The sequence below is a fragment of the Salvia miltiorrhiza genome, unplaced genomic scaffold (genome assembly GCF_028751815.1).
Source record: "Salvia miltiorrhiza cultivar Shanhuang (shh) unplaced genomic scaffold, IMPLAD_Smil_shh original_scaffold_305, whole genome shotgun sequence".
Taxonomy (NCBI): Eukaryota; Viridiplantae; Streptophyta; class Magnoliopsida; order Lamiales; family Lamiaceae; genus Salvia; species Salvia miltiorrhiza.
Genome location: NW_026651524.1, coordinates 550,460 through 622,548, shown reverse-complemented (window position 1 = coordinate 622,548; position 72,089 = coordinate 550,460). Strand labels below are relative to the sequence as shown.

The 72,089-nt window shown below is 37.4% G+C and overlaps 4 protein-coding genes, 2 long non-coding RNA genes and 1 other non-coding gene across 7 annotated transcripts; 5 read left to right on the top strand and 2 right to left on the bottom strand.

The window, feature by feature from the left end:
* Positions 1-3,847: 3,847 nt before the first annotated feature.
* LOC131004008 (polyadenylate-binding protein 2-like) lies at positions 3,848-8,813 on the bottom strand. The gene is made up of 6 exons (XM_057930580.1): positions 8,583-8,813; positions 8,367-8,469; positions 7,561-7,631; positions 4,477-4,668; positions 4,255-4,382; positions 3,848-4,172 (listed from the first exon to the last, which is right to left on the bottom strand). Exons 1-6 carry the CDS (start codon positions 8,691-8,693, stop codon positions 4,124-4,126), a joined length of 654 nt encoding a protein of 217 aa, XP_057786563.1. The 5' UTR covers positions 8,694-8,813; the 3' UTR covers positions 3,848-4,123.
* Positions 8,814-10,549: 1,736 nt separating this feature from the next.
* On the top strand, positions 10,550-10,621 carry TRNAM-CAU (transfer RNA methionine (anticodon CAU)). Its single transcript has one exon. It is a non-coding gene; the product is annotated as a tRNA-Met (tRNA).
* Positions 10,622-21,005: 10,384 nt separating this feature from the next.
* LOC131004012 (uncharacterized) lies at positions 21,006-23,621 on the top strand. The gene is made up of 3 exons (XR_009094878.1): positions 21,006-21,375; positions 22,666-22,746; positions 23,255-23,621. It is a non-coding gene; the product is annotated as an uncharacterized LOC131004012 (long non-coding RNA).
* A 1,145-nt stretch (positions 23,622-24,766) lies between these two features.
* On the top strand, positions 24,767-25,798 carry LOC131004007 (uncharacterized). The gene has a single exon (XM_057930579.1). The coding sequence runs from the start codon at positions 24,767-24,769 to the stop codon at positions 25,796-25,798; it is 1,032 nt and encodes a 343-aa protein (XP_057786562.1).
* A 9,107-nt stretch (positions 25,799-34,905) lies between these two features.
* LOC131004009 (peroxidase 17-like) lies at positions 34,906-36,469 on the top strand. Its single transcript, XM_057930581.1, has 3 exons — positions 34,906-35,206; positions 35,272-35,463; positions 35,770-36,469. The coding sequence occupies exons 1-3, from the start codon at positions 34,943-34,945 to the stop codon at positions 36,343-36,345; spliced, it is 1,032 nt and encodes a 343-aa protein (XP_057786564.1). The 5' UTR covers positions 34,906-34,942; the 3' UTR covers positions 36,346-36,469.
* A 117-nt stretch (positions 36,470-36,586) lies between these two features.
* Positions 36,587-39,183, bottom strand: LOC131004010 (40S ribosomal protein S6-like). The gene is made up of 6 exons (XM_057930582.1): positions 39,031-39,183; positions 38,845-38,909; positions 37,669-37,726; positions 37,465-37,573; positions 37,106-37,378; positions 36,587-37,001 (listed from the first exon to the last, which is right to left on the bottom strand). Exons 1-6 carry the CDS (start codon positions 39,034-39,036, stop codon positions 36,763-36,765), a joined length of 750 nt encoding a protein of 249 aa, XP_057786565.1. The 5' UTR covers positions 39,037-39,183; the 3' UTR covers positions 36,587-36,762.
* Positions 39,184-61,576: 22,393 nt separating this feature from the next.
* LOC131004013 (uncharacterized) lies at positions 61,577-64,642 on the top strand. Its single transcript, XR_009094879.1, has 3 exons — positions 61,577-61,846; positions 63,701-63,767; positions 64,368-64,642. It is a non-coding gene; the product is annotated as an uncharacterized LOC131004013 (long non-coding RNA).
* The last annotated feature ends 7,447 nt before the right edge of the window (positions 64,643-72,089 follow it).

The window sequence follows — 72,089 nt, the reverse complement described above, 5'->3', positions numbered from 1 at the left end:
AAACATGGTGCAATTAGACACAAGCTATTGTAACAGATAGTAAGAAAGAAGAGGAGATTCATACATTTTGCATATCTGACATGATTGTAACCTCATCACCTTGACCTAAGTTCAGCTCCTGCTTCAACCACATCATAAACCACCTCCAATTGCTCTTGTTTTCCTTGTTCACTACTGCCCAAGCAATAGGAACTATCTCATCATTCCCATCCTTGCCCACAGCAGTCAATATGCACCCCAATGTGACTCCCTTCAAGTGGCAGCCATCTAGAGATATAAGCTTCCTGCATCCCCCCGGCCAATTCAACCTACATGGTTCTAACATCACAAAAATTCTCTTAAACACTCTTCTCTCATTCTGGAGATGCTCATTGAAAAGTTGGAATTCCATCTTACTTCCAAGCATGCATTGTTTCACTATGTCACAATAGGCAATCAACCTATTAAACTCATCTTTATAACTGCCCTCTAGCTTACAAATTATCTCATTTTTAGCCCTCTTACACTTATGCAAACTTACATACAACTTCAAATGGTCTTTGACATGACCTTGCATGCCTTTAGAAGTGAACTTTGGATTCCTATAAGATTGGATCCCTTTGCTTGATACAAGTGTGGTCTAGAACTAAGGTCTTCACAACTAGACCCTCAACATCACCATCTTTAGAAACATGCATCAGAAATGGATATTCTGCCTCATTCATGCATATGACTCTTATCCTACTTGGCTCATTATTTACAAATTTCAATTTGTAACCAAATTTCACAGCATAAGCATTAATAGTTTCCCTAGCCTCCTTTGCCCCTGCAAAGGTCGGCCCTAACTCAAAGCTTCCCCGTTCTCCACCTTCTACACTACCCAGAAGTTGCTCTATACTCAGGCCTTCATCATCACTGTCCCCTAACCCTTCACTGTAAACACTAGAGTTATCATCATGATCACTCTCTCCCTCATTTGCTACTACTTCACCCTCATTCTCTGCCCTCTCATCATTAACACCCTCACCCTCCCCATGAGTTTCAGTCCCTGCCCTCTCTTCATTAACATCCTCACCCTCAATCCCTGCCCTCTCATCAGTAACACCCTTACCCTCACCCTGAGTTTCAGTCCCTGCCCTCTCACTATTATCAATCTGAGATTAAATCACTGCCATCTCATCATTAACCCCCTCACCCTTACCCTCAATCCCTACCCTTTCATCATCAACAACCATTGATTCAGTCCCTGCCATTTCATCATTAACAACCTGAGATTCTACCCCACCATCATTCCCCTCTAACTCCTCATCACCATTCTCTTCTACAAACATCTCTAGAGGAACTATCCCATCGGGCAAAGGATCACGTTCGTGATCTGCATAAAATTCAATCTCTTGTTGGCCAAGAAGTTCCAGATAATCTAACACCTTATGACACTGGATTGGATCCCTAAGGGCAACTAGGCCTTTATCTATACTATAGTCCTCATTAAACGCAAAGTCTGCCCTAGGTTTAGAATCATAGCAACCCTCAAATTCAGCTATAATTCGATCTAAAGTCATGTTCTTTATTATGTCTTTTATTTCAATATGATTAAAACCATCATAAATCCATTCACCATTTTCATCCATTTTTTCCAACTACCCCACCAATTGAAAATAAATGTAACCTCAGGGTTCGACATGCTGCACAATAACAAAAAGAGCAAGAACACAGAACTTAGGGTTCATGCTTAAACTCAAAAACAAAACAAAACAAAAACAAAAAAAATGAGAATCCTACAGTTCTATTGCCTTGCATGCTCTGTAAAAAAGGCACTCAAACATTCATGTTTAACATTGACTTACCTATTTTCCAGAGTTTCTTTCAAGCTTCCTTCGATTGCCGTCAAGATTTGGAAGAAAATCGCCTTCGTCTTCTTTGATTTGCTCTTTCAGATTGATAGTTTCGAATGGAATGAGAAGAAAACTCTTAGTCTTCTCTATTTGCTAAGAAATCCCGCGCATGTCATTATGGTGGGGCCCGCCTAACATTAAATTTTGTTTAAGTAAAACGGCGTTTAGGCACCGTTTAACGGAGGGGTTTAAGTGCACCATTGTTTCGGGAGTTCAGGGAGGTCAACGCAACTTGACCGAGTCTGAAGAGGTAAAAGCTCTAGGAGTGTCAAGTTCAAAGGCTAATGTGCACCTTAGCCCTAAAATATATGAAACAAAATAAAATAAATAGCTTATTTCATCCACAATAAGTGTAGTCTTTTTGTCATTTCAACAATAAGTATGATCTTTCTATTTTAGAACATACACTCTTTTGTTTTTTACCTTTGTTCACACAATATTTACGAAAAAGCATCTCATAAATAATTTATTAGTTACTTAACAAGCCAACTTTAATGGGTTCATTTCTCCGCTTTATACACAATAGCTATTTAGAATTTTTGATACACCTTAATGCTACCTCCGACCACCAAGAGTGGCACAATTACCTGATTGGACGTCCACAAATAATATAGCACTTTCTTTCTTTTTTTTTGACAGGATCCCACTATCTCAATTTAACCAATAACCACAATCACTCATTTCTACTTTATACACATTTATTAATTTTTTTTTAAAATTCCTTGTCCACCAAAGTGTTACACTCTTAATGGACGAAGGTAGTATATGTCTAAGACTCCCAACTTATTCGAAATTTTATTTTGTTATATTTTGTAGGGTTTAATAGTTATTTATGCCCTGAACTTTCAGCGTTTTCCACAAAATATCCTGAACTTTCATTTTCTCCTAAAAAATCCCAAACTTTCAATTTTTTCCATAAAATGTCCCGCTATACAAAATTCGATGATGAAAAGATGATTGAAAAACCCCGAACTTTTAGCGTTTTCCAACAATGGTGGTTCCCAATATGGTTTTCCAACAGTGGAGGTCTCCAAAATATTTTTTTCCGCCAGATAATTCATCTTTTTGTCACCAAATTCTGTATAGTGGAATATTTTATGGAAAAAATTGAAAGTTCAGGATTTTTTAGGCAAACATGAAAGTTTAGAACATTTTGTAGAAAACGCTGAAAGTTCGGGACATAAAACACTGTTAACCCTATTTTGTATTACAATTATAGTTACCAAAAGATAGGACCATTCATTCAAAATTTTCGCTTTAATATTTTTACACCAACTAAAGTAAAAATATTCCAGAACTAATGAACAATGATTTATTGCTAAAAATATACGCAAACCACCCACTGAAATGCATGGCTAGAATCCAACATTTTGAGCCTATGCAAATGCGAGTCCGTAATTCAAAACGTTACAAACTTACAATCACCATATTTTAACGACTTAATTGTCAGATTTATCACCATTTCTATAATGTATTTATACTATAATGTTTAAAAAAAAAAAAAAATATGTTTAAACCACTATACAGCGTCCACTTGCTGAAATCTGAAATCCTGGCACATTTTAAATCATCAAATAGAACAAAATCCTTCTAAATATAGATGAAAAATTTAAAGAAGAATGAAAAATAATCTATACTAACAGAAGGCATCCTAAGGCACAATTCGTAGATTGTCTATTTTACTCCTATTACATATTTTATTATATAATTATTTTACATATTATATATTTATAAGAATATATTAATTCATTAGATATTACATTTGATCTATATGATATATATCTATAACTATTGATAACGCTTATAGATAAAAATATCCATTTAATAAATTATACTAGTATAATAAAAATAATGAATTAATAAATTTTATAAAATAATAGATTATCAAATAAAATAACATTAATTACACGTATAACGTACGGTCTAGTATTTCAAATGTATCAATTGAAAATTCCTGGGAGAATTCAAAACGGTGAGAAACATCTATGATATGCAATCAAATATCTGAAAAAATATTTCAGTACTTGGACTGGCGCCAGAAGGCAAAGAGTGTTTGCAGTCACCAAAGAAGTACTAATACTTAAAATGTAAGCGATTTAGAGATGATACAAATGTCGTATTATGCTGAAACGAACGTCATTTACTGGATAGAGGGTACTACACATAAGGCGGGGATTAAGCACATAACCAGCAGCTAAGTGTTCGTGTACCGTTGTGCGATCTAAACAAACCAAATGGTGATTGGCGCTTCAGTAATACGGCATGTAGCGTGATGGGCGCCTGAACCTAGGCACCTTGCTGCAGCACACGTACGAAACCGTTGGTTATATACTTGAATTTCAATAAGAGGTAGCGGGTCGAGACAGAACGGAAGACTCACCCGTAGCCATAGGGAGAGTAGAAATGCGGGGGTGCATAAGGCCTCCGATATCCATATGCAAGGTAGGGATTGAATCGCCTTGGCCGGTATTGTTTCATTCCAGGAACATTTGTTCTCTTCACCATTACCTACAAATACGAGAAAGAAAACATGCTCATTAGTAATAAAGCAGGACGCACGATTCTACCACTGAAATTTTCCAGAAATTTTTTTTCACTGAACCTTCAATTGGCGTCCGTGTAACTCAGATTCATTCAGTTGCAGCGCCTCTTGAACGGCTTCTTGCTCAATAAATTCAACATATGCAAAGCCCTTTGGCTGCCCAAACTTGTCTGTCAAAATAGTGACGCGGTTTACAGTTCCACATGATTGAAAATGCTGTTGAACTTCCTCTGGAGTGCAAGCATAATCAACCTACAATAAAATATTTAGGGAATTACCAGTCAGGCAACGTAAACTGTGTAAGCTAGAGACAAGTGACGAAAAGCAATTTCAAAATCTTCTATTCGTCACTGATGAGTTATTTCCAATGTGATAGTACTACTATAACTAATATTCGATACAAATTATTAATGCAAGAGTATAGGACCATCTGCCATATACTATGAAGTATTCCACTAGACTTTATATCATGAGCCGTTTTATTAGAATAGAGTAGGGAAAGAAGCAAGATCCTCCTTCCAGGAACACAGAGACCAGAGAGTTAAAAGGCTAGAACTCATTATTACTGTAATAGTCCGGTCGGATCATAGCTTGCTATCCACAATAGAGATATTCTACTAACAATGGAAGCGCAACATTTTATCTACATAAGCCTGGAAGAAAAAATTTATCTACATAAACATTTTATCACATAGCAAACAAGTATATGCTATATGTGCAGACACCAGAGTTTTTCCATCACTTTAATTTCTGCACGGAAACATCACCACATGAACATGTAAATTCAATTAGCTCTATTACTATGACGCAAGTTTCCGAGCTTAGAAAGAATGTGGTCAAAATAAACCAAATTAGTGTTCCCCCATTTGGATGCAATTTAGAACCCATAGACACAATCATTCTTAGAGCACTAGTGAGTCACAAAATTGACTTTTTGTCACATTACCTTGACAAAAACAGTCTAGCTCAAAAAAAAAAAAATTGATTAGTCGGCAACCTCAACTATATTGAATAACTCAATTAACAACACTTCTCCAGCACCTGAGTTTTGGTGAATATGACCAAAAGAAACATGTCCCATTACCATATTGTTACAAAGGAACTTCTGCCATTTCTAAGTGCTGCACCTTTCTCACATAATCTTCCCACTCACTTGCAAACAATCAAAAAGTTATCTTTTGAGATTTTTTCAGTAAACAGCCTTGAAACTCATTCCATATAATTGTTTACAAAGTGAAGAAAAAAAACATTGAGAACACCCCAACACTTTTGGCTCACTTGCAGTTCCTTGAATAAAAGATATTATTATAAGTACTTTTAAAACATGGGGCCCCAATATTTCAAGAAATTGCAATCTTAACACACTATTTTCACATCACACTATTTCTTTTCAAATAAACACACACACACACTCTAAAAGATGTGGCATTATATGACGCAAACAGAAAATGAATGAAAATAATAAGCATGGTTTTGGCTAAGGTGTAGATATGATGCTATTTTCTGCATACCAGCTCAAAGCAGTGGAACTTATATGCTTCATTTCTATCTCAATGATACCAAGTAATCTGTATCTATATATTGCTGTATAAATGGTTTTAGGAGAGAAAGGAAAGAGCCTTCTTAAGTGATTCTTTCATATTGATCTAGGGCAAATAGGGAGAAAACAGAAAGTGCCACATCAAGTAACAACACCTCACCACATCACGCCCTTAAAACCAATCAAATCTGAAGCACCAAATCTGCCAGCCCAATCAGCAATCAAATTGGCCCACTGAATTTAGCCAGCGAGTCACCAGCCTCCACTCTTCAAATGCATCGGAAGGATTTGGGGCAGAAAGCAGGACTCTTGAGGGATTTTTCAGGTCACTATTACATTTGACAGCTCAAGGGATTTTTCATGTGTGGAACAGGCCTCATCATTATGGCATGAAACTCAAGATATACTTCAGGTAATATTGCATTCTTTCTCACTTTTTCCATTTTTTTCTTTTTTTCCCTTTTTCTTTTTTCCTTTTTTTTTTCTCTTGTCCCCATCCTTCTGTTTCAAATGTTTTTGTTTTATCATTTTTACAGGGGGATATCACTATATTTTTCCTCTCTTGACTTTCAACTTTTTTTCTCATTTTGGTTCAAAACTTGATATTTTACAAATATACAGACATTCTAACAAGTAAGTCCACTTAAGGGCAAAAGAACTGCTTTCGCCACCAATATACAAGGCTAAATCCAATGCTTCTCAGGAATATGACCGACCCTGCGATCATAGTCAGAAGCATTAAATACAAAATAAGTCTAACTGTGAGTTAAATATTTTTTGAGAGAAGATAGAATGATCACAGTATCAAAAACAAGTGGCCACATCACAGAGGCCACTATATTACTGCATGTCATCAGACTTGAAAGCAGATGAGCAGCAACTTCATGTGGAAGAAAACACATCAGACGAAGAAAACAGCATCATAATCATCTTAATTACAAATTCAAATCAAACAAATCAACAGAAACCCCCAACCCCAGTGCCGCTACACCAGAATGTAACCGGAGGCTGGACATCATCCCAAACCCCTTATTAAGTTCAACTGTGGCTACTTTAAATAATTAAGAAGAGTCTAGACACCATTCTCTAGTCACATCTCCAAACCTGTTACTAAAATCTGTATCTTAAGATATTGCAGTTTAAAAAAACAGATAAAATGTGGCCTGAAAAGGAAATACACAATTCTTGGAGAACGACACTATCTAACACAGACATACAGGACTAAACTTTTTTATGACAGTGGCATAGTGGGAAAACTCCCAAATAATAAAATCCAATGTAGCCTGTGCCATGATTTTTGGAGTTCAGCACCCTCAATTGGAACAGTCGTGTGTTCTGATGTGCAGAAACTTTTGGAAATTTCATATAATGGAAAAACATTCAATCTAACACAGTCTGGACAATAGATAGACAACGATACTACAGTTACAAGGTTTAAAAAATATGATTAAAAAAGCACATAACCAAAAATCCAGCAGAAGATTAGAAATTCAAAAGAGATGATGCATCAACCACTCAATTCTCCATCAAGTATGCAGTCAAACAAATTGATTCATATGCCATAGGTTTATTAGAAACAATTTAACATGGGACAGGTAACTCACATTGCCAACAAAGACAGATCTTGCATCCACCTCCTCCTTGTTTGCCTGAGCTGCAGCAGTACTAGCAGGATCTACAAGACAATAAAAGAAGAATATGAAACTGGAAACGAGGCAAAAAAATTAAGTAGCAGCTTACTTAAACTTATTCAATAATCAAAAGTACAAAACACATATATCATGTAAAGATGAAACTTTTGGTACCACATATTATTGAAATATAACTCGTTATCAATTTAGGAATTGGAAGTAGAAGCTTGTAAGTTGCAGAATCTACTTTTCTATTATTCTCTATGCACCTTTTTTTCTTTCAGAAATTAATCACTTAATTGCCTCCACTTCTGACCTACAAAGATCAATGTCAAATTTCCAAAGAGAAGTAAAACACTATCCTTTCCTCATTGTTTAACCATATGATACCGAATATTAACAATTAAGGAGAAGCAGTATGAGTTCCTACATAATTCTATATATGATTATATTGATCATCTACGTGAAACAAACAAGTTTCTAAAACAGAAACAGAAAAATGCATACTCCAAAGATCTAATTGCTAAGATCTAATCCAAATTCGACAAGAAAAAACCGAAACCAGCTCTATGTCACCAGATTTTTATAATTCACAAGATTGAAAATCACATCATGCGTTCTTTTCTTTCCTTCTTTATTTTCTAAGACAAAAACAGGTAGATTAGAACGAAAAACTGTTCTTATAAGTATCAAAATCGGAGGGTAAAAAAATATGACAAAACAGGGGAAGTGACATCGGTAAATTAAGAATTCAACATTCCATTAAAGAGAAATTATACCTTGAACAGAACCCATCTCCTTCTCAACTTTGGCCTGCATTTCACGAAGCGCCGCTGCTTCCTCTTCCATCTCCTTCAATCGCTTCTTCATCTCATCCAATTCCTAATTATCATAGATCCAATCAAACTAGGGAACATGCGTAAAGCTAACGAATCAAACATAAATTTACGATTTTAAAAATCTAACTATATACATATATATTAATCGATAATAACCTTGGCGGCAGCGTCATCGTCGGCCCCCGGCATGTCGACGTCTGCATCGGCTTCCATCTCGCCTACGTCTGGTATATCGGCGCCGTACACCTCATGCTCCTCTTCCTCCATCTCTCTCTCTCTCTCTCTCTCTCAGAGCGTGCTTGTGTGTGAGAGAGCGGAAAGGGGATAACCAGTTAACCACTGCTGTTGCTGAATAAAACTTTAAATATGGGCTTTATACCGATTGACGGGCCATACCATAGCCCAATGGACCAATTTAATAGGCCCTTTAACAAGGCGGATCAAATTCGGATTTACGAGCGAGTTAGGTACACTTGACACTATTAGTGTCAAAAATACTTACAGGATTCAGGAAAAAAAAATTTATACTTTCGGCACAAATGACAATATTAGTGCCAAAAGTATCAACAGAAATTAAAAAAAAAAAAAATCAAGTAAATTATCACTCTTGACACAAATGATAATATTAGTGCCAAAAGTATCATTCGATTATTAAACCCTAAATGACGAATGTAAACCTTAAACGGATAATGTAAACCCTAAATAGAGAATCTAAACTTTGAAAGAGAAATCTAAACCCTACAGGGAAATATTCAAAATGGTCATTGTAAGGGGTGAATCCGACAATTACGGAAGTGACGTCAGTCACGTCTGGATCGACGGGCACTAGCAACCTGAAACCACAAGCAACAGTAGAGCCCTACGAAGAGTACCGGTGGGGGTGTCGATGGAAGGGCCTCCGACGCTCAAGTCAGTGAATCGATATAAATAATAGACATAAGTAACGTAATGAAAATAAATAAATGATAGAGAGGAGATAGTAGTAAGTGGTATATCCGGAAGATCAGGGTGTCCCGGTAGTCGAAGTTACAACTAATGGGCGATGTGGAATGAGGGGCGGCGGACGTCCAGGCTAGTCGGGCGATCGGAACCCTAGAGTGTTGTGAGCGTGGAGGCGGAACAGAAGATCGGTGAATGCGAGAGTTACGAGAGTGTAAGATCGTGTACGAGTGCAAGAGTGGATACGAGTGATTGTGGATGCCTAATTTCTTCAGTGAATTAGTATATATAGGTGACGGACCTGCAGGGAGGCGGCTAGGGTTAGGGTTTTACTTGAACCCTCGTTGCAACCCTAGCGGTCGGAAACGATCTCCTACTACTTTCATTTGACTTAACCGCCAAGTAATTGGCGCGTTCTAGGGCTTTATTTGATGAACTCACGTATCCCCATGTATGGATTTGACTCTGATCTCATTTCATCATTTGGGGTATGGGTCGCTTCATCAGGTAAGTTTGTTGGCCCGTATAGCGTTCGCTTATTGGATTTATACGAATTTTGTCACTACAACCATATAATTGCACTCACCTATATAAGATAAGACAGTGTATCAGCACAAGTATATAACACTATTAGCACTAATATGGTCACTAGTACCATTCGTGCATGGCACTATTGACACTAATAGTGTCAAGTGTACCAATTTACTTGATTTTTTTTTTCTTGTTGGTACTTTTGGTACTAATAGTGTCAAGTGTATCTAACCCGAGCGCAAACCCGAATCCGATATACCCTAATTAAGGACAAAACAATTTTAAAACGTAGAAAAATGGCTAAATTTTGTGTTTTTTAAATTAGTGGCTAAAATTTATTTTTCCTTCTTCAAAATGGTCATGCGGATGTATTGTTTCTTATCTTTTTCTGTCACAACAATCTTGTTGTAAGATCACTAGTAAATTAATTGAAATTCGATAAAAGATCCAGCACTTAAATGTAGATGCCTTAATATTTATAGACAAATGTATTTACTTTGAATTCGTGAAGAGGTACTTGGGTATCTGTGCGAACTCCTATCTATAAACAATGAGGTTTAAGGTTCAAACCCCACCCTTCCCACTCCCTCCCAAATAAAAAAAAAAGCAAAAAACAAAATAAATAATTATCAATAAAACATAAGTATTAGTTAATCAGAGTGGCGCAGCGGAAGCGTGGTGGGCCCATAACCCACAGGTCCCAGGATCGAAACCTGGCTCTGATAATTTATATTGCAATTTTTTATAATATTATTTTGTACTATAATTAAAATATATATTATTAATAAATATAGATGCTGCAATCTTTTATAATTTTATTTTGTACTATAATTAAAATATATATTATTAGTTTACATATATGATGCAATCTTTTATAATTTTATTTTGTACTATATATATATATATATATATATATATATATATATATATATATATATATATATTACTCCCTCCATCCGCCAAAAGTGGACCATTTTTACTATATCGGGCGTCCGCAAAGAGTATACCACTTTTCTTTTATAGAAATGGTCCCACCATCCACTTTAATCTTTTATCCTTACAACACTCTTTATTTATAATAAAACCACCTCAAATTCAATCTCAACCATACATCTCATAAAGTGGTGGGACCATTTCTCCACTATATCAAAATTATCACTAATTTTATTAAATCTCGTGCCTAGCCAAAGTCGTCCACTTTTAGCGGACGGAGGAGTATTAGTAAACAAATATGGTTATTATTTTACTCATTTTCAGATGTAAAAATATTTTGGTTATCATTTTCAATTATACACATACATAAAAAGGATTGAAACCTAGTTCTGATAATTCATACGCAACCTTTTATAATTTTATTTTGTACTATAATTAAAACATATACTATTAGTAAACATATATGATGCAATCTTTTACTCCCTTCGTCCTGCTATTCATGACCTGTTTTTTTTTTCGGCATGAGAATTAAGGAGAATTAAAGTAGATGGATAAATAGGATGACCACATGTTTAAGAATGTTGTTAATATTATTAATTATTGTTGACATTAAATTAAATATTGACTTGCAATAAATTAATTAATTATTTAAATAATCTGAAATTGATTAATTAAATAAAACTAATAAATAAAATCATGTTTACTTTTTTTTCGTTTCCTAAAATCACAAACCAAAAGTTGGAGAACATTGTGCACAAACAAATCTAAAACAAAATCTGAAACCAAAGGTAATGGCGCCAAGTCTGAAAATTCATCAAATTTCATTTGAGCAGGGGTGTAACCCACCAATTGCGAGATCTCGCCCGAAATAATGCCGGCAACAGAATTTTTAACATTTCCATTTGAGCAAGGGTGTAACCCACCAATTGCGAAGCCAAGGTAGCTGTGAAACCATCCCATTGGACAACTTCGTCCCAATTTTCCTCATAGAAAAATTGAGAAAGGGGATAGTTAGATTCATTTAAAATTAAAGATTCACGCATAACAATAGGATAGTTGCTCACGGGGATTTTAGGGCGTCAATAGATCAGAGGCTGAGTGACGGGTGAATGACGACCACTCAACTCTTCCACAATACCCTCCATCATCTTTTTTTTTTTACGACCATTGTGATAAATAAAATCTTAATAATGATATGATTGTACTTAGGGCTGGTAAACCGGTGCCGATTTTTCCCGATCAAGTTCGGTTATCGGTTAGTGTTGCAACAATAAACCGGTTAATCGGTTTAACATGTCGGTTAACCGGTTAAACCGATTAACCGATTTTTTAATTAAATTAATTAATTTATCAATTTATATTTTTTAAATATAACATTGCAAGTCTTTATAAAATATTTTTTTGTTCTAAATAAACATAAAACATTATTTGGTGGAGTTGATAGGACCTCATGCTTTCTCTTAGGGCTGAGAATTTCGGGATCGGGTAATCGGGTACCCGATACCCAACCCGAAAAAATCGGGTATCGGGTACCCTATACCCGAAAAATTCGGGATCGAGTTCGGGATCGGATATTTAGGGTATGAAAAAATCGGGTATCGGGTATCGGGTATACCCGAAATACCCGAATTGTTTATTAAATATATTTTAAACTATTTAATTAAATTTAATATGAAAGTTAAAATTAAAACTAAGGCCTAAAAACTAAGCTGCTCTGTTCCCATTTTCAATTCCCAAATCCCAAATCCCAATCCCAATCCCAGCCAGGCAGCCCTAGTCTGTACTCCCGCCCGGCCGCCCCCCACTCCAGAAATCGTTCCCGTCTCCGGTGACCCAGCGGCGCCCCTCGCCCGCCAGCCGTTCTCCTCGGCCGTCGCCAGTGGGAAGCTCGCTCCCAGTCCCACCGCGACCCTCGCCCAGTCGCTCCGTCGTTCCGCCTCCGAGCTCCGACGACAGGTGAGCTTCTTCTCCGACGACAGGTAAACCTCCGTCCACGCAGCGTCACGCCGTAGCTGAATCTCCGACCCCGCAGCAGCACCGGCGCCACCTCCGCCCTTTTCTCCCGTTGTGCCTCGATTACCTTTAGTTTTCCTTTTCTTAAATAATGGCACATATTTGTAAATGGTTTGACTATGTATAATCTTCAGTGATTGTATAGTTTTGATTGTCGAGATTTGGAGTCAAAGGCACTTCCTTTGGGAATTGATTTTCCATTCTGCACGCTCTGTTTTGTTAATTTGGTGAAGCTGATCGACTGGGGTGATATCAGTCGGGTAATTTAGGGTACCCGAGTCGGGTATTAGGGTACCCAATTTTAGAATCGGGTTCGGGGTCGGGTAGTGATTTTGGATGAATTTCAGGTTCGGGTACCCGATTTTTTCGGGTAGGGTACCCGAACCCGACCCGATTCCCACCCCTACTTTCTCTGAAAGGGCAAGGTTCGAATCCCATTCCCTACAAATTTATTAAATTCGAATTTTTTGATAATTAACCGATTAACCGAATTAATTGATTTTCTTGACGAAATGTTAAATCCGCAAATTATTCGGTTAATTCGGTTAATCGGTCGATAGACCGATTCGGTTATCGGTTAGGCTATTGGGCCTTATCCGGCTCCGGTTAACCGGTTCGATTTTAACCGAACCGACCAGTTTACCAACCCTAATTTGTACTAGCAAAAGTATTAAAGTTCATTTTTGCGGCATCATTCATGAGCTTTTAGTATAATGGGATCTTCGCAATCTCATCCTCCTAATAGGTTTTGTAGAGTTGTGAATAGATTGTCATAGTTCTATAATTAGTTGGTATGCATATGTTACTTGTTAGTTGTTAGTATCATACAAGAAACACAAACGCGCGTGCATATATATATATATATATATATATATATATATATATATATATATATAGGGGAGGGCTACAGTAAAAATACTTCTTAAAATATAAATATAAACGTTTTTTAATGTACGAATTCATCCAACATGGTTACGAATTGTGAAAAATAAATTTTTGCTACCTTTGGGATTCGAACCCAGGACCACGAATTCATCCAAAAGGGTTACGAATCAGCCGTTGATCTTGATGATCTAAGGGCTGAAAATCATTTATATTTTATACACTTAAGAGTGTTTTTATTCTAGCCCTCCCCTATATATATATATATATATATATATATATATATATATATATATATATGGTCAAGTTCAACAAAGAAAACATATATTTATAGAATTAGAGAATAAATCTCCTCCATCAAAACCACATGATCTTACTGTTATGATTTAAAAAAATTTACAACTTTTTTAATCAATTAAAACTGTCGAAAATTACATTCTAATTACTAAAAGGTATTTGAGTAACTTTTGCAGATCAACAAAAACGGAATAACCGATAATCACTCCAACATTACTGCCATTGAGAAACAGCCTCTCACTCTGCCATATCTCTCTCTCTCTCTCTCTCTCTCTCTCTCTCTCTCTTCATTGATGCCTCTCTCTTGTTCAAAACCACTTCCGGCGCGACGAGGTGCTTCCGTCTCTCTCTGCCGCCACGGCCACGCCCCTCTGCCATCTCCTATGTTCTCGATTAAACAGTACTAGTTGAGCCATGACCATGCCCTAGCCACCCATCTCTCTCTCTCTCCCTCTCTCTCTCTCTCTCTCTCTCTCTCTCTCTCTTTCTCTTGTCGCTACCAGCGCATCGAAGCGCTTCCGCCTCCCTCTGCCGCCGCTTGATGATAGGGAGCGAATTCGCCTACTGATTCAGCGCTGATGGAGTGACCGAATTCGGCGTGAGGCCGACCAAGGAGTATGGCGAGATGACGATTGTTGAGATCTTGTTGTTTTAATTATCTCTATTTCATATTTTAATTGATTTGTGATTTTGGTGTTCAGCTTTGCATCTGGGGAATTTTGTTGTTGGTAGAGGATTGTGCAGACCTGGAGGAGGTGGGCGTCGTCGATCGAGGTTTGAGGGTTTGGCAGCGGTGGAGGCGGCAGATTCGACTCTGATTTGTTGAAGAAATTTGAAAACGCAAAATCTAGTCTTTTGGCAATAATCTACTCTGCTATTTTCTTTTTCGTCAAATTGAATGAGCAATTATGCGTCCAGTAAATCTGAATATATCTGTTCATTTATAAATTAAATTGTGTTCTGTTCATTTATGTTCTCGGCGAATCGCTTTTATTTTCGTTTCTGCTATGAAATCTGATTTTTTTTCTCATTTTTTTAACATAAAACATTTTGAACATGCTTTAAAAAATTATGAACACCTAAATAAATTATTTGAATTTCTCTTACTAACATAAAATATTTAACATAAAGCATTTCGAACAAGCGTAAAAAAAATATGAACACCTAAAAAAACTATTTGAATGTTCTTACTAACATAAAATATTTAACATAAAGCATTTCGAACAGGCGTAAAAAAATTTACAAACAACTAAATAAAATATTTTAATTTTTCTTGCTGACATAAAATATTTAACATAGAACTTTTCGAACAAGCGTAATAAAATAAACGAACATCTAAGTAAAATATTCGCATTTTTTCTTGCTGACATAAAATAAAATAATTAACATAAACATTTTCGAATATAGATACAAATTTAATTAATTAGATTAATGAGACTAAATTAAGTGCGAATATAGATACATAAATTTGCAAAGATACGAAATTTATGAATTAAACGTGAATGCAGATTGAAGAGATATGGAAGAATCAAATCTTACCAAAACAAAATAGATAATTTAAGATTTGTTCTTTTAATACACGGTTAATGCAAAATTGGAATACCAGATTGTTCTTTTCGGATATAATTATATATAAACTGAGATTTTATAGAAAACGAAGAAAACCTAAGACAACCCTTGAAAGCACAAGAAAGCAGACTAAGGGCCGAGCCTCATTAAAACTTTTTCACGTAAAACCCCAAGGGGGAAAACCGAGAAAAGGAAAAAAGAGTACCCGTCTAAAGAACTAAAGCAAAAGAAGGGGAGAGCGAAAGGGAAAGTTTCCGGAACTCCGGCCTAACCATCGTCTCCAAACAGTCCCGGCTCTCCACCAACGCAAACAGAAAAGACCAGGCAAGAGGCCGGTGAGACGCCGTCGCCAAATGCCAAACCAAAGAAAACCACACGGCCGGTTAGACGTCGTCGCCGTGTGAACAAACACAAAAGAAAAAACGAAAAACAAAGGAGAGCTAAACGGTCGGTTATACGCCGTCGCCGTAGCTATCCAAAAACCAAGACCCCAACCGAAAGAAAGGGAGCCATCCGGCCGGTTATACTCCGTCGCCAGAGCTCCCCAACAAGCCCGACACCACCTGAACCCACCCGACCACCAGGCGTTCGACCAAAGACCTGAACTGAAACCGCAGCCCACCCTACCGAAGACACCGGCCAACGTCTCCAAACACTCCGCCCAGCACCCAGCGCGCAGAACCGCTCGCCTCACCAAGTATAACAAAGTTTTAAGCATAGCTTTGTCGCCAGAGCAGAGAAGTGCTCTAGTGCAGAGAAGTCCGCTGCCAGAGCAGAGAAGTCCGCTGCCGGAGCAGAGAAATGCGCCAGAGCAGAGAAAAACAGAATTCCAGAGTAGGGCAGAGAACTCCGCTGCCAGAGCAGAGAAGTCCGCTGCCAGAGCAGAGAAATGCGCCAGAGCAGAGAAAAGCAGAATTCCAGAGTAGGGCAGAGAAGTCCGCTGCCAGAGCAGAGAAGTGCTCCAGAGCAGAGAAGTCCGCTGCCAGAACAGAGAAATGCGCCAGAGCAGAGAAATGCAGAATTCCAGAGTAGTGCAGAGAAGTCCGCTGCCAGAGCAGAGAAGAGCTCCAGAGCAGAGAAGTCCGCTGCCAGAGCAGAGAAATGCGCCAGAGCAGAGAAATGCAAAAATCCAGAGTAGTGCAGAGAAGTCCGCTGCCAGAGCAGAGAAGTCCGCTGCCAGAGCAGAGAAATGCGCCAGAGCAGATAAATGCAGAATTCCAGAGCAGAGCCGAAATCTCCATCAAATACGGCGCCAGCGGCTGTGCGTCGCCATATCCAAATTTACAGCTTCTTGAATGTCGTCCACTACTCCCGACCACCAACCTTCCGTCCTAAAAGGGTGCACCATAAGGTCAGCAGCCGCATTCCCCTCCCGGTAAATATGGGAGACCCTCAACTCCATCTCCCTGAGACGATTCAGCGTCTCTTTCCAGTACGCCATAAAGCGCCAAGGCACATCTAAAGAATGACGCGTGAGCAGTTCAACCACATAGGTGGAGTCCGCCTCCAGCCACAGGCGATTCCAACCTCGACAATAAGCAATGGCGATTGCCGTGATAACCGCCAACAGCTCGGCTTCCAGGGCAAATCCAGAACCTCCCTTAACATGAAAGCAGTCGCAGACCGAAGCAGTATGGTCTCTAAACACACCTCCAGCAGCGATGAGGCCCGGCGCACCCGTCGCCGACCCATCTGTGTTAACTTTCATCCAGTTGATATCCGGAGGCCACCAATTGACCGAGATGTAATCAGGAGGCGGAGCACTTCTGGGTTTCACCCCCACAGCACGAATCGTGAGATATTCCTTCCAATCATTAGACATGAAGCCAAGTTTCGAAACCTCATTTGTCTCTTTGAAGAAAGTTTTGAGCGTCGCTAAAACCCCAATCTTTGAGAAGGCTTTGTCTTCGATAATAATATTGTTACGACTATTCCAAATGATCCAAAGCAGACTAATAATGCCTACCTTCCACAGACGATGAAGCAGCGAGCTGAAAGAAGCATTCCAGGCCATGGCAAGGAAACTCGTGATATCGAGACAATCTAACAGCATGGTCTGGCCGAACCAACCCAAAAAATCCTCCCATATCGGACGAACCTCCTGCCAATTCCAAAAAATGTGAGATATCGACTCCGCGTTCTTCCAACAGATCGAACAAACGTTAGGAGCCACCAGTCCTTGGCGAATCAAGCGATCCATAGTCGGGAGCCTATCATGGATAATACGCCAACACACTAACGATCTCCTCACCGGAATCGCCGCATCCCAAATCCACTTGCCCCAAGATACATTCGAAAATCTATGGCAGCTGTTAGCAAAGGCCAGAGCCGAAGTGACATTGCCACGAAGGGAAGGTTTCCAAAACCGAGTATCCGAGCCGGAGTTCATCGGAAGAATAAGAATATCACAAACGATAACCGGGAAGTTAATAACGAAATTTTCAGAAAAATGCCAGCAATCATCAAAGTAATATTCCGCCACCGAGTGCGTGAGAAGATCATGGAGGAAAGGAGGAACCGAGAGACGATCACAAAGCCTATATCCCAACCAATCATCCGTCCAAAATAACGTATTGGAACCGTCCCCAATCGCCACAAAGGATTGCTTCACAAGACCGTCCACTTCATGTTTCAAGCCAACCCAGACCGAGGAATTTGCCACATGTTTTTTCGCATAACTAAACTCGTCCAAGTACCTCGCCCTCATCAACCTGTGAGGAAACTCCTCCCCTTTAATAAGCTTCCAAGCCAGCCTCATGAGATAGCTTTTATTCATAGTAGTAAAAGATCGAATTCCGAGACCTCCCTCTTCTTTGATAGCGCAACATTTACCCCAATTCACAGCACAAGAAGGCTTTAAATCCATTTTTCCCGTCTAAATAAAGTTCCTGCAGCTGCGATCCAAATCATGAAGAAGGGACTTCGGCCAACGGAAGACCATCATAGTGTGTATGATGGAACTTTGAATGACTGATTTGACCAGACAGAGACGTCCAGCCATAGAAAGATTAAGACCCGCCCATCTAGAAAACTTTTGCACAATGCGATCCTTGATGGCAACTAAATGTGACGCCTTCGGCCTCCCCACAAAGAGGGGGCACCTAAGTAGTTCACCCGATCACCACCCTGCGTGAAACTCAAGGCTTGACTAATACCACGCTTCATGGGAGTAGTAACACCCTTCGCATAGTACACCCGTGATTTCTCCAAACTACAGACCTGTCCGGAAATCGATTCATAATATTCCAGAATATGCTTAATCTTCTTTGCATTGCGAATAGAAGCTTTACAGAAAAGTAACACATCATCAGCATAAAGCAAATGAGTAGGAAACTTCACATTCCGACTAAAGCTCATAGGGGTGAGATGTCTCGAGTTAACACAATTAATTAACAAATGACTAAGCACATCCTCGGCAATGCCAAAGATAATGGGAGAGAGAGGATCCCCTTGCCTGACACCACGGGTGCAGGAGAAATAACCGCTGAGCCTGCCATTGTAGAGAATGGAGATCCTTGCATAGTGAAAGATAATAGAAATCCAACTGATGAACTTCTCCTGAAAACCCATCACCTTAAGAACCTTGAAAATAAAGTCCCAACTCATAGTGTTAAAGGCTTTTTTGATGTCAATTTTGCAAGCCATATTAGATCCCTGATTGGTACGGTCCATACAGTTGAACCCCTCGGATCCAAGCATGATGCAATCATGAATGGAACGCCCGCTAATGAACCCAAACTGATTCTGAGAGACCGTGGCCGCAGCAACTTTGTTTAATCTGACCGCCAAAATTTTGGAGATAATCTTGAAGAAGAAATTCGATAAAATAATTGGCCTGAGATCAGAGACCGAGGAGATCGTGTCGGTTTTAAGGATTAACACCATGGTGCTGGCATTGCAGCCATTGGGGAGATACGAATTCAGGAAGAACCCCCGGACCGCTCTAATGACATCATACTTAACAATATTCCAGCAGTGATGAAAAAAGGTGCCCGAGAAACCATCTGGACCGGGCGCGCTATTTGCTTCCATACCCATCACCGTCGCCTCAATTTCAAGCTCCGAAGGAACAACAGTAAGATCAAGATTCTGATCATGAGTAACCTGCATATCAATAATAGCCTCCAGCTCTACAATCTCCACGATATGCCTATTATCCTGAGAAAAGAGATTGGTAAAGTGCTCAATAATGTGCTTCTCGATGGCATTCTGATCATAAGAAATAACTCCTCCAATATTAAGATGCCCAATGGGCGAATTGGAATTTCTGAAACGGAGCATTCTGTGAAAGAACTTAGTATTCCGGTCTCCATCCTTCAACCAAAAAACTCTGCTCATTTGCTGTAAGTGGGTATTTTTTGCGATTAAGGATGGTAGTGATGACTGCCTGTTTCGTGACTTCCTCATTAAAATTATCCTCATTATAACCGTGAGTAGAGATATGTCCTTGAATACCTGCAAGCTTCTGCTGTAGAGTACCCAGTTCAGCATCAATGTTGCCAAAGCCACTTCTATTCCAATCACGAAGATTCCCTTTCAACCTTTTCAACTTAAGCATCACCGTGAGAATCGGACACGGCGTGCTCACCTCCGCCTCCCAAGAATCACTCACCACCTTCAAGAAATTCGGATGTTGTATCCACATATTGAGAAAACGGAACGACCTCTTTCCTTGAGCAGCTCTCGGCCGGCAAAACAAGACCACCGGGGAGTGACAAATAAAGGCATACAAATCGGGCCATTGGATTAATAAGATTGAATGTTTCAGATTAATTATCTTTTCTCTAAATATTTGTCATTCTCAGTAGAACCTCTCTCTCTCTCTCTCTCTATATATATATATATATATATATATATATATATATATAGGGAGAGGTTCAAGAAAGAACCATAAATAAAAGAAGACCGGAGAACCATTTTCAGCCATTCGATCATTAAGATCTACGGTGGATGCATCATCGTGTTGGATGAATGCAGATCCTGGGTTCGAATCCTGAAGGGAGCATTTTTTTTTTATTTTTTTAGTGCATTAATTTTAACAGCGAATGCATTAATTTTTGTAACACCCCGATTTTTCCAAATAGGATTTCTCGAGAATACCTGAACTTAGAATATTATTTAGGTGAATTCTCGCCCGGATAAAATTTTTATTGATAAAAAAAAGGGTATTTCTTTTAATGAAAGATTTTATTAAATTTTACCAAAAGAGATTAAATGCAAATACGTGATTATGTGAATTTATTTCATATCAACACCAGACGAGCTCAAAGAAAATGGTCTTGCATTTTATTTTTCATTTACTTTTAATTTGAGTTGGGCCTAAATAGAACTATTATACTAACTAGATTGGGCATATTTTTTTTAAGATTGTCTATATACTTTTCAGGCCCATTTTTATATGTGTATACCAGCCCACATATTAGTGTAAATTGATTTTATTTATTTAATTTGTTTTTGGTGAGTGATTAACGTATTGTATTCTCATTAAATCACCAAATCTGCTCAGCCATGTTTCACTCTGCAATTCACCACATTGTGAACCAATCACTTTACATGCATCTGCAATCCACCACATTTTGAACCAATCACCTTACATGCATTTTTCTCTCATGGAATAAATCTGCCAAAACTCAAGATTAGATCATTCACAGCAAATACTATTATCATCAGCTTCTCTTCCCTCTCCAAAAATCCATTCAAATCACAAGTATCCCTTCAAGAAAGTTCTGTTCCAGAAATCAAAAATCTGATACTCCATACATCACAAAGACAAAGAACACAGTCTGTAAGTATATATATTTCTCAAGTGTTTTGCCCATTTCATAAGAAAAGATTGAATTTTTGCATAAGAAAAAGACTGAATTTTGCATAAGAAAATTTTACAATTTTTCCTTCACCTTTTCAAGAAATTAGAAGGTTAGAATGAGATAGGGGTTTTGAGGTGATTTTGGGGAGGGGTGTTGGCCGGCGGTTTTAGCCGGAGAAGCAGAGCAGCATCGGCTGCTCGGCGTAGCAGGAGGAGGCGGCGCCGGCGCTGCTGCTGCTGCTGTTGTGCTGTTGTCGGACGGAGCGAGGGCGCCGGCGGTGCCAGATCGGGAAGAAAGGAGAGGCAGCGGCTGCTGTGCTGCGATCGATGCGGCGCAGCTGGTGGCTCACCTGAGTTTGAAGGGAGAGGGGGCGGCGGCAGATTGAGAGGGAGAATCGGAGGTGGTGGTGGCGAGGACGGCGCGACGGTCCTTCGGGGTGCTGCTGCTCGCCCGGCCGAGAGGAAGAAAGAAGAGGAGGCGGCAGCTGCTGCCGTGCTGCTGTCGACGCGGCGCCGGCGGTGGCTTCCCCTGCCGTCGACGGAGAAGAGGGAGAGAGAGAGAGGAGAAGAGAGATGGCTGGGAGAAGAGAGAGAGAGAGGAGAAGAGAGATGGCTGGGAGAAGAGAGAGAGAGAGGAGAAGAGAGAGGACTGGGAGAAGAGAGAGAAGTCAGAGGAGAGAGAGAGGGGCAGGCTGCCTCCGTCGGGCGGCGCCGCCGTCCGGCGGCGGCGGCAGTAGCGTGAAGAGGGAGAGAGGGAAAGGGAGAGGGTGCGTGTGGTGTGTGTGTGTGCATCTGTGTGCGTGTGTTTGTGGGTGTGTGTGTGTGTGTGATTTTCTTTTAATAAAGGAATTGAGTTGTGGGCTAGGGCTTTAATATTGGGCTATTAATATTTTGGGCTTATATTTTAATTCAAGATGGGTTTGATTTAATAAGAGTATTGGGCTGCATTTTTATTTTAGATGTTGGGCTGATTTAATTTTTGTTAAATCATGCTTTGCTTAAAATTATTTAGTTAAGATCTTAATCCATTGATATATTAATATGACTATTTATTTTATTAAGTATAATTATTTACCTTATGTGATTTTGAGATATGATATGAATTTGCATAGTGAATAATGCAATAATAAATATTTTGATAATTTCGATTTTTAAGATTTTAAATTGAGTTTTGAAAATCCGGGCGTAGAATATTAAGATTTAGCAGCTTTGTAGAATTGTTAGCTCGTACGATACTTTGCGACCTATTAAGATTAGATTATCTTGTAGGTCCACTTGTTAGAAGGTTTTAGCACTGGTTTTACAAGAAGAGAATTGTGCAAATTTTATCTACAGGCTTGTCCTATCAAGGTGGGTTTTATTTTCCAAAGTATGCTTTGAGTTATTGAGCTCTACTTGTATTATGCAAATGCAAATGAATGTCCATGTTAAAATGTTTCTTATATCTCTATTGTTTAAAGTGCTCCTATGTTATCTAACGATCGGGTCCTAGCCGGCGTAGCAATTGGATCGCCCTGGTTAGGATTGTGTACACACAAGGGGGTATTGTGGGCTGCTCCCACTTGCCTCAGACTGTCAGACTTGGGTTGCTCCCATTTCTGAAACATGCATGGTAGTGGACCTCTGTGGGCTGCTCCCACATGTTCACATTATAGGTGAAGCACCAATAGAGAAAAGACTGGAAATGGATCCACAAATTTATTTTAAGTATGCATGGAATGCTTTCAAATATTTCTATGTTATACTGTTCATAAGCATGGATTATTCTTTTAAATGGATTTACAAATGTTTTCAAATGGCTAAACCCACTGAGTATATTAGTACTCAGCCCTGCAATTGCTTTCAAAACCTTTTGCAGGTTGAGCGGCAGGTGGTGTCGTGCGAGGCTGAGGGAGGATGTTGCTGTAGTTTCGTATAATAATTTCCGCTGCCATAATATTCACTTAGGTGGATAACTTTTGAGAATGACTCTTTAAATATTCCTAGCCTAATTATTATGAACTCTTTTGGCAATCGCATTTCTAGCAATTGAACCTCGCAATATATGTATGTCTAGTATGAAGTCTTATCTTGTTGTCTCAGACCTCCGAACTTTTGATCCTGGTTGGGAAAATTTCTATCTTAATTGTTGTATTTATTATCCTTCAATTGCGGCACTCCTTTATTAACAATGTATTACCCGAATCTGAGAACATATCACCCATTTTATTCTAACAAAGTCTAGCAAATCCCATTAAGTAGCCGTTTCTTATTCTCCCGGGAGTCGGGCTGTTACAATTGTTACAGATGGTATCAGAGCAAAAGTTCTTGGCTCTGAGACCACAAGTTCATTGATGTTGAGTCTAGGATATCATCTCTAGGCTTCTAAAGTTTATACAGCAACCCTCAGCTCGCCGTCACACTGCCCTCAACCAAGGTATGTTCAACATGCTTTCAAAAATGTTTACTGAAATGCATGCACCTCATGAATATGTTATAGAATATGCTAAGATTGAATATGCACTGAGATGGAACATGCACTATGATTGAACATGCATTGAGATGAACATGTATTGAGACTGAACATGCATAGAGACGGGACATGCACTGAGACTGAACATGTACTGAGACTGAACATGCATTGAAACGGAGCATGTATTAAAGCTATAAACGCATTGAGACTGAACATGCATTGAGACAGAATATACATGTTGAGACTGAACATGCAATAAGAATGAATGTGTTTTAAGATTGAATGCATTGATATGAATTGTGACTGAACATACACTGAAGCGGATCATGTATGGAGACGTCCGTACACTGAAACGCAACATGTATGGAACCTTAACATATATTGAGACTAAACATGAATTTGCGATTGAAAATATTTTTATAAGACTATGTGCTAACTTGATTTGAATAAGGAAATGTTGCATAACTGCATGATATGCAATTTATTACCATGAGATGATTCAACCACTATGTGTTATTACAAGTTTTAGTTAGGTTATGAACCTAGAAAGGATATGATGACAGACTATAGTTGCTTAGTGAACTGATGAAGGATATCTTAAGATTTTTATGATAAGAGGATTTTAGAGGACATGAACAAACTAGAAATAGAAAGGACTATACATTGAAAGCACTGAACATAGACAGAGAGAACATAGAAAGTATAGAATGACAAGAACATAGAAAGATGATCAAGGAAGGGTAAACCATAGAAAGTCAGAATACGAAAGTTAGAATATCAAAGCACGATACATGAAAGGATGACTTGAAGACAACCAACGATCGATTCAGACAATACAAGGATCCTTATGTCACCAGTATAAAAAATTCTTATTAGAAAGAATGAAGAAGGAGTCCAACATTATTAATTGAATGCAGAATGGCTGGAGAAGGAGAAAGAGGACCTAACCCTGAAGGACATGCGCCACGAATTATACCAGAGCGTAGTGTGGAAGAAAGGTTTCGCAAGCATAATCCACCAACTTTTGATGGCCTCGGTGATCCTCTGGATGCCGAGAGATGGGTAAGAGCTACTGAAAGGATACTCAACCACGTTGGCTGTGGGGATAGGGAGAAACTCACATGCGCAATTTTTCAACTCGTTGATGAGGCTGAATTCTGGTGGGAATCGGTGCGACGAACCTTGACCCCTGAGCAATGGGAGGTGTACACATGGAATGATTTTAAAGAAAGATTGTATGAAAAGTATATCCCCGGGTGCTATAGAAAGAAGAAACAGGATGAGTTTTGGAATTTACGACAAGGAAGTATGACGGTCACTGAGTACGACCGAATGTTTAACCAGCTTTCCCGATATACTCCACATCTAGTTGACACAGATGAGAAATGTGCAGAAAAGTTTCGACAAGGTCTGCGGCTTGAGATAGCCGTTCCACTAGCAAGTCAGGGAGCGTTAACATATGCTCAATCTTTGAGCAGGGCCCTAAACATCGAAGCAATACTACCAAAAGAAAAAGAGAATGTGTTAGCACAAGCACCGACCCAAGACTATGGAAAAATGAAACGTAAATGGGAAGACGAAAATGAAGAAAACCCAGGAAAAAGAAAGCAACCATGGAGAGGAAATCGGCAACAACAGCAAGGACATGCGGAAGGAAAGTCGTTATGTCCAACATGTCAGAAAAATCACTATGGTGAATGTAAGAGAGGTTCCAACGACTGCTTTAGGTGCAAACAACCAGGGCATTTCGCTAGAGACTGTCCAAACAATAATGAGAACATGAGAATTCCACAACCTCATAACTTTGCCCCTCAAAGACCAAATCAGGTACCAATTGGCAATGAACGACCAAATCAGAGACAACCTGCACGTGCTAGGGCTTGTGCTCTTAACCAACAACAAGCAGCTCAAGCACCTGAAGATTTAGAAGGTACAATCGTCATAAATTGACGTATATGCTCTAACATCAAGAGCTTCATACTTTTATCTCTACATGCATGTTAAATGTTAAGTTTAAAGCCTATGGTGGTGGAAGCTTTCGAGATGATATATAGAGAATGATAAGGAAGCATGACACGTTAGTCATATTGGGATTCAGAAAATAAGAAGAGAATGATGGACATATTCGATCGAAAGATCAAAACTTTATGGGGCAAGCGGAATTATTCTGCCTTTATAGAATCACTACGAACGAGAAAGTATGTGTAGACTAGAAGTCGAGGTTACTAGCCAGGATATACCAAATTTCGAGGACGAAATTATTTTTAGAGGGGAAGGATGTAACACCCCGATTTTTCCAAATAGGATTTCTCGAGAATACCTGAACTTAGAATATTATTTAGGTGAATTCTCGCCCGGATAAAATTTTTATTGATAAAAAAAAGGGTATTTCTTTTAATGAAAGATTTTATTAAATTTTACCAAAAGAGATTAAATGCAAATACGTGACTATGTGAATTTATTTCATATCAACACCAGACGAGCTCAAAGGAAATGGTCTTACATTTTATTTTTCATTTACTTTTAATTTGAGTTGGGCCTAAATAGAACTATTATACTAACTAGATTGGGCATATTTTTTTTAAGATTGTCTATATACTTTTCAGGCCCATTTTTATATGTGTATACCAGCCCACATATTAGTGTAAATTGATTTTATTTATTTAATTTGTTTTTGGTGAGTGATTAACGTATTGTATTCTCATTAAATCACCAAATCTGCTCAGCCATGTTTCACTCTGCAATTCACCACATTGTGAACCAATCACTTTACATGCATCTGCAATCCACCACATTTTAAACCAATCATCTTACATGCATTTTTCTCTCATGGAATAAATCTGCCAAAACTCAAGATTAGATCATTCACAGCAAATACTATTATCATCAGCTTCTCTTCCCTCTCCAAAAATCCATTCAAATCACAAGTATCCCTTCAAGAAAGTTCTGTTCCAGAAATCAAAAATCTGATACTCCATACATCACAAAGACAAAGAACACAGTCTGTAAGTATATATATTTCTCAAGTGTTTTGCCCATTTCATAAGAAAAGATTGAATTTTTGCATAAGAAAAAGACTGAATTTTGCATAAGAAAATTTTACAATTTTTCCTTCACCTTTTCAAGAAATTAGAAGGTTAGAATGAGATAGGGGTTTTGAGGTGATTTTGGGGAGGGGTGTTGGCCGGCGGTTTTAGCCGGAGAAGCAGAGCAGCATCGGCTGCTCGGCGTAGCAGGAGGAGGCGGCGCCGGCGCTGCTGCTGCTGCTGTTGTGCTGTTGTCGGACGGAGCGAGGGCGCCGGCGGTGCCAGATCGGGAAGAAAGGAGAGGCAGCGGCTGCTGTGCTGCGATCGATGCGGCGCAGCTGGTGGCTCACCGGAGTTTGAAGGGAGAGGGGGCGGCGGCAGATTGAGAGGGAGAATCGGAGGTGGTGGTGGCGAGGACGGCGCGGCGGTCCTTCGGGGTGCTGCTGCTCGCCCGGCCGAGAGGAAGAAAGAAGAGGAGGCGGCAGCTGCTGCCGTGCTGCTGTCGACGCGGCGCCGGCGGTGGCTTCCCCTGCCGTCGACGGAGAAGAGGGAGAGAGAGAGAGGAGAAGAGAGATGGCTGGGAGAAGAGAGAGAGAGAGGAGAAGAGAGATGGCTGGGAGAAGAGAGAGAGAGGAGAAGAGAGAGGACTGGGAGAAGAGAGAGAAGTCAGAGGAGAGAGAGAGGGGCAGGCTGCCTCCGTCGGGCGGCGCCGCCGTCCGGCGGCGGCGGCAGTAGCGTGAAGAGGGAGAGAGGGAAAGAGAGAGGGTGCGTGTGGTGTGTGTGTGTGCGTCTGTGTGCGTGTGTTTGTGGGTGTGTGTGTGTGTGTGATTTTCTTTTAATAAAGGAAATGAGTTGTGGGCTAGGGCTTTAATATTGGGCTATTAATATTTTGGGCTTATATTTTAATTCAAGATGGGTTTGATTTAATAAGAGTATTGGGCTGCATTTTTATTTTAGATGTTGGGCTGATTTAATTTTTGTTAAATCATGCTTTGCTTAAAATTATTTAGTTAAGATCTTAATCCATTGATATATTAATATGACTATTTATTTTATTAAGTATAATTATTTACCTTATGTGATTTTGAGATATGATATGAATTTGCATAGTGAATAATGCAATAATAAATATTTTGATAATTTCGATTTTTAAGATTTTAAATTGAGTTTTGAAAATCCGGGCGTAGAATATTAAGATTTAGCAGCTTTGTAGAATTGTTAGCTCGTACGATACTTTGCGACCTATTAAGATTAGATTATCTTGTAGGTCCACTTGTTAGAAGGTTTTAGCACTGGTTTTACAAGAAGAGAATTGTGCAAATTTTATCTACAGGCTTGTCCTATCAAGGTGGGTTTTATTTTCCAAAGTATGCTTTGAGTTATTGAGCTCTACTTGTATTATGCAAATGCAAATGAATGTCCATGTTAAAATGTTTCTTATATCTCTATTGTTTAAAGTGCTCCTATGTTATCTAACGATCGGGTCCTAGCCGGCGTAGCAATTGGATCGCCCTGGTTAGGATTGTGTACACACAAGGGGGTATTGTGGGCTGCTCCCACTTGCCTCAGACTGTCAGACTTGGGTTGCTCCCATTTCTGAAACATGCATGGTAGTGGACCTCTGTGGGCTGCTCCCACATGTTCACATTATAGGTGAAGCACCAATAGAGAAAAGACTGGAAATGGATCCACAAATTTATTTTAAGTATGCATGGAATGCTTTCAAATAATGTAGTTCTCTCTAGAACCACACTCTATATATATATATATATATATATATATATATATATATAGATATATATATATATCCCCATATATATAGGGGAAGGCTAAAATAAAAATCAAAGTTAAACTATAAAATAGGAACTATTTTTAGCCCTTGGATCATCAAGATCTACTATTAATTCATCACCTTGTTGGAATAATTCATGGTCCTGAGTTCGAATCTCATAGGTAGCAAAAAATTTAATTTTCATAATTCATACATTTACACAGCGAATTCATGGGTGTTCTACATATAATTCATACATTTTAATTAGTTTATAGTTTATAGTCTAAAAGGAGTTTTCTGAATAGCCCTCCCCTATACATACATATATATATATATATTGTTTGCTTTGGGAATTGTGCAGTTGAAGAAGAAATTTCTCAATTTCTCTTTTGTTGTATTAAAGTTTGTCTCTAAATTTTCCTTTGTTGTTTGAAGCTTCCATTTGTGTGTCTTAATTTATATGCTTTGGTTACGTTTTTCTGTTGATGAAGAATAAAGAAAATGTGTTTTTTTTTTTCCTAAAAGGAATTTTATGGTATTTTTCCTCCTTGGTGAAGAAAATATAAGAAGAATGGAAAAGTTTCGAATTCGTTGAAGCAAATACTACCTCTGTCCCTCAAAGGCTTGCCTAAAAGGAACGACACATGTTTTAATAAAAATTGGTAAAAAGTTGTTTGATGGTGGGATTTTGTACAAAAATAGTGTTTAAAGAGTTGTAATTGTAAAATTGATGATGAGATCATGTACAAAAATAAAAAATAAGAAGATTGGGGCAAATTTTTGGGGACACCAAAAAATAAAATTGGGGCAAAATTTTTGGGGAGAGATAAGAGTATTATACTTAAAGAACCGAATTGATATGGTAGATATTCACATTAAGTTACTTCGATTTTTGTAACTTTTCATTTTTGAAAAATATAGTAAATTCATCCTTTGCCTTTGGTTTTTTCCATTACTCATTATTTATTTCCTACAAATATATGCAATTTTCTATTTTTGGTGTTTTGTTCCATCATTTAGCATTTGGGTCTCGAATTTCTCTATCACTCTCATTTTTTTATGTTGAATCATGAATTTTTTTTTATGTCGCCGAAGTTCTTGAAAAAAGTTATATGTTCATCATATCTACTTTTGTTTGTGAATGATTGTGTAAGTTGCAACCAAAAAAAATTAATAAAGTTTTCTAAGCTATTGTTTGCAATAATCCTAAAAAGAAAAAAGAAAGTTTGATAGAAGATTTTTGGGTTAATTACGCGAAAAATCATGAACTTTGGTCAGATTTTCAAACTTTTCATGATTTTTTTTTTATCAAAAATTCCCTGAATTTAATCGTCTGAATAATTTTTCCATGTTTTTTTCCGCCGGTGAAGCTCCAGGCTGACACGACAATTTTTAGGCAATACGAGCTGATATGATGCTTACGTGGACCAAAAATTGCCACATGGAAAATAATATATAAAAAAAAGCTAATTCTTCTTCTTCCTCACGCTTCACTCTCTCTGCGTTCCCTCTCATCTCTCTCGCTTTCCTCGGGCGGACGTCACCAGTTTTCGCCGCCTCCGGCGCCGCGAGGCCCGCGCCTCTTCTTCTCCCTCTTTCCTTCCTTCATTTTTCTCCCAAATTCTCAAACTACAAACTACCTAGGGTTTTTAAATTTCCCCATTTCAAATCTGCTCCTCCGACAAGTCGGTGGAGGATTGGGAGGACTAAAGTCGCCGCCTTGCCGCTCCCAGTTTGCGTGACGGAGTAGGGTTGGGAAGTTTTCGTCAAGTTCGATTACTTCATTCATGGTTGCTAAGCTCTGTAACCCTAATAGATGCACACCAAATTAAATTGGGGGTTTGGAAGAACGAGAAACATTCTCAGGACAAGCTCTACAAGATCCGGCAAGTCGCGACTGTGCCGCCGCCCCGGCTCCCCTCTCTTCTCTTTCCCTCTACCTCCCTCCCTCGTACATCTCTCTCTACGTCTTCCCCTCTATCTCTCTCTCTTTCCCCTATCTCTCTCTATACCTCGCTCGATCCCCCATCTCTCTCTGCTGTTGGTTGCCGTCGCGGACCGTTGTGACACGGGCAGCGCCGGCTTTCGCCGGCGCCAGTCGTGCCTCCGATGTGGTGGCTCCTCGTCGGAGTTCAGAGAGGAGAAGACAGAGGCTGGAATTTAAGGTAAAACGACGTCGTTTTACCCCCAACGAAACGGCGTCGTTTTGGTTCCCGTCTGGCGGTGCCATGTCATATTTCAGGTTATTTAAAAATGCCATGTCAGCACTCAATTTGAGGATTTTTGAAAATCATGAAAAAATTGTTCAGACGATTAAATTCAGGAAATTTTTTATAAAAAAAAAGTTCATGAAAAGTTCGGAAATCCCACCAAAATTCATAATTTTTCGTGTAATTAACCCAAAATTTTTCACCATTTCTACCATTGTTTTTCCAACTCTGTGTAAGCTGTCAAGGTCAACTTATTATTTTTTAATACATTTTATTATTTTGAATTCCATCAATCAATATGCTTGATTAAAATGATTCTGCTACAGCGTAATCTCTCAATATTGAACAAAATCGCGTGGCTTCAATTTTGTTGGACGAAGATATGATATAACTAGGGGTGAGCAAAATAACCGAAATCCGAATATCCGATTCGAACCAAACCGAAATTTTAAATTTGGTTCGGATTTTTCGGATTTTCGGATCGGTTCGGATTGAATTTGAAGTATTTTTCGGTTTTTCGGATCGGATCGGATCAGTATATTAAAAATCCGAAAAAATCCGAAATCCGAAATCCGAAATATATATAATATAAATAAAAATAACATAATATATATATATATATATATATATATACATTATATTAACTTAGTTTTTGTAGTTCCAAAAACCCTACAATCCTACCCCCGCACTGTCTGCTCCATTTCTCAATCTCATTTTCAATTTTTCAACTCTACTCCACCCTCAACTCCACAGCGTCGCCGGCCGCCCCACGCCTCTCTGTCGTCAGTAGCCTGCCGGTGCGGTCCCCTGCTCACCGACCGCCTCTCAATTTTCATCTATTCTCCTGATTCAATCCATTCTCCACAGCGCAGCCCCAAGCCCCTTCGCCGTCGCCTTTCAGTCTGCCGCCGATCAATAGCCTTCTGCCCGACGCCCCACGCCCCTCCGCCGGTAAGTAACACTAACACCCATTCTGGAAAATAGCTTATTCAAATGATTTGTTTGGAATGGATGGATGTTGGCTTATTCTAATGATTTGTTTAATTTGTTAGATTACTAAATATTTCAGGTTTTGTTTTACCTTTTTCAGATTAACAGGTGTGTCATGTGTGGATTTTCAGATCTTTTTTGAATTTCGGATGTTTAGGTTCGGATCGGATTTAATCCAAAATATTTCGGATTTTCGGATAATACGGTTCGGATCGGATTGCATTTTAGTGAAATTTTAGATTTTCGGATCGGATCGGATCGGATCAGGCAAAAATCCGATCCGAAATCCGAATGCACACCCCCAGATATAACGTTTGCTAACTTATTTTATTTCTCCTTCGAGGTAAAAAAAATAGTATATTGTTTCTTTTTACAAAACAATCAAAGGTAATGGATGCGAGTGAGTGTATTAAAACATCTCCTGTGGGAGCTATTATAAGGTGGTCCCTACTTTAGCACTTTCTCTCCACAGTGCAAAAGTGCAATAAGAGATTCTTAAATGAGTAAAAATTTAAATTGCCCACTTCCTTATCTTTTTTTGTAAAAATACCCACTCTTATTATACAAAGCATTCTATGCCCTATTCTTTAAATACCCTTTGATTTGATGGGTTTGCTTGGTTTTCTGTGAAAGTCTTACACATTTGACCGATTTGACAGCTATCAATCATAAAAGTCAACGATTTGACATCTATCAGTCAAGAATACATATAAACAATGGACGGCTAGATCATGTGTCCGCCCGGGCGGACACATAATTTCACCGGGCGGACACATTATTTTATCGGTCGGACACATGATTTGGGTGGCAGATCATGTGTCCGGCCGATAAAATAATGTGTCCGCCCGGTAAAATCATGTGTCCGGCCGGCCGGACACATAATCTAGCCACTCACGGTCATATGTGCTCTTGACTGATAGTTGTCAAATCGTTGACTTTTATGACTGATAGCTGTCAAATCGGTCAAATGTGTAAGACTTTCACAAAAAACCAAGCACACCCATCAACATCAAAGGGTAAAATAGGTACTTCACATAATTAGGGCATAGAATGCTTTGTATGATAAGAGATGACATTTTTACAAAAAAACTTAAGAAAGTGGGCATTTTTGCCTATTAACACTTCTTAAATCCCCATTTTCATTTAATTCAATTTCTACACTTTTATTTTAAAATTTAAAATTTTCATTTAAATTAAAATTGAACATTACAATAATCAAAATAAAATTAAAGATTTAATTAAAATACAATAATAAAAATAAAGGAGGTATATATAGATATTAAAAAAGAAAAAAATAATAAAAACCTAAACTAGCCGTTTTTTCCAACGGTTGGGAGCAAGAAAAATAAAATAAAAAAAAGGAAGTGCAACAACGGTCAATTTTTGAAAATCAGATATATATATATATAGGGGAGAGTTCAACAAGAACATAAATATTTGCAAAGTCTAGAGTCATAATCTCGTTCGTTAGATCGATATTAATCAAGGGCTGAGATTAAAAGCTAATATAATTAATATAATAATTTTTGAAAATAAAATTGGTAAGATCCCTTAAATTACTCACTTCCCTCTCCCCTCTCTCCTCTCTCATCTCTCTCTCTTCCGTCACTTTTTCCCACTTCCCTCTCTCCTCTATCCTCCCTCATCTCTCTCTCTCCCGTCCCTTTTTCACTATCTCTCTCGTCTCTCACACAGAACACACACACACCGGCAGAACACACACACACACACACACACACACACACAAAAGGTGGCGCTGACTCCTTCCTCGGCGCCGCCCAAGTTCAGCCCACAAGTTCAGAGCCACCGCCGCCCTCAAGTTCAGAGCCACCGCCGCCTTCGAACGCCCTCAAGTTCAGCCACCACCGCCGCCTTCGAACGCCCCAAGTTCAGCCCACAAGTTCAGAGCCACCGTCGCCTTCGAACCCCATCAAGTTCAGCCACCGCCGCCCAAGTTCAGCCACCGTCGCATTCGAACGCCCTCAAGTTCAGCCACCACCGCCGCCTTCGAACGCCCCAAGTTCAGCCACCACCGCCGCCTTCTGAACTCCGGCCGCCGCCCCCTTCTCCGTGCATTGAACATTCGCCGGAGAAGAGGAAGGGGACGACAGATTTTGTAAATAATTTTATTGAACTTATACGTATAATTCTGTGAACTTTTGAATTTATGGTATTGAACTTCTGAACTTGTGTTGAACTTGTCTTGAATGGTGTTGAAGTTTTCTAGTGTTTAATGGGGGAAAATTGTGAGAGAGAAAGAGGTAGATGGAAGAGTAGGATTGAACTTGCATATATAGTTTTATGAACTTGCAAATACAGTTTTACGAACTTTCAGATATAGTTTTATGAACTTAATTATGTATTTTGATTTTAAGAGAGAGAGAGAGAGAGAGAGGAGAGAGGGGACGAGAGAGAAAGAGGAGAGAGGTGAGGGGTGACGGGAGATAGAGAGAGGAGAGATGAGAGAGGAGAGAGAAAGGAGTAAATTAAGGGATATTATGAATCTTACCAATTTTAATTATATTAACTTTTAATCTCAGCCTTTGATCAAGATTGATCTGACGAACCAAATTGCGACTCCATTCTCCATCTAATATTGTGTTTCCGTAGAATGCAACCATATATATATACATATATATATATATATATATATATATATATATATTCTATCAACGCGTGTTTCACACGTGTTTCTTTCTTCTCCGTGTCGCGATCCTCTGCTCCATACTTTGGTCGTGCCGCCGCGGCTCTCTAGCGCGCGGCACACCCTTCCTCGACATCGATCTGGCTCTCCAGCCTTGCGCTGGAGATGCCCTTAGTACTCTATAAGAATAATAATATGTAATGCTAATTTTTATTATTAAATAATTTATTATTTATCATTAAATTTTATATAAAGTTGAAAATTTATGTATTTTCACATTCAGATTCTTTATTGAATAGTGAATGCGAATTATTTCAGTTTTGTAAAATAAATATTTTAAATTTGCTTATATTATAATTTTGTTTAATATTTATAATTTATTTATTTAAATATATCATTCAATTTCAATGGTGGGTGCACTAATTAAAAATAAATAAAAGGTAGTGCGTTTTAATGAGAGGCAAAGTATTGTATAAAATGAATTATAGTCCGAAAAGCAGTGGTGAAAAGATGATGTCCCATTCCGGTATCCTCCTGGTGCTGCTGCTCCTCAGCTCCGTGGCAGCGGCGGCTCTGAGTCTCCGGCGGAATTTCTATTTGGAGAGCTGCCCGGAAGCTGAAGTGATAGCGCGCGACGTGCTTAGTGGGACCATGGCCGGAGACGCTAGAGCTGCGGCGTCCGTGATGCGACTGCAGTTCCACGATTGCTTAGTTATTGTAATATTAATCTTAATCTTAATTAAGATATATGAGGAGAGAATGATGGTTTGAATTGTTTGCAGGGTTGTGATGGGTCGTTGTTGTTAGATGAAACAGCGGAAATGGCGGGGGAGAAATCAGCGCTGTCGAATGTGAACTCGTTGAGATCGTTCCAAGTTATCGATGAGATTAAGGAAGCATTGGAGAAGGCTTGCCCCACACTTGTTTCTTGTGCTGATATTCTCATCATGGCTGCCAGAGATGCTGTTTTCCTCGTAATCTTTTTCACCTTCATCTTCATCACTGAAAACTCAATATCAGCATTTCGGTTTCATGACTCAAAAATTTGAATTTGGATGCACGGTTGTAAAAGATTTTCTGATGGTTAGATAGCTTAGAATTAGAATCGGCCTCAAATGAACTTTTCCTACTTTAGTGGATAAGAGAAGATAGTGCTTGTTATATCTGCATTTTGTCCCAAAAAGGAACTGCAAAAGCCTCTCATCACTTAATAAAATGACATCATCAATGTATCAATAGTGGTGGCATATAAGCATGTATTTTTGTTATGAATGGAGCAGAGTGGGGGGCCAAAATGGGAGGTGAAGCTAGGGCGGCAAGACAGCTTAACAGCCAGCCAAGAAGCATCAAATGAGATAATGCCAAGTCCAAGGGCAAATGCAACCTCCCTCATAGCCCTTTTCACCAAATTCAATCTCTCTGTTCAAGATTTGGTGGCCCTTTCTGGATCCCACTCCATTGGCAAAGCAAGGTGCTTCTCCATAGTCTTCAGGCTCTACAACCAGTCGGGCTCCGGCCAGCCCGACCCAGACATCGACTCCCAATACCGGGTGGAGCTCGACAAGCTGTGTCCACAAGGAGGAGATGGGAATGTCACTGGAGACCTGGATGCAACACCTCAAAGATTTGACAGCCAATATTACAAGGATCTCGTCCGAGGGAGCGGGTTTCTGAATTCGGATCAAACTCTGTTTGCGTTGCCGCAGACAAGGAAGTACGTTGAGATTTTTAGCAAGAATCAGGAGAGATTTTTCAAGGCATTTGTGCAAGGGATGATTAAGTTGGGAGACCTACAGTCGGGGAAGCCTGGGGAGATTAGGAGGAATTGTAGGGTTGTTAATAACATTTCTTATTAACAATGAGCGACTGCTAGTGAACAAACAAAGGTTAAACAGAATTATTGTTGGTTGTGAATCAAGACTATAATCGTGTTTGAAGAAGTTAATATTACGATGCTAAAATGGTTTCATATTTTATCATAAGATCAATGAACATTTAAGGAATAGTAGGCAACAATATGAATTCAAGATCAGAGATGAAATAGTTCCAAGTAATTCACCAGGCTTAAAAACGATAAAAATCAGAAACAAGGATTGGTTGATCAAAATGTACTTTAAAATGTATATTAATGATAAGCTGCTGATGTAATTCAAAGAAAATACTAGCATATCAAAATCTTTCCAAAAACAAAATAGGTAAAGAACAGATCCAAGAACATTCATTCAAAATTATCTCAACTCAGATCGGTCCTGCAACATGTGCAGAATCAGAACTTAAGCGGCAAGTGATGGTTTTGATGCAGCAGAGAGTCTTGACCGCTTCTTGGCCAGACTCTCGCTTCTCTTCTCCCTCTGTTCCTTCAAACGGGTTGCAAGAAGCTTCTGGTACTCGGCAGCCTCTGACTTGGCCTTGGAGATCCTCTTCTTCTTGTCAGCAATTCTAGCCCTCTTTCTCTGCAATGTTAAGGGAGTAACGAGTCTCTGAATCTTGGGAGCTTTGCTCACTTTCTTGCCTGTTGCAGGAAACACAATTCAAAAGTAAGAAGACAACACCAAAGTCTGGGTTTTCCATGTCACAGGCAATAAACTGAGATAAAAATATGGAAATACAACTCACCTGCTTTGGTAGTGAAAGTTCGGCGGTAAGTGTTGACATACTTCCTCACATCATCCTCCTTGTTAAGGTTAAATAGCTTGCGGATCTTTGAAGCCCTCTTGGGACCCCTCATCCTTGGCTTCTCAGTATCAGTGAGTCCAGGAAGTTCGTTATCACCCTTTTTGACTATCACCAAGTTCAAAACTGAGAGATCGGGGCTCACAATGCAACCACGAACAGACTTCCTTCGACGCTCTCCATTTCTCCTTCCATAACCACGGAAGCAAGGAGTTCCTGTTGAATAAAGATTTTTAGCTCTCATCAATGTGAGAAGACCAGAGAACACAGCAAGTATATCCATTAAAACTATCATCACAGACCTCTATGCAACAGAAGCCTGACACGACCAGGAGTCAAAACTCCCTGCTTCATGGGGAAACCTTGTTTGTCACAACCTCCCATAATCTTGAACACATACCCCTTAAACTCCTGATATTATCAATCCATATATTAAATCATAAGATCAAGTATTAATTCTAGTTTGATGGTCAAACTTAACATGATTGAATAGAGATGAGCCGTACATCACCCATTGCTTCCCCATTGACCTCCTGCGAGATCCTCTTATCCCAGAATGCCCGACTGCAATTATAAATAGAAAAGTATGTTATTCCATGTCTCTATCACATGATAATTGCTATAAAGGGGCTACATAAATTACACAAAGATGGAAAACACAATTAACAGAAACAAGACAAAAATCTGTGCAAGTTCAAGCCTTCAAGTCGACCTGGCACAATATCAAACACATGCTACCAAAGGGTTGCTAATGCTAGTACTTACAGAAGATGAAAAAGGGCATTTTTACAAGTGTTTATAAGAAAAGGGCATTTTTGCCTATTAACACTAAGGAATATATATATATATATATTGGATAAGCTCCATTTACCAACTTTACCCCGTTTGCTTTGACATAATAAAAAATCCAAACAGGACCTATAAAATTCCGAGCAGTACCCAAGCAGTACCACTTTTCCTTTGGAAGGTATAATTTTATACTCCCTCCGTCCCATAATAAGTGGTCACATTTCCTTTTTCGTCTGTCCCACTATAAGTGGCTGCTTTCTAAAAATGGCAAAAGTTTACTTTAATTAAGTCAACAATTACTCACTAATTTGGTCAACAATTGTAGGCCACTTTCTAAAAATGCCAAAATTACTTTAATTAAGTCAACAATTACTCACTAATTTGGTCAACAATTGTAGGCCACACTCTATTAAAACATATAACACTCAATTTCTTAATCTCTGTGCCGAAAAGAATGTGGCCACTTATTATGGGACGGAGGGAGTACCATCTTTTATCATTCAACGCAAACCAGATATAGAAAAATCAACACACCTAAATTTATACCTCAACTGTATTATCTAAAGGGATAAAAAGCCAACACACCCTACAAGTTCAAATTCATTCCATGGCATTCTCTGCCAACAAATATAAGAGCAGAGAAATATGTCTACAAAGCACACGAAACCAACTAAATAATGGAATCTATGTCAAATAAGTACAACAGATAGCATAAAATCAGGCACCGTGTACTCTAGAACAATTTCACTATCGCAATAGAGCAATTACCGAAATTTATAATGCTCACATAAAAACATAATTTATGTACATATATTTGCAAACACGTCCATCTAACAAACAGCTAATTATCACGCATTAGAAATAACTAAATCAATTAAAAAATAAATACGTACAGCTTCAGGTCGTCATCAATCTCGAGCTTCTTCTGGCATCCAGTCGTCGGGTTTGCAATGTTGAACTATAAATTAAAGAGAAAGTAAATTATTTAAAAATAAAATAACAAGATAAATTCACGACAAATTCCAATCATGAAAAGATTCAGTAAATTCATGAATGCAAATGTAGAGAGAGGAAGAAACCTTCATCTTCAATGAAGCGCAGTGGAGGCCGCAGATGTGATACTGCTACTTTGAAACGCGCAGCCCCTGTTACGGAATTAGGGCTTTGAAATAGGCGTTAAGACCTCGTTATATAGTACTAGTATTACCTAAATTTCAATCGGGCCGACCCACTTCATTACGGGCTAGCCCATTTGATATTGGTTATTTTCGGTTTGAATTAATCGATTTTTTTTTCGAACTAAAATATTTCGATCATAATTCTAATTTACTCAGCTTCAGGCTAGCCTGTCGAGTCCACGAGTATACGATTTGTTTTACATGGATGATTTTTTTATATAAATAATCATATTTTTGTAAAAAAAATATATGTCGTGTTTTTTTAATTAAAAAATTTAGTCTTATTTTAGATACAAAAATTAATTTTATTTTAACAAAAATTTACATAATAGATAATATTAGCTTATCTTACAATAATTAGATATACATTTAACACAAATGACTGTCTTTCTTAAATTTTTATGTCATAAATGTTTGTCAGTAACTGTTGGAGAAAATATCAAAACACACCCTACAAACATCAAAATCTTATGATCGAATTAAAAGGTAAAGTAATAAAGTTTTAAAATCAATTATTAAGAAAAAATTCAGTTAATCGGGCCAACCCACTCAATTTTCAGACCAATCATATCAGGCTCAGGCTATTTTCGGTTTGTGTCATTCGGGCTACAAAGTTTTCCTCACTTTTTTATCAGTATATTCGGGTCAATACCGTCAATTTCAGGCTTTATTGACATCCCTATACATATGGATTAATAATTATAAATATTTTATATGTACAATATTATATTATAAATTAGTAATTACTATTAAGTAATATTGAAAAATAAATTACAATGAAATATACTAAATACTCAATGTAAAAATAATACTCTTTCTGTCTCTCAAACATCTTCATTTCTTTTCATTTTGGTTAGTCCCCAAAACATCTTTCTAATATATTTTTGAAAATAATTTCACTAACAATTACCCTTTTCAATCTTCGCGTTTGTTGTATCCATTTTTCACTCAACAAATACACAACTAACTTTTATTAAAACTCGTGTCACCATCATTTAAGAAGATGTTTGAGGAACAGAGGGAGCACATCATAAGTGTTACAATTAGATTTAACTAAAGATAGATAAGTCGAGAAACCATGATTAAGGAAAAAGAGATTAAAAGATAGAATAAAAAGGGGCGATAAGTAATGACAATGAGATCAAACTAAAATTAGACATAATCGAGCAAGATATATGGTGAATCGTGATTGAGTGGGTAACGTTTTAATCGGTGAATTGTGGTTAGATTATGAGTTTTACCTAGTGTTGATCGTGGAAATTGAGAGAATAGAGTCGAATTGCTGAGAGAAAGTAAGTTTGCTGTTTTATTAATGGAGAACACGTTAAAAATACACAATATGGGTGCATGGGGGTATTTATAGAGTACATTCGAGTGGTAAAATAATAATTTCATCATAGCAGTCATGCTCCCCGCATGGTCAGGGGCACGATAGTAATTTCGTCTGCCTTTGCTCATTCCTCTGTTCAAAGACAGAGAAACGTACACATCGCGAAGCCTTGGATTTCTCTGCGAACGAGCGATTCCTCTGCTCTGGCGCTTCCTGGGTGAAGTGGTCACTTTTATCGTTGACTATCTTGTGGGTAAGTCATCCCTCTGACTTCAGTGATTCCTCTGACAGAGCCCGTTCCTCTGACGGAGCCCATTCCTCTGACTGATCTCGTTCCTCTGACCCGAGCGATGCCTCTGTCCAAGTCCATTCATCTGCTCTACATATATTACTCCTCATCAATATATATATCATAGCTGATAACCAGTCACAAGGATCCGATTAGAATGTTTACACAACAACTTGTGTTGCAGATTCAAATATAACATAATTTAGAATTTGTCATAAATGAGTGTCTGCAACGAAAAATGAGAACATAATACATGTACGAAGCATGTATCGGCAAAACTTTATTTAATAAATACTACAAAAGGCTCTGTTCAACATTCCATCATCACCCATTACTACACAACCTGCATATTTAGAAATATATGCAAGAAACTATAAATTTATTTGCACAGAGTCTACAATGTCAGGCTTCGTTAACAACCCAAACAATTAACTAATTAGAATGGCCCAAACTAATTAATATAGTTGAGCCCAAGGATTTATTTAAAGGAGCCCAGTTAAAATCCAGTGAAGCCCAAACAATTAATTTTATTAAACAAGATTTTAGGGCCCGGAGAAAATAAGCCCAATTGAAATTAAAAATTAATGAAGCCCAAATTTAATGGAGCAAGATTGGCTTATCTCTCTCTCATATTGGCTCACGTCTCTCTCTCTCTCTCTCTCTCTCTCTCTCTCGATGCAAACACAGAACACAACACACACATACGAGTTACGACGCACAGTTCTCTCGCTCCATCTCCAGCGACCTCGCCGATATTACTTTAAAAATTATTATAACTTAAATATATGTAAATTAAAAAATACTATAACTATACAATTATGTAAATTTTTTGAATGGAAAAAAATCACATCTACTTATTTTCCACCAACAAACGAAAACAACATAAAAATTATGAGTATAATGTCCAACATTAGAGATAAATTAGAGAGAAAAAAAATAATATTGACATTTTAAATTATCATAACTTATTCGTTTCAAATTCATCTTTTATAATTTTTATATCAGTTTAAAAACCTTGTCATGATCTTTAATTTAATATTTATATTAAATATATTTTCATGAATCAATGTTGGCGAATTTAAATTAAAAAGAAAAGAAAAGGAAAAAGAGAAAGAGAGATAAAATTTGGTGTTATATTAAAACTCTATTTTCATATCTTATATAAATATTCAAAATATTAAAATTAAAATTCAATCGACTACAGTGTACCTACACTTACATGGTTACACCAATTTTAGAAATCTCTCCACCTTTTGCTTAGAGCATCCGCAATGGGGTTACATGATAGCCTACTTTATGATGGGGGACCACATGGTGTAAAGATGCTGCAGTGGGGTTACACGATAGCTTACACGATAGCTTACACGATAACTTACATGATAATGGCGCGTGTGAAACACGCAATGAACAAATGGGCTACACGATAGAACGTGTAGCCCTCGTGTAAACCTCTCCCGCAACGGTTACACGATAGCTCATTTACACGATAGGGCTATCGTGTAAATGAGCTATCGTGTAACCGTTGCGGGAGAGGTTTACACGAGGGCTACACGTTCTATCGTGTAGCCCATTTGTTCATTGCGTGTTTCACACGCGCCCTATCGTGTAATGGCTATCGTGTAACCATTGTGGATGCTCTTACAATGACATTTTCTTTTCTTTTTTTATACTTTTTTCTTTCTCTTCTTTTAACATAGATTTTTTTCTTGTATGAATTTACTTCAAATGAAATATGCAATATGTAACATACATGAGCCTCGTGTTAAAATATTTATTAGATATTCCCTCGATCTCATTAGGCTTGTCCCGTTTCTTTTAGACATGGTTATTAAGGAGAGCATAATTAATAATTTAATATAGTAAAAGTGTGAGGTCATATTATTTATAGTGCAAAATTATTATCAAATATAGAAACGGGACAAGATCAATGAGACAACACAAAAAGAAAAATATGACAAGATCAATGGGACGGAGGGAGTATATGATATGCAAAGTGGATAAAATATGAACAAGTAATGTTCTTTTGAAATTAAAATATATTTGTTTGAGTAAAGTAAATTTTATTTTTACTTTTTATATTATATTTTAATAACTATAATATATTGTGCGGAGTACTACGATAATTCTTGGGGTAAATATCAGCTTTTTGGCCGATCATTTGAACACTTTTTCAAAAATATCCTACCATAATGGTAATTACAAAATAATATCCATCGCTTCACTTTTTTCTTGTTTGTTGCCTGTAAAAATAATCGGACTACCGATAATTAACGGGTTTCGACCAAGTGCCATATTGGTAGTACACGTGGAATTAAAAAAAAAATTAAAGAAAATCAACCTGCCAACAATTGCATCTGTAGAATAAAAATAAAAATATTTTCTTCCTTGGAACCCTATTCTAATTCCTCCTTCCCATGCCATCTCCTCCGCCGCCGACTACGAATAAACTTCTTATGTTGAGGTATCTTCTTAATTATCTGATAGAATCGAGGGACTATGTTGTGGATGTTTTAACTGTATCGGATTGAGGGTTAATTTTGAGCAGTATTCAAGTGTTTCTTGTTAAGGTTTTTGAGTTATACATGACTTGGTGATTGAAGTTTGTATTAGGGCCTAATTTGGTCAACTGTTGTAAATTGGAGCTTAAATTGAATCGATGTTGGTAACCATCTATTTAGTCAAAATCTTGCTAATGATGTACACAAATGATTCTTGTATATTTCAGAAACACAAAATTAAGCATGTTCAAAGTTGAACACAATTTTCTTGTTGAAAACTTGGAAGAGATAAGAGCTGACAATCATAAATGTCATCCCCATACCAAAGCATTAATTTGCCAACTCGACAGAATATGAGCTACCAAACTGAATTCATAGATCACATAATGTTCTTCGCATAGCCCATTAGCTAGATTGTGTTTGTGTATGACATCTGTTCTATACTATGGTTGCGCTTTATTCACGATGCTTTATGGTATGGGGCAGCACGTTGAATCTGAATGATGGAAGAATTAGAATAAGGTTCCAAGGAAGAAAATAATTTTATTTTAATTTTACAGATGTGTTTTTTAGCAGGTGGATTTTCTTTAGTTTTTTTTTTTTTAATTCCACGTAACTGTCAACATGGCGCTTGGCCGAAACACGTCAATTGCCGATAGTCGTATTATTTTTACGGGTCACAAAAAAATGAAACAATTGGTATTATTTTATAATTATCTTCGTGATGAGATATTTTTGAAAAAATGCTCAAACGATGAACTAAAAACTGATATTTATTCTAATTCTTGTGTATCACACATGTGGTATACTAGTCAACTAGTTGTATACTCCCTCCGTCCCACTAGACTTGGCACTTTTGAGTTGGGCACGGAGATTAAGAATAAAGGGTTAAGAGTGTAAAGTAGGTAGGGTCCACTTATTTTATGTGAGTAGAGAAAGTAGGGACCACATACTATTTTAGGAAAGTGTCAATTCTAATGGGACAAACAAAAAAGGCAAGTGTGCCAATTCTAGTGGGACGGAGGGAGTATTAAATAACAGTAATGCTTCCACTTGTGCCTCAATTAACGAGATATACTGTTAATTACAAATTTATTTTTGTCATTTTTCTAAATTTCAAATAATATTTCCTCATTTCATGATAAAAACTTCCTACTCTATTTTTAGAACGCCTATAAAAAAATTTATATTCTATTTTTAGACTATAGCACACCAATTATAATACTTCATTTACTCTTAATTTTCATCTTTTACCATATGTTGGGTCCTGGAGGGTCACTGAATTGGTGTATGGGGATACACCAATAAGCTATTTTTCAACTTTGAAAACTGAAGTCAGTATCAAAACTGATATTGAAGAGTGTAAACTGATGTGAGTTTGATCAGTGTAAAAGCAAGATCAGTTTAGAAAGGGTTAAGACTGCTACTGATAATGAATCAGTTGGGTAACTTCAGTTTGAGAAGCTGATCAACAAACTGAAGTTCAGATAAAGGATCAGTCTTATCAGTTTTCGAAATCAGAGAAGTGTTAGAAATCTTACTGACTGTCATAAGACTTGTCAGTTAGACTGATAACACTTGAGTGGAAACGATTTTGCTAAATGGCCTTTAGTGAATCAACTTGTCAGTTTTAGGGTTTCTCCTTTAAGTTATCACTTTCAGTATATATAAACAGTGTTTGTGTACAGATAATAAAAAAGAAATATTGAAAGCAATAAACAACACAGAGAATTTTTATGTGGTTCGGAAAAGACTTTCCTACGTTCACGGTCAGTAGATCACACTGACAATCGATTCGGCTCGTGCTTATAGGTGCACAACAAACCTTACGATTGAAACACTCGTTTCAGTGCCAACACATTGGGTTAGACTTCTCCTTCTTAGCTTTCAAATGCTAAGAAAACAATCTGTTTAGCTTGCGGGTGCTAAACAACCTAGAGTCCAGACACTTGTCTCGAACTCTCACTCAAACTCTCTTTTCGCTCTTTAGAAAATGGTTCGAATCTCCAACTAAGATTACTGAGAACAAACTTTTAAGTAATCAAATTTTAGGCTAAGGATGTAAGAAATATTTGCCTAGACACACTAAGAGAATGTAGGTATATCAGGTAGACTGATAATTACAACAAGGGTTATTCTCTTATTCGAGTCAAGCTTTTTGCAAGGTAATGGCTGAGACTTGATTTTGGCAGAGCTTCAGCGTATGCGTTTGAATCGGTGAAGAATGAGGTTGATCTTTGAGCTCTATTTATAGGCAGCGTCTGGAGAATAGATCTGCATGGAGGAGGTTCTTCTACATTTTCTACCGTTTGACTCAAAATTTGAAATTTGGCTCAGGGTCTCAGCTTCGATCTCCTTAAGTTGAAAGAAGGTATCATCCTTGCTTTCATAGGAGATGGTGTTACAGACCAAAGTAACACGGAAATAGAAACTCTGCATGTTGAAGGACGATTCTGTATATCTCTGCATTAAATTAATGCATCATCTTTTGCATTAATTGTAGCTTGTACTAGAAGTCTACAGCTTACTTTCCACGTGGCTATGATTGAACTGGGCGAAACATACTTAAATTGAAGTATCAGTCCGAGGTTTCCATCTGATACTTAACTTCAGTATCAGTAAATGCTTTGACTGTTGTGGCGTACACTAGTGTTTCTCCAACCCTGGTACTTCAGTAAGAGTCATTTAGAAGGTTTAGCCGTTTTGATTCATTTGGACTTCGGACTTCAGTCTTCAGCCTTCAGTCCTTAGATCTTCAGCTCATCTGTTCTTCAGATTTTCGGTCTTCAGTCCTTCAGTCTTCGGTCTTCAGTACATGGCCTTGACACACTTCAGTCTAACTAGAAAAAGAACTCAAACACTTAAATTAAGAAGGATTTTAGTCTAGAAAAGAAAATCTAAGTGTTTTAAGATCATCAAAATCAAGGGTAGAATATTTTCATTATTTTTTCAATATACCCACTTTCAATATTAATTACAATACATTTTCATCATCCTTAATATACTCAATAACTTTGTTTTAAAATTTGTGTTGCTTCCTCCTATAAAGTAATATATGCACTTTTAATATTAATTACAATACATTTTCATCATTGTTAATATATTCAATAACTTTGTTTTAAAATTTGTGTTGCTTCCCCCTGTGAAGTTTTATCATAATGGATTGGAAGGAGTATGAAACATTAAATAATTTGATACGTTCGTGAGTTTATCGAACTTCGTAATTCTCATTGCCAATTTGCCAACTTAGGCCACACCGTACAATTTCAATGCAAAGAGTTATTGTTTCTTCGCCTAAAATCTGATATTGATGTGGATACATAACTTAAATCCGGTAAATTAACTGGCATAAACTAAAATATAAATAAATCGTTTTCAACTCCTCCAACAAAACTAGTACGATCATCTGTGCGATACACGGTGAAATCAAAATTAAATGATATATTTAAATAAATAAATATAAATACTAAATAGAGAAACAAAATATAATAAAGCAAAATATGATTTAAAAATAAAATACTAATTACTCAATAAAATTTTGAATTTAAAAATGTAATTTTCAATTATGTATAAAGTGTAATGATAATTATAGTTATTAAATTATTTCAAATTATTTGATAATGAAAATTAATATTACACATTATTATTAAATAAAAAGTTGTAAAATTTTAATAACCTATTCGTTTTAAATTCATTTTGATGATTTTTATACCATATTAAATATCTTATGACGAACTTAAACTTAAGATGCACATTGAATATTTTTTTATAAATTAAATTTGATAATGTTTAAAAAAGAATTAAAATTATAAAAAGAAAAAATGGTAAAAAAATTAATGAGAGAAGACATAAAAAATGGAGAGAAAAATGGAAGGAGAAAACTCCTCTTCTATATATTAGTAGCATTTGCATCATGTGCAATGCATGGGAAACTATTTTTAATTTTTATATTTTTATAATATTAATAATAATTCAATTATTATACTTATAAATATAATAAAAAAATAATTTTAATTGAATATATTTGAATTGAATATTGAAAAAATAAAAAATAATTCACAATTAAAAATTTTGATATTATGAAAAACAAAAAAATAAGTTAAAAAATTAAAAATAAAATACTAATTAAAAAGAATTAAAAATATATTTATTCAAAAAAGACGAGAGAAGAGAGAGAAATTTATAAAACTTTAATATTTAAATAAATTTAATTGTTACATTTTAAATCAAATATTTTCATAAAATATATCATATTAAAGCTCTTATCGTGATCTTTAATTTGATATGCATATTAAATATTTTATAATTAATCGAATATCATAATTTTGAAAAGAAATGTAACAACAAATAAGAAGTTAAAGAAAATGAAAATAAAAAGAAAAATATATAGTTTAAACATAAACCTTCAATTTTATTATAATAACAAAATTGTCACTCAATTTTGAAATTGATTTCAAATTGGAAACTCCTTCTTAATATAGCATAGATATAGATTCCTTAATCATTCTGTTATCTTTGAGCGTTGCGTTTGAGTAACTAGAAATAAAAATTTGGCACACCTTTTATGATTATAAGCCACCAGATAACCTTTGCTATATATATAGAAATTTGATTCAGTTGTTCAGTGATGGAGCCGAATCTTGGATCAAGATCCAATTACTGATTTCCAGTGACGGACATATCTAACCAATTCTCGAATTTCAATTGAATAAGTCATTTTCGAGTGCAATTTTTGAGTTAAAACCCATCGTCTCGATTAGGGATGGCAACGGGCCGGATCTGGACCGGGTTTGGCTAATACTAGATCCAAATCCGTTTTCATATACCAGATCCAGATTCAGATCTGTGAATCTGAAAATTTTGGATCCAGATCCAGATCCGTCAGATCCGCGGGTCCACGGGTCCAGATCCATGGATCTATTATTTTTAAATTAGATTAAAAAAAATTCACAAAATCAACAATATCTAATTTCCATCATGAAAAATACAACACAAAATACTTTTATCTAATTACTTTTAGTTTTTATTCTTTTGAATATAATTTATTTATTATTTTTAATTTAATTAATATTATTAGCAAACTAAATATAAAATATAAAATATATATATAAAATAAAACGGATCCACGGGTCGGATCTGGGCCGGATCCGGATCTAAAATTTCAAGATCCAGATCCAGATCCGTTTTCAAAATTGAGATCCAGATCCGTCGGGTCCAAAAAATTGAGATCCAGATCCATAAAAACGGATCTGGATCCACGGATCTGGACCGGGTCCAAGATCCACTGCCATCCCTAGTCTCGATCCATTTTGATTCGTGAATTGCGAAGAGAATAAGTTGTTTCGTGTTGGTGTGCGAGAGCCGGGTTATTTGGGGGTGATGATCAGGCCGGAACTTTCCAAGTAGCCTCAACTCAGCTTTCTCTAGACGAGTACTTTTTTTCTTCGTTAAGATTTTTCCCTTTAGGTTTACGAGGTTTTAATGAGGCTTGACCATTAGTCTGTTTCTTTGTGCTTTCAAGGGTTCTTAAGTTTTTCTTTTTTCGTTTTTTATTTTAATAAATTTTCAATTCAGCAGTAGTGATGAAAATTGTAAGTAGGCATTTATTTTGAAGAATTAACATTGATAGATAAAAAATAATAAAACTAATATGTTGTTTACTTAGATGAATTGAAACATTGAGATGTCTCAAGACCCTTGATTATTTCTATCATTTAAACTAGTTTTACTTGATTCATATCTTATTGAAAGTGTGAAAATGGAGAAATTCTACTATTAAGAATAAAAATATTCAATCATATATAGTCCATTCGTCTCAATTCAATAGTCCACTAAACATTGATGTTAAGAAATAAATACTCCCCCGTCCACAATCAATGTTCCATTTTTGCCATTTTAGTATGTCCACAGAAAATGTTCCCCCTTCCATTTTTAAACACTACCTGACAATACAATTTTCTATAGTAAGACTCAAACTTCACTCCTCCACCACACATTATTAAACATTACCCCACAATAACACCTTTAATGCGGGATTCAAACTCCACTCTTCCAGTTAGAGCTGACAAATCGGGCGGGCCGGCCTGGCCCGACCCAGCGGGCTTTCGAGATCCGGCCCGGCCCGAAATTGACCGGGCTTTCATTTTTCAGGCCCAGCCTCGACCAGGCCACCAGGCGGTCGGGCCAAACCCGCCCAATTATTTTTTTTCACTAAATCTTGTTTTTTTTACAAAAAATTAAATAAACTAAAATAAATCCAAATAATAATTATAGACGAAATAGTAATATAAAATCCTAGTAGTCTACTACAATCGACAATTCAACATGAATAGATTTTCAATTCAAATAGTCCGACAAATAAATGAAAACTAAAAAATAAAACTCCAAGTCTAAACAACAAAATATTCAAATAAAACATATATATTTAGCAAGGAGAATGAACTATGGTTATCACTATCAGTAGACGCTAGACGGAAATACCGAAATAGAATTAAGGAAAATTGAAAAAGAAGTAATAAATTAAAGTTATTAAACTATAACTAAAAAAAAAAAAAAAGAGGTGGGCGGGCTTTTTGGCCCGAAAAACCCGGGCTTTTTAGCCCCAAAGCCCGGTCGGCCCGACGGGCTTAATGGGCGGGCTTTTTAGGCCCGGGTTTTTTTGGGCCTATATTTTGTACAGTCCAACCCAGCCCTAAACACGGGCGGGCTGGGTCGATTTTGCCAGCTCTACTTCCAGTTTCCACCACACATTTTAACGTGAAACCTAAATTCAACTCACAACACATTTATCTAACTTTTTTTTAAAATTCGCACCGAGAAAAGTGGGGAACATCGACTGTGGATGGATAGAGTAGTTTATAATAAAATAGGATAGAGAAATTAAGTAACTTTTTTTTAGTTTTATTTGTTCAAAGAATATGAGAGAGAAATGGAAATATTATTTTTTAAATAAAATAAGAGATAAATATGTGTGGATCATAATAATTTTTGTTGTAAATAATGAGTTATGTGGGGATATTTATTATGTATTAAATTTTCATTTTAAGAAAAAAATTATTGAATTGAGAGGAGGGAGTACATCTTTAATTTTCAATCAGAGATAGAATAAAGAAGAGAACTGTGACTGTCTCTTCAATTAGAATAACATAGAATATCACAACATATATGTTAGTACCAATTAAGAAATTAGTTGATAGAATAGTGAGTTAAGTTGTGTTTTGCAATAATCCACCTTATAAAATAGCTGCTACTTCACATCAGCAGTCATTCATCAAATTCAAATCTACTAGTAAGTGACCCGTCGAATTTCGACGGGATCTATTAAAATATAAATTTATAAAATTATTTAATATTATATTTTTTGTTTTATGAATTTCTTTTCACTAAAATAGAGAATTTAATAAAATTATTTTAAAGTAAAAGGCCGTAATATTTATTTGAAATTGATCTAATTTAAATGTCTTTATGAAATTTATATGTAAGCATAGTTTCAACCCACAAGATATTAAAAGAGAAATTGGAACAATTATTTGAAACGTACCTAAATTAGATACATGTAGGTGGAACCAACAACTGAAAAAATAAGAAAAATAAATAAATTAAATTAAGTCATTAATGACTTAAATTATCAAGTTTGAATAAATTATTAAATTTGACACGTAGGGTTGTCCATGACTAAAAACAGATTTCGGTAGATATAATCCTACATTTGAAAGAGATTGTCCCTGATTTTTATTTATGTTCATAGCAAAACAAACACTCACAGAGAATTGTCTTCTCTAAAACCGAATTGAAAATTTAGTGAAATCTGATGGACTCATAATCATTCCAGCTATAGGAAACTATTTGCCCGCATTTTTTCCTGAAATGAATTTGCCTTCAATTACACGTTCCCCAAGTTTAGTTACTATTAGCCTAGTGTCATTGCAAAGCTCATTAGATGGATCAATATTTCTAAAAAGCATGATTATGCATCCCTCTTAATTTCATGACTCGACAATCATGAACACTTGATCGTGTTTAGATATTCATCCTAGAATATATGTTCATCGAGGTCCACTTGTCCATCTTCTCTGCGAATGGTGTTTTAACTTAGGCAAACCATTTCTTTGATAGACATTAAAGACATGACGTCATCATTTATCGTATCAACCATCTCATTGGTGGGAGCCAAGATAGCTTTATTCTTAAACATTTATAGGTCAAATGCATGATATGTGTTTTCCACTATAGCTGCAATAGGATTTGTTGCATCACGTATAAGAATGTCTTCTGATAATGTCACAACAGATTCTCCATCACCAAGACTTTGACCGGCAGTACAGTCACCTATTTTAAGTATCCTGATCATCCGTGAACTGCAAATCCGTTAAAAAAAAGTCATTAGAACAATGTAATATGTAAATCAAAACTATAAACTATAAATCTTAGACATATTCATAAATTATTTTTATTGAAAATTAATTAAAAATTTTAAAAATAAAAGAATGAATGATTATTGAAAAAAAATAATTAAACTTGGGATATGTAATTGAAACTCATATGTTAACTAATTAGTATTTTGGTATATGATCTGCATATGAATCTAAAATTCGTTGGAATAAGTTGATGTATATATTCTGCATATTAATGTAAAATTCGTTGGAGCATTATATTGTTATTAATTGTACAACTTGAAACTCAAAAAATGCACACTAATGTTATATTCGTTGGAGTAACTTACATATGTACAACTTGAAACTCAAAAAATGCATACTAATGTTATATTCGTTGGAATAACTTACATATATTATATAAGTGATACTATTGATTGATTTTTATAGATTTATATATTATTGATTTTTATAAATATTTTAATAGATGGAGTTTGATTAGAGGTGGAGATTGATTAGAGATATTGAAAAATATAAGAATGAATGAGAATTGAGAAAAATTGAAATAGAGTGATTATATGCCGCCACGTAGGATAGAGTTTATTTTACTTTTATATATATATATATTCAATGCAACTCTAACAATGATTGTTGCGGCTAAACTAAACTATTCGATACGTTCGCAAAGACTAATTAATGATTAATGAGACCGGTTTTGAGCTCAATTTGAGAAGTAAAACAGAGTAAATATTTTTAAATTTGATATAATAAGTTATAAAAATTAGGTTTGAGCTCATGAATGGAAAATGAAAGTATTCATTTAAAGGGTTAATTAATAGTAGCTTTTACAAATTCTAAAAAATAAAATATAAAAATTACCATTTTAAGTTTGAAATGACAAAGTTGCCTTCGTTTAATAAATTCAAAATTACTTGAATCACAAACTTTGCTCGACATGCTCAACCAATCATGTAGATCGAACATGTCGTGCATTAGTGTAAAATGCAATTACTTATAAGGGTAAAAAAGTCCTATTGATCTTGTCATGTTTCTATATTTGATTATGATTTTACACTACAAACAATATGACCTCACACTTAATTTTACTACATTAATTATATTTTCCTCAATAATCATGGCCAAAAGAAATGAGACAAATCTGATAGGGACGGAGGGAATACAATTTAAATATTTTATACAAGAATATGTATTTTTTAAGTTTTATCTTTCAAAATCGATAGATACCATTTTCACCCTTATGATTTTGAATAAGAGTTTTTGAGCTCACCTTATATTTGGTTTGGCTAAATCAAATTAATCTACGACTTAATCAATTATTAAAATGCGATTTTATAAAAAATGGGAAAAAGAAAAAAGAACAAAGGAACCCTTGAAAGCACAAAAAAGCAGACTAAGGGCCGAGCCTCATAAAAACCTTTTCATGGAAAACCCCGTGGGAAAAACCAGAAAAGGAAAAAGAGTTTTCGTCAAAAGACAAAGACCACGACCAGAAGAGCGGAAAGGAAAGTATCTGAAACTCCGGCCTAACCATCGTCCCAAAACAATCCCGGCTCAAACTAGTCACAATCGAAACAAGAACTCGCAAAGCAAAAAAGATGATGGCCGGTGAGACGTTGTCGCCATCATCCAATAAAAATAAAAAATAGTTGGACCTTAGCCGGTTAGACGCCGTCGCTGAGTAAACCCAACCAAACGAAGATCGAAAACACCCCAACCGAGCATCAACCACTCCAAGAGACCATTCATAAACAGCCCCATGTCATCAATTCTTCATACGAACGCGACTATGAGTAGCCATATCTAAAGACACCGCAATCTTAATATCCTCAATAGCAAAGGGCCACCACCCTTCGATCCGGGCATGATTAGCCATAATATCCGCCACACTATTTCCTTCTCTAAAAATATGCGAAATCTGAAGTCGAAAATTTGAAAGCCAATTTAAAGTCTGTTTCCATAGCGGTAGAAAACGCCAAGGAACTTTCAGAGAACGAGAATGCAGAAGCTGGACAACATAAGACGAGTCTGCTTCAATCCAAAGCCAGTGCCACCCACGAGAATTCGCAATTCGAACAGCATGAATGATTGCGAAAAGCTCCGCTTCAAAAGCGAACCCCGAACCCCCTTTAAAGTGAAAACAACCGCGAACCGCACCCCAGTTATCACGGAATACACCGCCCGCGGCAATGCTTCCAGGTTTCCCGAGCGCCGAACCGTCCGTATTTACTTTTATCCACTGCCCTGCCGGTGGCCACCAGTGAACCTCAATCATCAAAGGGGGCGGAACAGCGCGCATCGAAACCCCAATTCGCCTAAGCGTCAAATAATCCTGCCAAGAGTTATGAGAACGCCCAAGCTTAGGGAAATTTGAATCCATCTCCTTAAACGCAACTTTCAGGAACCCAAGAATCAAATTTGGGTGGAAACTGGCGTCATTAAAAGTCACTTGATTGCGGGAATCCCAAATTTTCCAAATAAAATTAATGACCCCAGCTTTCCAGTAGGACCGAACCAACGGACTGAAATCCGTGTTCCATGCAGCAGCCAACATGCTATGAATATCCAAGCAGTCCAGAATGTGCGACTTTGCAAACCAATCAAAGAAAACCCCCCCAAGTCTGCCGAATAACATTGCAATTCCAGAACAAGTGGTCAATAGACTCCTCAGCTAACCCACACATCACACATCTGTTGGGGCCATGCATGCCCCTTTTGATTAGACCATCCAGAGTCGGCATCTTCAAATGCAGAATCCGCCATGTGATAAGAGATCTTCTGTCAGGAATAAAACGCTCCCAAATCCAAGTTCCCCAAAGAACTTTGGGAAAATGCGGAGACTGCGAAACATAGGCAAGAGAGGCCGAAACCTCTCCACTAACAGAAGGTTTCCAGAAGCGAGTGTCACTCTCCTCCCCAATTGGAAGCAACAGAATATCCACCACAATATCAGGAAACTGAATAATAAAATCCGGAGTGAAATGCCAAACACCATCATAGAAGTAATCACTCACAGCTTGCTGCAGAAAGTCTCTCATAAAAGGCGGAATATGAAGCTTGTCCGCCAACTTGTAACCCAGCCATTCGTCATGCCAGAAATAAATGTGTTCTCCAGTGCCAATATAGGAATAAGAATTCATCACCAAGGACTTGACATGCTCCCTCACGCCAGTCCAGAATGGCGAAGAAGCCAAGAACATCTTGGCATAGCCAAAATTCGACAAGTAGCGAGTCGCCATGATCGAAGGGGCGAAGTCTCGCCCTTGCACAAGCTTCCAGGCCATCTTCATCAAGAAGCTTCTATTCATAGCCGAGAAAGACCTAACCCCGAGGCCACCCTCCGACCGAGAAGCGCAAACCCTAGACCAGCTCACCGGGCACGAAGGCTTTTTGTCCACATGTCCCGACCAAATAAAGTTGCGGCACTTCCTATCCAGTTTATAGATGAGGGATTTAGGCCATCTATATATCATCATAGAGTGCGTTACCGAACTTTGAATCACAGAACGAACCAAGCAAATTCTGCCAGCCATAGATAAGTGTAGCCCCTTCCAACTTGAAAACTTATTGACAATCTTATCATAAATACCAATCAAGTAAGAAGCACGCATGCGACCAGAGAAAATCGGAACTCCCAAATAGGTAACCGGCAAAGATCCCATCGCAAAGCCAAGCTCACTAATCACACGATTCTTCACCATGGAAGAAACGCCCCTCCCGAAGAAAACGTGAGACTTGGCAGGGTTACAAATTTGTCCCGAAATATCACCATAGAAATCCAAGATTTCTTTGATTTTGCGAGCGTTTTTCATCGACGCCTTACAGAAAATCAAAATGTCATCAGCATAAAGCAAATGAGTAGGAAAAGAGGCCTTTCTGCTGAAAGCCATAGAAGTAATGTGACGAGAATTCACACAAATGAGAAATAAGTGACTCAAAACATCCTCAGCAATTCCAAAAAGAATAGGAGAGAGAGGATCACCCTGCCTAACTCCCCTGGAACAAGCAAAGTAGCCACTCAACTGCCCGTTGTAAAGAATGGAAATCCGGGCAGAACTGAAGATAATGGAAATCCATTCAATGAACTTTCCATGGAAACCGTTAACCCTGAGCACGTTCAGAATAAAGTCCCAGCGCATAGTATCAAATGCTTTGCGAATATCCACTTTGCACGCCATATTCGAGCGTTTGCCCGTGCGATTCATGCAGCTAAAACCTTCAGAGCCAAGCATGATGCAGTCATGAATCGAACGACCTCCAATAAACCCAAATTGGTTTGGCGACACCCCAACAGCCGCCACTTCCCCCAATCTAGAAGCGAGGATTTTGGAAATAATTTTAAAGAAGAAATTTGAGAGAATGATAGGTCTCAAATCAGCCACCGTCTCCACCACATCCTTTTTTGGGATCAAAATTAAGATGCTAGCATTGCAGCCTGCAGGCAGATAAGAATTAAGGAAGAAAGCACGCACCGCAGAAAGAATATCCAGTCGTATAATGGTCCAACAGCTCTGAAAAAACTTCCCTGAAAACCCATCCGAACCTGGCGAGCTATTCGCATCCAAGCTAAAAACCGCAGCCATAATCTCCTCATCATCAGGTATATGCGTGAGCTTCCCATTCTGATCCTCAGAGACAAATTGATCAATAATACCTTCCAGCATATCCCAATTCACATTACTGGGACTTTCGTCTTTAAATGTCATGCCTTATTCTGTGTATAAGGATTTGCAATTAGGACCTTTGAAAGACACTCGTGTTATCATTCAGTTAGCTGATAGGTCTACTGCATATCCCGAAGGTGTTGTTGAGGATGTCCTTGTCAAGGTCAATGATTTGATTTTTCCTGTGGATTTTTATATTGTTGATATGGATGATTCTGCTAAGCAATCCTTGATTCTTTTAGGGAGACCATTCATGAAAACTGCTAAGGCAAAAATTGATGTGGATAGTGGAATGCTTAGCCTTGAATTTGATGGAGATGTTGTCACATTTAATATTTTTGAGGCTATGAAGCATGTTGAGGATCCTGAATCTGTGTTCATGATTGATGTTATTGACCATTTGGTTGAGGAATTTGTTGAGAATTTCAGGGAGGATGAGCTTGAGCATGTTATTTTCAGTTCCCTAACTGAAGAGAACTCCAAAACTGAGGAGAATGAAGCCATTAGAGAGATTATCATGCAGCTGTACTCAACGGAGGAAATTCCAGTTCGGCACCTGTCGAGCAGGATGCCCATACCGACCAGCACAGAACCGATTTTACCCTCTGTTGTGAAGCCACCGAAGCTGGACTTGAAGGTACTGCCCCAGCATCTGAAATATGTGTTTTTAGGAGAGGATGACACGCTGCCAGTGATCATCAGCAATGAACTCAGTGCAGAACAAGAGGTAAGGTTGGTAAGTCTTCTTAAGATGCATAAATCTGCCATTGGATGGACTATAGCCGATATCAAAGGTATTAGTCCCTCTACTTGCATGCATAGAATCTTACTTGAGCCTAATAGTAAGCCGTCTAGGGATCCTCAAAGAAAATTGAACCCTGTCATGAAAGAAGTTGTGATTAAAGAAATTCTTAAATTGCTTGATCTAGGGATTATTTATCCGATTTCTGATAGTACATGGGTCAGTCCTGTTCATGTGGTTCCTAAGAAGTCTGGTTTTCAATTGGTTAAGAATGAGAAGAATGAGTTGATTCCCATGAGGTTGCAAACTGGTTGGCGTATGTGCATTGATTTTAGGAAGTTGAATAATGCTACTAGGAAGGATCATTTTCCATTACCTTTCATTGATGAGATGCTTGAGCGATTGGCTGGTAAGGAATTCTTTTGTTTTCTTGATGGCTACTGTGGATATTTTCAAATTTTTGTAGCTCAGGAAGATCAAGAGAAAACCACTTTCACTTGTCCTTTTGGCACTTTTGCATGGCGTCGTATGCCGTTTGGATTATGTAATGCCCCTGGTACTTTTCAGCGTTGTATGATGAGTCTATTTTCTGACATGATTGAGAGTTGCATAGAAATTTTCATGGATGATTTTACTGTGCATGGAGACTCTTTTGACCATTGTTTGACTAATCTTGAGCAAGTTTTGCAGAGATGTGTCGACACTAATTTAGTGTTGAACTTTGAGAAATATCATTTCATGGTGAGAGAGGGGATTGTTCTTGGGCATGTGATTTCTGCAAGAGGAGTAGAAGTTGATAAGGCGAAAATTGATTTGATTGTTAAGTTACCTTATCCTTCTAATGTGAAAGAGATTCGTGCTTTCTTAGGCCATGCAGGTTTTTATAGGCGCTTCATTAAAGACTTCGCAAAGACTGCTCAACCTCTCACTAGGTTGCTTCATCAAGATGTGTCTTTTGTGTTCGATGACAAGTGCAAGGAGGCCTTTGATTTGTTGAAGAGTAGACTCACTTCTGCCCCCATCATTCAGCCACCAATTTGGGGAGAGCCTTTTGAAATCATGTGCGATGCAAGCGACTACGCCGTTGGAGCAGTGCTAGGGCAGAAAGTTGGGAAAGAGAGCCATGTGATTTACTATGCTTCCAAAACTCTCAACCCGGCTCAATGCAATTACACAACCACAGAGAAGGAGCTTTTAGCCATCGTTTTTGCTTGTGAAAAATTTAGATCTTATTTGATTGGCTCTAAAGTTGTTGTTTATTCTGACCATACTGCTCTTAAGTATTTGCTCTCTAAAAAAGAATCTAAGCCTCGCTTGATCCGTTGGATTCTGCTTTTGCAGGAATTTGACTTGGAGATTAAAGATAAAAAGGGAGCCGAGAACTTGGTAGCTGACCATTTGAGCAGACTGCAGACTGTGTCGGATGGTATGCCCATACCAGACGATTTTCCAGACGAACAGCTGCTGCACATCGACGGTAACACTCCTTGGTATGCTGATTTGGTTAATTTTCTAACTGCTGGAGTTTTTCCTAAGGGAATGGAGACAGCCCGTAAGAATAAGTTGAGGAGCCAAGCAAAATACTTCATATGGGATGATCCTTATTTGTGGAAGACTTGTGCGGATCAAGTGATACGACGTTGCATCCCTGATGAGGAGATTCATTCCATTTTGAATTTTTGCCATGCTCATGCTTGTGGAGGTCACTTTGGTCCCAAAAGAACGGCACGTAAGATTCTTGATTGTGGTTTTTATTGGGAAACTATTTTTAAGGATTCTTACAACTTCTGCAAAAATTGTGACAAGTGCCAAAGAACAGGTAATATCTCTTCTCGCAATGAAATGCCTCAAGTCCCTATTTTGGTTTGTGAAATCTTTGACGTTTGGGGAATGGATTTTATGGGGCCGTTTCCTAGTTCTTTTGGAAATTCTTACATTCTTTTGGCTGTTGATTATGTTTCGAAGTGGGTGGAAGTGAAGGCCACCCGCACTAATGACTCTAAAGTTGTTGCAGGGTTCCTTAAAGCTAATATTTTTAACAGATTTGGAGTGCCCCATGCCATCATTAGCGATCAAGGAACTCATTTTTGCAACCGCACTTTGGAAGCACTTTTCAAGAAATATGGAGTCCACCATCGAGTTGCCACGGCATATCATCCCCAATCCAACGGTCAGGCTGAAGTTTCTAACCGAGAAATCAAGAGCATCCTTGAGAAAACAGTCAACCCGAGACGAAAGGATTGGAGTTTGAGACTGGACGATGCAGTGTGGGCATACTGCACTGCTTTCAAGTCACCGATTGGTATGTCTCCATACCGGCTGATTTTTGGGAAGCAATGTCATCTACCTGTTGAGATGGAGCATAAAGCTTTTTGGGCCGTGAAGGAATTCTGTTTAGATGAGAAAATCGTTGGCAAAGAGAGGCAATTCCAACTGCAAGAATTAGAGGAGATTCGATTGGAGGCGTATGATCATGCAAGTCGTTACAAGGAACGAACCAAATTTCTACATGACAAATACATTCGAAGGAAATCCTTTGAAGTTGGGCAAAAGGTTCTCTTGTTTAACGCACGCTTAAGGATTATGCCAGGAAAATTGAAATCTCGTTGGTTGGGCCCGTTTGAAGTTGTTAGTGTGAGTCCTCATGGAGCTGTGGAAATCCAAAGCCTCGAAACACGAAAGTGTTTTAAGGTTAATGGACAATTACTCAAGCCATACTATGCTGGAGTCGAGATGGAGTCGTTCAATGCGCTCAGCCTGACGTCTCCAAACATTGTCTAAGGATTTTTGAACTTCTTTTCTGTCCAGCCAGGGACGTTAAATAAAGGCGCTCATCGGGAGGCAACCCGATTTTTCTTGCCCTTGTTTTGTTTATTTTCGTTTTTTTTCTCTTTTAAAAAAAATAAAAAATAAAAAATAAAAAAATAAAAATAAAAAAATAAAAAAAATAATAAAAAATAATAAAAAAGAAGAAAAATGTAGTTTTGTTTATTTTCGTTTTTTTTCTATTTAAAAAAAAAAAAAACTTGGGGTGTGTTTTGGTCAATTTCGCAGGTTTGGGGGTTGCCCTCCAGTTTCTGAAAAGTTGGGGGCCAAGGTGCAAATTCTGGAACTAGGATTTTTGACTAAAGTCAAAATTCCCTCAATTTGGTTTCCCCAAACACCACCCCCTCCATTCCACCGCTGCTCCGTCCGTCCACTCCTCTTCCGGCGCCGGCGCGCCACTCCGCACCACCGGAGTCGCTCCACCACAACAGCCGCCATTTTCGGTTTCGTACTACCAGTTCAGGGAAGTTTCTCTCTTTTTTTGCTTTTCATTTTTGAAACTTCTATTTCTTTTAGTTGTCTGCTGTTGTTTCTGTTTTGGTCTGTCATACTCTCACACAATGAGGACATTGTGTTGTCCAAGTGTGGGGGGGTGTCTTTGTTTTGTGTGTCTTTGCTTTGTTGCTATGTTGGTTTTCTTGTCAGTTTCGAGTCCTTTGGCAATTTTTATGATGGATGATGTGAAGAGTTAAGATTAGGATATTGGATTTGGTATGATAGGCTGTTGCTCTTGTGATGGAATTATGCATATGTTTGTAGGTGTTCTTGTATGAGAAAAACGTGCAAAATTTGATCAAAATTACTTGAAACCTACTAAATTGTGAGGATTGAGCCCTAATGAGCACACATGACTAGCTCTAATTGTTTCTTTGATGAGTGATTGATTCGAACTTCAATGCCGAATTTCTGGTTTGCCTTGTTGCCATAGTCAAGACTGAGTTTGAGAATTTAATGCATGAAAATGATTAAGGCATTTAGGAATAACCATTGTTTGGCCTGAACATATTATCCGAAACTTCACTATTCCCTTAGTGAGCCCGTTTGTGCCTAATTTGCTCCTTTTTGTTTGATGAAAACTCACATATATTGAGCCTTAGCCTGTTTTAGTGTAATACCCGGGCTTTTGATGACGTGTTTAATTGCTTAAGTTTGAGTAAGTAGGGTATAAGATCCCTTGTTTGATTACTTTGTATAGAGATGAGGAGTTATATGAAGTTTTGTTATTATATTTTAAAGATGTTGAGATGTTCTTTTGATGATGTGAGGATGATGTGTGATTTTATATCCGTAATTGAGTTTGAGTATTTGAATAATTTGAGATAATTATTTGAATGAGAACGGTGAACTCGGAAGTGAGATCTGAGTCCGTTAAGACGTTTTTGAAATTTTTGACTTTTTGACGATAAATAGTAAAATACTGCTATTTCGTCTTTTTGTCGACTTTCAAAATCTTACGTGCACGTCGTCGAGAAATATTCTTAATTTTTCGATACGAGTCCAATAATGAAAGTTTTTATTTTTGGACGACGAGTGAATAGTAAATCGGGATTTCTCGATAAACGAACCGAGCTCGTTTATCAGAATTTCGAGAACGAGCTTGCGTTTTCTATATTTATATAAAATTACGAGTGTAATGAAAGTGGGTAGGAGTTAAGAGGGTGAGTAACGAAGAATGTGGGTAATTAGTCGTTAAAACGAGACGAAACGAGATATTTAACGACTAACGGGTTAATATCTTAAATATCTAAGGCTACCCCACCAAAACCACCCCCCAAACCACCCAACACCCCTTTATCTACCTCACTCACGGCTGAATTCAGCCAACACACTCCAATCATCTTTGCTCTCTCACACACACAACACCCAAAACACCTACTTATCACGCCAAACACCATTTTTAGCTTGGACGGAGGTTTCAAGCTCCGATTTGAGCACCGAGACGAGCGCCGATCATCTTTTCGATCACGTATCTAAGTAGGTAAGATCTCTACCTACGTTTTGATGGTTTTCTTTTCGATTTTCGTCGACGTCGAAAAACGTCGATTCTCGACTTTATTTTGAAATGACGTCGGATCGTCGTGAAATTTTAGTATGTTGTTCTTGGGTAGATGTTGAGCATGTTTAATGAAGGGAGTAAGAACGGAACGAACCGTAGCTATGAAACCCATGAGGGCAGCCCCGTTTTTCACATATTAGCTTGTCTTTCGATTTTTGTTTGATCGTTTTGACTTGATATTTGTGCTTAGGGGTATGCTAGGATCGATATATATTAAATTTGTATTTTTCCAAGCACGAAAATTGTATAAGTTTTTAGAGCATGATTATTTAAATTCGTGAAGTTTGGGACGTTACATAATGAATATTATTGCGTATATGTGTTCTACGATATCACATGAGCATGCTAATTGATTTACAATTTATGGATGATAATTGTTGAACGAAATTAAAACTGGAATTCTGTCAAAATTTTACAGCAGTTTCAAGCTTATGTTTCGATGAGTTTTCATTGCTTGATGGCTCTGAAATTTTAGTATGTTTATCTATGATATGTGTATTTCGTTGCTGCAAAATTTCATGTCTTTTGGATGATGTTTGCTATTTTAAAGATATTTTGAAAAATCCTTGACAGAATCTGTCAACTATTGGTAGACTTCACAAAAACGTTTATATCTATTAATCCATGAAGGATTTTGCATCACCGTTTTTTTTAAACGAAACTAGACTTCAATACTTTTCTAAAAACATAAGATTTCGATTTTTATGACCTCTGAAACAGAGCAGTTTATTATTTCAAAAATGCCCTGTTCTGCTGTCATATTTGTCCAACAGTAAAAGTGTATGAGTTTCATTGTTTATTTGGCAGATCATATGAACGTTTTCTCTTGTGAAATTTTAACCAAATCTTCAAGGATACCTTTAGTTTTGGATGATTAAATTTGATGGAATTTTATTAAGGTTTGCCTTGGTTTCTAATGGCCTAAACAAAATTGGCAGAAACTGTCAATCTTTGACAGCCTGCACTAAAAGAGCAATATCTCCAAAAAACCTTTAACCTTTTTGGTTAACTACCATTTTTAGAGTGAACTACACTTCATGAAGTTTTTGAGATCAATTGGTATGAGAGTTTATGATGATTGAGTTGGTTGTTATGAATTTTTAAAGATGACACAAAAACAGCAAAACTTTCTAGAAAACAACTTGATTATATTTGTTTTGATGGATGATACGATGTGACTAAATGGTGTGAGTTGTGAGAGTTATGATTAACGCACATAAATGTTGGTATCTGACACTCGAACAATTGGTGTCGAGTATAAATGATAGTTTACTGATAAAGAGTTTTGATGATTTTGAATTGTTTGGTTTGCGTTGAAAAGATGTCAAGATGTTAAGTTTTGAGTCGAGAGACGAGTTCACGTAGTGAGATTCACGCGTTGAAATCTCGTGGCTGACATTATATATGAATAGGTCATGCCGAAATTTTTAGTGAAATTAGAATTTGAGCATAGTCAATTCTTGTTGACCCGTGACTCAAATACATGCCTAATGGAAAGTTTAACTTTCTAATCGGTTAATTAGACGAGATGAGAGCGAATAGACCTGCTAAGAAAGTGGACTTTTCGATGTGTTAAATATTTCTTTTAATTGAAGCGCTGCTAATTATAACATAAGGATGTTATAATTAATGAGTAATGACGAGAGATAATAATTGTTATATTGATTAACAATCAAGAGAGATGAACATTAGAGATACTAATGTTTCATAAAAGAGATTAGATTATTAATCGATGTTTCTTTTATAACTTCTCACCAATTCTTCATAACGATGAAGGTCCTTTTGGGAAGTAACGACTTGAGGGAGAGAGTGACGTTACTCATTGATACAGAGACACAACGAGGTGGGCATTACTTTTACTATACGTATATAGAGATCCCCTACGTATCGTGGGCCTCTTATACGAATGAATGCATGAGATGATCTAACTGTTAATTTCAGTTTCATATATATCAAATGAGTTTAAATGTTACATTCAAGCAAGTTATTTCATGATAAAATATTTGAGTTAAAGTTAATTCAAGTATTGTCTTGCCATAAAATGTTTCAATTTTAGTATGATATCTATCTGCTTTGGCTTTGCCAATGATGCAATCGAATTCGGGTCCTGAGCAGTTGATAGCTATCCTGCCAGGACTAGTGTACACCAGTGACCGTGAGTCATCTAGCGGGTTGGCCGGTCAAGTGTTCGTGAGAGGTGGCCACCTCTCCGGCACAAAGTTCCAGATATGATAGATTACAAGAGAACTTAGTCTGCAGACGAACTTTAAGAATCACAAATGAATTTAGTAAGCTTGGGCCTTTTTAGCGAAAAACTCCCTTGCTGTACTGTTTATGATGGCATGATAATTTACAGTTTTAAAGCATGTATTTTTATACCTAGGCATACGTGCCCACTGAGTGCTTTTGTACTCAGCCCTGCATATGTTTTCTAAATGTGCAGGTTGAGCTGATGTGATGATGGTGCTGCAATGAGCGGAGTCTCCAGGGTTGTTAATAAATAGTTAACCTGTCTAGAATATGTCTTCATACATATGTCTAGCTACTTTCCGCTGCAAGATGTTGTTGATGTTATAGTATGTTATGTCATACTTTGAGTCTTAAGAGAATGGTTTCATATGATGTATAACTTGATTAATGATATTAATTAAGTTTTATGTTGTCTTTCATAGACTGTTCAAAAGAGTATTAATGAGTAAATACGATGATTTTTCTTAAGTTAAGTAAGATTTACGGTTTCAAATGATGCCCCTTTCTTTCCCTTATTCTTTAACCCCATCCCTAGTCGTAGATCACTCGGCTTAACTATCCTTAGTTAAGGCGGGCTGTGACATTTAGCCTGCTTTTGTCCCTTGAAAACATGTGAATGCACTAGATTATGACGAGATGAGAAGATGAGTACTCCTATAATTTTAGTGTGTTGAGAGATAGTTCATTGATTCTATGGGATATATATGCTGTTAAAAAAAAAAAATTGAAAACAAAAAAATAAAAAGAAAAAAAGAAAAAAAGAAAAATAGAGTTCTATAATAAAATGCATACGTTTTGAGGATTGTGGATATGTTGAGGAGTTACTCTAGAGTTTTATTGATGGAAGGTCTGGTGTGTTGCATGTTTTCAATCATATATTGAGCCTCTTTGATCCCCTTTTTCTTGTTTTATCCCACCTGTACGTACCATAGCCCCATTACAACCAAAGTGCAAGACCTTTTGATTTGTGCATTGGTTCCATATTTTGGTGGAGATAGTGACATAACGGCAAGCTGTGTTTGAAGGCATGAAGTTGTGAATTGTGTGAATCTATTCTGTCCATATTTGTCTTTTGAGAGAAATTGAGTGAACTTGGTGAGACAAGATTGAATTTGCACAATTTTGACTTGAATGAAGAACATGGCATAATTTTCTGAGCAAGAGCATAGTTAGTGGTTTGTGAATGATTGTATCTTGATCAAGACTTTGAGTATTATCTATCATATTGTTGCCAAAGCTTTGTTTTTGCTGTTTTGAGTCTTCTTTTGTTCCTTCCCTGTCGTTTTGTTCTTTTTGGTGCTCGAGGGCGAGCTTTGTTTAAGTGTGGGGGGATTTGATTGGGCGTATTTATACGCATTTATTTGGGGGATTTTGGTGTGGTTTCTATGTTTAATTCGTGTTAAATATCGTCTTTGGATATGAATTATGGTCTTATATGAATTTTTATGGTATTTGATAGGTTTTGGAGAAAAGTATTGATTTTGAGAAGAGTTTTGAAGTCGTGAAACCAGTGAAGAGGAAGTTGTGCACGTCTGCCGTGCGGTGTGCCCATTCTGCCTGGGCGTGAATTGATTGCATGGATTGAAGGCTAAAGTGCCGAGAAGAAAGACATGCTGGGCCACCATGTTTGATTTGGACTGATTTTTATTTAGTGGGCCTCGCCACTTTTCTTTTATTTTAAGTTATGAGCTTTTTGTTTTGTTTAGCCCATGCGCCACTTTTTGCATAGTAGAATTAGGTCTATTTCATTAGTTATATATATATATTAAGGAGTGACTTTTAGGCATCAGCTTATATCATACATATTCCAGACGGCAACTTTGAAGCAAAATTGTGGATGCAAATTTGGAGTTCTCAATTCAAGTTTTATTCCTTCATCTTTCCTTTGCAATTAATTATTTATTTTGTTTGATTTATTTTTATTATGAGTTCTAGCTAAATTTCTATATTCCGGCATTGATTAGGGAAGCACTAGCGAAATTATTCTGTGAGATCTAATTGTTCTTATACTTTATTTTTATGCTTGCATCTGCGATTCTCCATGTTTAATGATATTAATTGTTTTGATCCATTAGATAGTTGCAAATATTTATTGGGTTAGAATTAATTATATAGCCAATTGAACCGGCCATCCGTAATTGTGGTTTAGGTTTGATTAGTGGTAAATTGACACATCAGGGTCAAGGGAAAAGCAGTCTTAATTCAATAATCCTGCGTCAGAGTTTATTGGTTTTGAATCGGGTTTCTCTAGATATTAATGCTATCGGCTCATTAAACCTATAGAGCGTCTCTTACAGTTGTCAGTCGATTAGGGTAGTAATTAGTGAAGCGTCTTCCTGGTTACCGAATAATTAAGGAGAAATAAGATCACGTCAGAAGCGTCTTCGGTGGTTATAACTGGTTTGTTTGCATAATTTAAAGTTATTTTTGCATCCATGATCGGAATAATTGAGCTAGGGTGGACTTAATTGATTGCTGGAATTCTTTTATTAATTGTTGGAATTTTTATTCATCTTTTGGTTAATTGGAAAAATTGGTTTATTCGGATTTTATTTATTTAATTTTAAGTTTAGTAATTTCCATATTTTCTTCTCAAAATTTCGTGGTTACTTTGCAGACTTTAATTGGAGAAATTCTCGCCAGTCCCTTGGGAGACGATTTTGCTTACTGCTGTCTGCGCAGTGTGGGCATACCGGCTGACTGCCGGATATTTTTGGTGTAAAACGACGCATCAAATTTTTGTGTACTTTTGTAATCTCTACACATGAATCAATTGTAAATCTAGATCTAATCCTTGACTGTTATTTCCGCTGCGTATCATTAGATGATGTCTAGGATAACCAACAGTGGTATCAGAGCCCAGGGCTCGATTTACAATTGCTATTGTGTTCTAATTAATTATGGGTTAATGAAATTAGATTTTAGAAATCTGATTTTGAAGTATGAATTTAGAATCGAATAATTCATATTATTGGGATTGATTTTCTATGTTGCTGGGCAACGAAGAACGCTGAAAGAAATTTTGAAATTGGATTTTGCAAAATGAAATTGGATTTTGTTTCAAAAGAAAACAAACGTACATGGTGTTGTATAAATTGCCGTTGGGCGGCGATGCTGCATCATGACCGGCATTCGTTCAAGCTGTCGGACGGCGACAGCCGCTACTGTGCTATATGTCGTGGGGTGGCGCTGTTGGGGCTTGTCTTTGTGCTGCGCTCGACAGCTCATCACCGTCGACACCGCCACAGAGGCGGCTCTCGACCACCGAAAGCGCAGCCGGGCTGGAGCCATGGCAACGACGCCAACGTTTGGCTGCTATCGAAAATTGCTGGGCATTCGAACCTATCGCCGGATCTGAGTCAACCACCGCTGGAGGCGGCGACAGGCGGCTCGGGGCTCGCTGCTGTGCTGCTCCTGACCGTCTTCCGCCACGTGCGTTGGGTCGCGGCTTCGAGCCGGCGTGCTTCTGTCCCTTCGAAACTGTTTCCCACTTCAAAGGCTTGAACGCCGGAGTGGTGCGGAAATGGTGGCTGAATGACGGCGGCGCGCGACCACTGTATCAACAACGACTGCCGGTAGAGTTCTCGCGCGGCGGAACTGCTCTGTCGCGGTAAGAACTCCGCTGCTTCCTCCGCTGTAAGGCGCTTCCCTCCGACGCGGCTTCGAGCTGCTATCGGCGTGGAGACCTCCGGTAGGACGCGATGTCGTCGGCTTCGCAGATGCAAGCGGCGGCGGCGTGGCTCCGGGCGTGGCGACGGGAAGGAGAAAGGGGCAGCGGCTGTTGCTGCAAACCTCTTTTTCAAACCCTAGCTACTAAGATTGGGTCTTGGGCCCTAGGCTGGGCCTGTTTCTTTTGGATAGCTGGGCTTGCGAAAATTTTAAATAAATGGCCCAAAATTGGGCTGAATAAGTTTTACTATTAAAAAAAAATGTTATTAATTTAGAATTAATAATATTAATCCCAATTTCAGAATTAAGTTTATTAATTAGATTAATAAATCTTGATTACTATTATTTTAGAAATAATAATAATCATTGTGTGTTTATATTAATTTGGAATTAATATAAATTAATTAGGTTAATGAATTTTATTAAGTATTATTATTTTGAAATAATAATATTGAATGTATATTTATATTAATTTGGAATTGATATAAATTGACTAATTCATTAATTTGATTTATAAATCATGAATTATTATTATTTTTGAAATAATAATATTTGATGAGTTTTTATATTAATTTTGAATTAATATATGAAATTATTATTTTTGAAATAATAATGTTGGAGTATTAATTTGGAATTAATACGAATCGATTAACCCATATTTTAATTGGAGAATAAAATTTTAATTAGATTAATGGATTTTATTCGTAGAGATTCTGTGTTGTTTTGTGATAAGCATGCTATTTGATTTTATGCTTATTATTTAACTATAGTAGTTAGAGACCGCTTTTATGCCTGGGTAGGCGGCACCCAGTAATTGTTTTGCTGTTTAATATTGGATATTAAATATAAGCAATTAGTATCACATGCTAAATCCCCACTAAATATAAGTCTTTGTGTAAGCACAAAACGCGTCATCCATCATAATTGTTTGAGCAACCCATCCTTTTCGACCAAGAGTATTTACACCCAAGTGTTTGCTCTAGTCTACAAGGCCAAGGCTCATGCATAGGTTGGCACCGTGTGATGGGGTTGACTTGCTTGATCATTTGTGGCGTGAAACTCGACCAAAGTGATTAGAGGACGCAGATTAATTGGATTAATCAACCAAGAGTTGCAAAATGGTTGTTGCAATTGGCTTAGAGGCCTACTAAGTAATATTATTGTAGTCATCAGCCCAAGCAGAGGCTGCATAATATTGACTTGGATCTTGGATCACTATAATTTATGTTTGATAAATTCGTATTTTATGTTGGGGTCATAAAATATGCAAAAATAGTGGGAGCTAATCAAGACAAAATGCCTTGTTTGATTAGTATAATAATTGTGATCTTATTTGGTCGATTTTTTATTGCTTTCTTTTGTCTCTGTTTATTTATCTGCAACTGTTTTGTTATGTTTGTTGGATACGGTAAATTGACTAGGTCAAACTTTCTGGATTGACCGCGCAAGTTGCGTTTGGTGCTAAGGCTAGATATGATTGATTATGTCTTAGAGAAATCAATCAACATCATCTTGAATGTGACTTTAGAAACTTTCAAAATGTTTGACATTGAAGGTTATAAGAAACATATGGATGATGTAACTTCTGCTAAATGTGTCATGATTGTGTCTATGGGTTTGGAACTGCATAAACAACATGATCACATGTTTCGATTGAGATGTTGATACACCTGAAGAGTATTAATGCTTTAGAAGCTAAGGCCATAAAGTATAAGATACTCGTGGATCTCTTAAGGATCAATCTACATGGAGTAGACAAAATCTCTATGAATGTCTTGAAAAAGATTGAGTTAATTGAGAGGATGGCCACGATTGGGACGAGACTATCCGATATTTGTCTCAATCAACTTAATCTTGCAGTAATGATCTGTCTCATTTGTGAACTTCATAGTGAATTCAAAATGAACAATAGGACAGTGACACTGCCATGAGTTTCATGACATGTTAAGAACGATTTTGAATCGTCTTCCACTAAGGACAAATAAGTTCTTATGATTAATGCTTCTGCCAATTCTAATCCAAAAGGAAAGAAAAGGTAGAAGAATGATCAAAGAACTAAATTTTTCATCCTAAGGTGGAAACCAAAAGAAGCAGAAGTTACCCAAAGATGAAATATTTTTTGTCGAGAAAAGGACACTGGAAGTATACTGTTTGATGTTCAAAAACATTTGATGTTTTGATAGCAGGATTTGGTATGTTTATCATTGAGGTGAACATGTCTACTAACAACTCATGCTCCTGGGTATTAGATACGAGTTATAGTTCACACATTTGTTAAAAATGTGTACTGTCTAACTAAAAACAAGAGAGTGAGACCAAAGAAATTTGACTTGCGCATTTGTTTTAAGCAATAGTTGCTGCTAAATGCATAAGGTCTTATAGATTTGATCTATCTTTGTCACGACCGGACCTAATTAAGGATAATTAAGCCGGGGAAACCGTGACTAATGGAGGGAGATTAGAAGCGGGGTAGAAAGGGGAATAATTAAACAAGAAAGGATCGCATTTCATCATTGTTAACAACAGAGATATTTATAATATAACGGAGTTTTAGTCGTATAGACTCAAATAACTAGTAAGTTCGGATAACTCCGACTTATCCAAAATAACATAAAACTTCTGAGTACGCAGCGGAATAAGGTTCTGATTACATGTATGAAGACATGTAACCCTAGAGTTCATTAATACATAATAAGATAAAAGAGTCCCGCTCGTCACTTCATCACCATCGGCAGCTACTCAACCTGCACATTTAGAAATATATGCAGGGCTGAGTACAAAAGTACTCAGTGGGCACGTATGCCTAAGTATAAAAACACATGCTTCAAAATTGTAAATTGTCATGCCATCATAAACAGTACAGCAAGGGAGTTTTAGCTTAAAGGCCCAAGCTTACTAAATTCATTTGTGATTCTTAAAGTTCGACTGCAGTCTAAGTTCTCTTGTAATCTATCATATCTGGAACTGTGTGCCGGAGAGGTGGCCACCTCTCACGGTCACTTGACCGGCCAACCCGCTAGATGACTCACGGTCACTGGTGTACACTAGCCCTGGCAGGATAGCTATCAACTGCTCAAGACCCGAATTCGATTACATGATAAAAGTCACATCAGATAGATATCATACTGAAATTTAAATATTTTATGGCAAGACAATATTTGAAATAACTTCAATTAATTTAGTCATGAAATAACTTGCTTGAACGTAACATTTAAACTCATTTGATATATATGAAAGTAATGCCCACCTGATATAAACTTTCTGTGGTACAGTAGTTCCTTGACTGATTATTAATCTCGTGCTTGACCTTTATTACGAGAATATAAATAAGATACTGCTCAAGTAAAATCCTCAAATAATGAGAATACAGAATTAACTATGCATGATCTATATGCATGAATTATTATTCTGAAATAATAATCAAGGAATTTCTATTGTTAATCCAAGCTATCGGATTTAAACAAAAGCTAAGTCTCGTTTCATGAAGCCGGATAATTAATAAAAATTAATCCGTTCTCTTAGGGTGTTCTAATCTACCAATTAAATAAACCCCATTCCTCGTAGTCAATAGAAAATAAATAATACTTCAACTTATTCGCTTTATAACCTCATAATTAATCGGGCTTAATAAATAGGAACAAGTAATGTTATAAGATTAAATAATTAAAAGGCTCAACATAAGGTAGCCTAATAATTAATTAAGTAGAAGTGGGCTTGAATAATTAACATGAGAGACCCAATTGAAATAATTCATCGACTCAAGTAATTAAATAAATCTTGGCCCAATAAATAAATAATTTGATTAGCTGGGCTCAATTAAATAAATCAAACGAGGCCCAACGAAGATAATATAACAGCCCAATTAAAATAAAATAGATGGGCTTCAATTTAAATAAATTCGGCCCAAAGAAAATAAAATACAAGACCCAAATGAATTAATAAAAGGCCCAAATCACAGCCCAAATACTAAAATAAATAAAGCCCAAAGAATTGGCCCAACTCCATCTTCTTCTCCCTCAAACACGGTCCATACTATTCTCTCACCCACACAATTTCAGATCTCTCTCTGTCTTCAAAGAAACGCACACACAGACGCACATCTCACCCTCTCACGCGATCTGCCGCCGCCGCCTGAGACCCGCGAAGGATCCGGCGCAACCGCCGCCGACAGGTGTTGCTGTTGCCGCTGCTGTCTGAGATCGGTGGTCAAAACGCCTGCTGGAGGAACGCCGCTGCCGTTAGCTCA

Bases quoted from the DNA above. Each gene is read 5' to 3' on its own strand.
- LOC131004008 (XM_057930580.1), bottom strand. From the start codon at position 8,693: ATGGAGGAAGAGGAGCATGAGGTGTACGGCGCCGATATACCAGACGTA. The intron at 8,470-8,582 runs GTTATTATCGAT...TATGATAATTAG, and splicing joins ACGATGACGCTGCCGCCAAG to GAATTGGATGAGATGAAGAA. The intron at 4,383-4,476 runs GTTCAGTGAAAA...TCGTATTTGTAG, and splicing joins TACACGGACGCCAATTGAAG to GTAATGGTGAAGAGAACAAA.
- LOC131004009 (XM_057930581.1), top strand. From the start codon at position 34,943: ATGAGAGGCAAAGTATTGTATAAAATGAATTATAGTCCGAAAAGCAGT. The intron at 35,207-35,271 runs GTAATATTAATC...AATTGTTTGCAG, and splicing joins TCCACGATTGCTTAGTTATT to GGTTGTGATGGGTCGTTGTT. The intron at 35,464-35,769 runs GTAATCTTTTTC...TGAATGGAGCAG, and splicing joins CCAGAGATGCTGTTTTCCTC to AGTGGGGGGCCAAAATGGGA.
- LOC131004010 (XM_057930582.1), bottom strand. The intron at 37,574-37,668 runs GTACGGCTCATC...TGATAATATCAG, and splicing joins ATGGGGAAGCAATGGGTGAT to GAGTTTAAGGGGTATGTGTT. The intron at 37,002-37,105 runs GTGAGTTGTATT...TTCCTGCAACAG, and splicing joins AACTTTCACTACCAAAGCAG to GCAAGAAAGTGAGCAAAGCT.
- LOC131004007 (XM_057930579.1), top strand. From the start codon at position 24,767: ATGGCTGGAGAAGGAGAAAGAGGACCTAACCCTGAAGGACATGCGCCA.